The 70,756-nt window shown below is 44.6% G+C and overlaps 5 protein-coding genes and 1 pseudogene across 6 annotated transcripts in view; 2 read left to right on the top strand and 4 right to left on the bottom strand.

Annotated features, from left to right (window-relative positions):
• Nucleotides 1–5,095: 5,095 nt before the first annotated feature.
• LOC311099650 (arylsulfatase I-like) lies at nt 5,096–10,314 on the bottom strand (annotated as a pseudogene). Its single transcript has 2 exons — nt 10,007–10,314; nt 5,096–6,450 (listed from the first exon to the last, which is right to left on the bottom strand). The product of its transcript is annotated as an arylsulfatase I-like (transcript).
• A 12,641-nt stretch (nt 10,315–22,955) lies between these two features.
• On the top strand, nt 22,956–34,425 carry LOC311099869 (uncharacterized protein; the record flags this gene model as incomplete). The annotated part of the gene is made up of 25 exons (XM_084140594.1): nt 22,956–22,971; nt 23,798–23,871; nt 24,384–24,494; nt 24,574–24,756; nt 24,906–25,013; nt 25,525–25,668; nt 25,755–25,943; nt 26,115–26,276; nt 26,399–26,566; nt 26,680–26,871; nt 27,733–27,921; nt 28,093–28,254; nt 28,378–28,485; nt 28,600–28,791; nt 28,919–29,155; nt 29,251–29,334; nt 29,494–29,625; nt 30,851–30,932; nt 31,058–31,252; nt 31,544–31,629; nt 31,801–32,056; nt 32,618–33,121; nt 33,212–33,312; nt 33,443–33,488; nt 33,576–34,425. 24 exons carry the CDS (start codon nt 22,956–22,958, stop codon nt 33,467–33,469), a joined length of 3,702 nt encoding a protein of 1,233 aa, XP_083996720.1. The 3' UTR covers nt 33,470–33,488; nt 33,576–34,425.
• A 306-nt stretch (nt 34,426–34,731) lies between these two features.
• ndufa2 (NADH:ubiquinone oxidoreductase subunit A2) lies at nt 34,732–35,928 on the bottom strand. Its single transcript, XM_084140749.1, has 3 exons — nt 35,796–35,928; nt 35,053–35,159; nt 34,732–34,940 (listed from the first exon to the last, which is right to left on the bottom strand). Exons 1-3 carry the CDS (start codon nt 35,897–35,899, stop codon nt 34,855–34,857), a joined length of 297 nt encoding a protein of 98 aa, XP_083996875.1. The 5' UTR covers nt 35,900–35,928; the 3' UTR covers nt 34,732–34,854.
• Nucleotides 35,929–36,031: 103 nt separating this feature from the next.
• On the top strand, nt 36,032–44,027 carry ik (IK cytokine). Its single transcript, XM_084140748.1, has 19 exons — nt 36,032–36,208; nt 36,781–36,847; nt 37,089–37,187; nt 37,318–37,377; nt 37,515–37,682; nt 37,805–37,919; nt 38,776–38,846; nt 38,966–39,012; nt 39,094–39,257; nt 39,377–39,488; nt 39,611–39,659; nt 40,002–40,213; nt 40,332–40,413; nt 40,762–40,845; nt 40,972–41,029; nt 41,191–41,279; nt 41,455–41,563; nt 41,966–42,000; nt 43,766–44,027. The coding sequence occupies exons 1-19, from the start codon at nt 36,178–36,180 to the stop codon at nt 43,791–43,793; spliced, it is 1,680 nt and encodes a 559-aa protein (XP_083996874.1). The 5' UTR covers nt 36,032–36,177; the 3' UTR covers nt 43,794–44,027.
• A 2,425-nt stretch (nt 44,028–46,452) lies between these two features.
• LOC311100016 (arf-GAP with Rho-GAP domain, ANK repeat and PH domain-containing protein 1-like) lies at nt 46,453–65,603 on the bottom strand. Its single transcript, XM_084140747.1, has 24 exons — nt 65,481–65,603; nt 63,803–63,906; nt 63,663–63,706; nt 62,211–63,267; nt 61,723–61,833; nt 60,898–61,029; nt 60,696–60,756; nt 60,427–60,547; nt 60,167–60,327; nt 59,943–60,049; nt 59,224–59,423; nt 59,052–59,137; nt 55,829–56,011; nt 54,605–54,779; nt 54,063–54,131; nt 53,493–53,616; nt 53,272–53,371; nt 52,888–53,083; nt 52,714–52,759; nt 52,043–52,218; nt 51,695–51,904; nt 48,945–49,050; nt 48,704–48,851; nt 46,453–46,973 (listed from the first exon to the last, which is right to left on the bottom strand). Exons 2-24 carry the CDS (start codon nt 63,904–63,906, stop codon nt 46,920–46,922), a joined length of 3,771 nt encoding a protein of 1,256 aa, XP_083996873.1. The 5' UTR covers nt 65,481–65,603; the 3' UTR covers nt 46,453–46,919.
• Nucleotides 65,604–66,507: 904 nt separating this feature from the next.
• oatx (organic anion transporter X) overlaps nt 66,508–70,756 on the bottom strand; it is a gene marked incomplete at both ends in the record, with an annotated part of 7,260 nt that continues 3,011 nt past the window's right edge. Inside the window, 6 exons of the mRNA XM_084140484.1 lie at nt 66,508–66,625; nt 66,712–66,918; nt 69,486–69,594; nt 69,753–69,967; nt 70,057–70,172; nt 70,399–70,522. Of these exons, the coding sequence (XP_083996610.1) occupies nt 66,508–66,625; nt 66,712–66,918; nt 69,486–69,594; nt 69,753–69,967; nt 70,057–70,172; nt 70,399–70,522 (889 nt within the window). The remainder of the gene's footprint in view (nt 66,626–66,711; nt 66,919–69,485; nt 69,595–69,752; nt 69,968–70,056; nt 70,173–70,398; nt 70,523–70,756) is intronic.

Below are 70,756 nucleotides of genomic sequence, written 5' to 3'. Positions count from 1 at the left end.
CCCCAGGCTCCATGATAATACTATCCCCCAGGCTCCATGATAATACTTTCCCCCAGGCTCCATGATGAGACTATCCCCCAGGCTCCATGATAAGACTATCCCCCAGGCTCTATGATATGACTATCCCCCAGGCTCTATGATAAGACTATCCCCCAGCCTCTATGATAAGACTATCCCACAGGCTCTATGATATGACTATCCCCCAGGCTCTATGATAAGACTATCCCCCAGGCTCTATGATAAGACTATCCCCCAGGCTTCATGATAAGACTATCCCTCAGGCTCCATGATAAGACTATCCCCCAGGCTCTATGATATGACTATGGTCCAAATCCAGACTTCAGTCCAGCGAGCAGAGAACATTCTTTGGCGGTAGTCAATAAAGCATGGTAACACGAGATGAGGCTGAGGCATGCCAGTACTAAACTGAGTAATGGATCAGATTAGGAGAATTTGGATTGAGTTTGTCTGCAGGGTCCGTGAGTGCAGCCAGGGATACAGGCAGCTGCACCATAAAATCAAGCTCTGGAAGAGAACTGGCAGGGAGTTCAGAGTCCAAGCTAGCGATGAAAAACCTGTTGTTGCCTGAAATATCCCTAGCTCTGAACACAATATTTCACTTCTGAAAGAAATCTGGGCAACACTTTATTTGGATAGTCCCAAGTAGATGGTTTGTAGATGGTCAATAACTGTCAACAACATTTCAACTATCTACTAACCTAGCCTTAACCCTAACCTTAACCCTTATCCTAACCCTAAACTTAAAGGCCCAGGGTAGTCAAAATTCAGTTTTTCCTGTGTTTTGTATCATATTGTACAACAGCTGATGAAACTAACACTGTAAAAGTGTGAAAATATTTTATCAGTGTTATATCCTGATAGCTGCTGGTTGAAAATACAATCTACAAATGACCTTCTAGTCAGCAGTTTTACATGGGAGTTCCGGCTTGCCTCAGGCGGTAAATTGGTTTACAGACCAATAACAAAGAGAGTTCCAAACCTCTCTGCCAATAACAGCTAGCATTCAGTTTCCCCCGCCCAACTCAGACCACTCCCAGACAGTCCTAGCAGAATTCTTGCTTGAGAATTTATTTTGCTAAAAAGCTATTTGTGTCAATTTTTATGTACAACTATTACAGTAAGGTAGTTATTTTTACCCAGAAATGATTTAATATCAAACAGCTGCATTGGAGCTTTAACCCTTCCCCTAGCCTTAGCCCTAACCCTAACCTTTAACCCCTACCCTAACCTTAACTGTAACCTTAGCAAGCAGTTGCTTATCAAGAACACCTGCACCTTTCCATGACATATACTGACCAGGTGAATCCAGGTGAAAGCTATGATCCCTTATCGATGTCACTTGTTAAATCCACTTCAATAAGTGTAGATAATGAGGAGGAGACAGGTTAAAGAAATTTTTTTAAGCCTTGAGACATGGATTGTGTATGTGTGCCATTCAGAGGGTGAATGGGCAATACAAAATATTGAAGTGCCTTTGAACGGGGTATGGTAGTAGGTGCCAAGCGGACCGGTTTGTGTCAAGAACTGCAACGCTGCTGGGTTTTTCACACTCAACAGTTTCCTGTGTGTATCCAAATGAAGTGTGACAGAAATGTGCCTCAGTCGTAAGGAGCGAACCACAGTGATAAGAACTAGGAGGTCACGATCCTTATAACATGTGAAGAAGTCATGAGTCACTCAACACAATCATCTGCTGCCTGACAACTGCATTGTATCAACTCTGACAAGCTTCTTTTCTGAGAGCTCACTAATAGAAACAATGCAATTCTGTAAATCCTCCTCTACCACATCCATACATTTCTCTTTAGCTGTTTTTTATATTCCTAATGAAAATCAAATCAAAATGTTATTTGTCACACGCGCCGAATACAACAGGTGTAGACCTTACCGTGAAATGCTTACTTACAAGCCCTTAACCAACAATGCAGTTTTAAGAAATATAACAGTTAAGAAAAGATTTACTAAATACTAAAGTAAAATAAAGTCAATTGTACATTGTCAATGCTCCTTTTCATACTGGTAAAGGTCACAGGGGGATTGTAGCTCACATAATAAAAGCTGTTAAGGTAGCACTAAATAAACGGTACAATAAACTCCATGGCTAAGTAGAATGGGGAAGAAATGGCCTAAAATGGCAATATCTCCCATTAACTCTATGTAGAGTAATTTCTATGAGAGATTCACATCACTGTGAAAAGACAAATTCAGGTGCATTAAGATCTGTCCATGTCATTAATCAGACAATAGTAATGGCCAGTGAGTCAGCCTTGGTTCACTTTAGATGTATTAGGGGTCTTTAATAAATTCTCTTGTCCTATCTCTATCTCTCTCCTCCTCCAAGTTACCCCCTCTCTCTCTTCCTCTCTCTCACACACACACACAGCTGGACAGAGATCATCTGTCATCTCTTCGTCTTCTATTTAAAGAGACGTCTGCACTCTCCATAGTTCCCTTACCTTTCCTCATCCCAAGCCATTAAACTACCGACTAGCATCTGCTTTACTGAACAGTTAAGAGATAATGGCCCAAGCATTCTTCCTGGATATTTTGTTTTTCTTGGATGCCTCAGATTCGGAGATATTGTTAACTACTTTTCGAGATGATGAGTCTCTCTGCATCTGCTCCTCTTACAATCTTGAATGTTTTTGAAAGCCATGGTAAATACAATGACTTACTACTAGAGTCGTTTTCTTGGAGTGCTTCCTGAAAGCTTGTGTCATGCAGTGTTGAGGGAAAGCGGAAGAGGGAGAGCAGTGTGTCTAAGACTGTCGTGTGTTGGTGAATACATTATTTACAGTGTGTCGAGGGAGCAGGCCAGAGATCATCAACTAGATTCAGACGCAGAATATTTTTTTCTAGAGTGGAGGGTCAGGGGGTCGGAACATAATTACAAATAATTTGTAGACTGCAAATTGACCGCAATTGGCCCAAACAGATATAATATTTGACTAAAACATTTACATTTCAAACCTTGCTTACGTTTGTATACGACCACATATATCTCTCCATAATGCGTTGGAATATAAACCACAAAGAATGTCACCATGTCATTGGATTTAGGTTAAAAGTTAGGTGTGAAAAATACTAATGCCATTTACGTTGATGACTTTTTGCGAATCCAATGAGTTTTCTACATTGATTCAACATCATCACATATATTTTTGGGGTTGAAATGACATGGAAACAACATTGATTCAACCAGTTTTTGCCCAGTGGGTAGGTTCTGTGTTTATCACAAAGAAATAAAGAGGAATTCAAAAATTAGAATCTTTCAATTTAAATTATTATATAAAATTCTTGCTACCAATAGAATGTTATTTATATGGGGGATACAATCTTCCCAGCTCTGCAGATTTTGCTGTGAAGAGACAGAATCATTAGATCATTTGTTTTGGTTCTGTCCATTTGTAGCTTGTTTTTGGACACAGGTCCAGGAATGGCTAAAGGATTGCAATATTTACCTGGAACTAACCTTGCAGATAGCATTACTGGGTGATCTGAAAAGTCATAGTCAATCAATCAATAATATAATAATACTTTTAGCAAAAATGTTTATTTTTAATTCACAATCTGTAGAAGCAATGAGAATAGAAAGGTTCAGAACTTTTGTAAAACATCACAGTACGGTTGAAATATATATGGCAAATAGAAATCCTATATGGATGGTGTTAAGAGATAGATGGGAGGTATTGAATAGAGTTGAAGGATGGGACTAATAACAAATAACAACAAATAATAACAAAGATAGCTAATAATGTAAGCATACTCTGTCCATAATAAGTATATAGGTTGTATGTTGGGAGCTTTTGGGAAAGAGCACAGTTAGAAAGATATGGCATTTAGAAGCAAACCGGATGGACATCATGAAAATGATCGGAGAGGTTGAGAGTAGAAGAAGTTCAGGAGCAAAAAAAATATATAAAAAAAATATATATATATATATATATATATATATATATATATATATATATATATAATAGAATTATTGTAAAATTAACTCTGTCCATAAGGTGTAGATAGTAAGTATAGACCGGAAGTAGAGGCCTGGGCATTGTTGTTCACTAATTTACTCCAAGTAGGGAAAGGATGGTGGGGTTGAAAAGTAATAAAGGGGAATATATATATAAAAAATAAAAAAAAACATGGGGGATTGGAAGTGATGCAGACAATTACATTGATAGAAGATACAATCTATCTGCAATATTAAGCTGATCCATTCCCCCCCAAAAAAAATAAAAAATAAAAATACGAACAAAAAAATATATATTAAAATAATTTTTTTTTTTTTTTATGTTAGTTTCTGTGTTTATCACAAAGAAATAAAGAGGAATATTATGTTAGTTTCTGTGGTTATCACAAAGAAATAAAGAGGAATATGATGTTAGTTTCTGTGGTTATCACAAAGAAATAAAGTGGAATATGATGTTAGTTTCTGTGGTTATCACAAAGAAATAAAGAGGAATATGATGTTAGTTTCTGTGGTTATCACAAAGAAATAAAGAGGAATATGATGTTAGTTTCTGTGGTTATCACAAAGAAATAAAGAGGAATATGATGTTAGTTTCTGTGGTTATCACAAAGAAATAAAGAGGAATATGATGTTAGTTTCTGTGGTTATCACAAAGAAATAAAGAGGAATATGATGTTAGTTTCTGTGGTTATCACAAAGAAATAAAGAGGAATATGATGTTAGTTTCTGTGGTTATCACAAAGAAATAAAGAGGAACTACAGTTGTTTCATTACTTAGACATTCTCAAAAACATTCCCAAAACAGGTCAGTTCAAGTCATTACTAGTCCATTAACCCCAATTGAGTAGGTCAAAGTATACATGCAGCATGTTCAATTCACTTAGCTACACACTAGATATAACAGAACATTTAACAAATACCATAGAACCCAATAGTCTTACATCTAAAAAACATCTAAAAGCACGGACAAAGAGATGCACACTAGTAAACAGAATTGTTCCATTATCACACACAGGTGTGAAAAAGGATGTTGCTGGCTCAGAGTATTGTTGCAGTGCTAGATCTACAGGCTACATGTGACTGAGGGTCATTGACCTTCCCACCTCATATTCTATTGGACATTATCCTGGTGTTCAGCTTCTTGAAAAAGGATCTCAGTTTGCATTTCTTCTTCTTTTTATCCCTCCCCTTCTTGTAGATCCCGTTCCATTTCTGCTCGTCCTCGTCTCCCCCGACCCAGGGTACCCAGGCCCCCCCATTGCGGTCTGGGTTGGCCCGGGGGTTGTCAGCGGGGAACCGGACCGGGACGACAGTGCGGTTGTAGTAGGCCAGACGTGTTAACAGCTGTTTGACCACATCAGGCCTCTGCAGCGCCAGGTCACTGCGTTCATAGGGGTCTCCTGTGACGTTAAAGAGCCACACAGACTTCCCTGTTCCCCCAGTGTTCCGCTCCAGGGTCCACCAGCTGCCGGGGAAGTTAGCCAGTACCTGTGGTGGGACCCAGTCTCCATGGCCCGGGTCCCCTGTTAGCAGCTTCCAGTCCCCCACCCGGATGGCAGCCTGGACCGTGGTGTCCCACACATGCTGACCCTCCTGCCCAGAACCAGATTGGGGCAGGCCAGAGCGCCGATGGAGCGGATCAATGTTATGGAGGATCTTGAGGCGCGGGGACTCTTTGCCCTCACTGATGGTTGGCCACACATCGTAGCCATCCAGACCCTCAGTCAGTGACACGTTACCCCCAGCCAGACCCACCAGGGTTGGGTACCAGTCAGTGATGTGCATGAGGGCCTTGGAGACCCTCCGCCTGTTACGCAGCAGGGGGCTGTGTACAAAGCCCACCCCACGGACACCTCCCTCCCAGTAGGTTCCCTTACGCCCCCGGAGAGGCCAGTTACTCCCCCCAGTGAATGGTTGGGCACCGTTGTCAGTGGAGAAGATGAGCACACTGTTGCGGTAGTAGCCGTACTTGCGCAGAGCATAGGTGACATTGCGTACAGCCTCGTCTACGATGGACACCATGGCTGCATACTTCCTTCTGGCTACGTTCCCCATCCCACGGTAGGGGTAGATGTATGCTTTGGGTGACTGCAGGGGCGTGTGTACGGCCTGGAGGGAGAGGAACATGAAGAGGGGCTGGTGGGACGGGTCGTGAGTGGACAGGATCTTACGTACCCTCTGGGTGTAGAGGTGGGTGGAGTATTTGCCTCCCCGGTCCGTCACAGGAGCCATACGTGTAGTAGTCCACACTGCCCGTCAGAGAGCCAAAGTAGCTGTGGAAGCCTCGGCGCATCGGCAGACACTCCTTCCTGTAGAAGCCAAGGTGCCATTTGCCCACCATGTGAGTAGCGTACCCCGCTTCCTGCAGTCGCTGTGGGAGCGTGGTCATGTCTAGGGGGAGGCAATTGGGCTGGCGAGGCCGGATGATGGAATGCTGAAGGCCTGTGTGGATCTGGTATCTGTGTAAAGAGAAATAATGTCCAATAGCAAATCTTATTCATCCTCACTCATTATGTACAAAACACACATTCAGCTGGAACTGATACCTAAATATAGTCATGATGCTGAGAACACCCTTATTGAAGATACTCTGTCATTACTGACGAGTAGTTTGTGCTCTACCAACCATTTAATTACTGTGTGGTTGGCAAAGCTTGTTTTACAGCCTGACTACAGCTTTCAAGTCATAAAAGGCAACTAATGAAGTCAATTAGTCTTTAAGGAAACACTCATCTAAACATAAGCATTTGTTTTCTGCCAGGACTCTGCTTAAATGGAAGAAGAAGGGTATTACTGGGATACTTTGCGAGGATACACTCTTAGAAAAAATTAGTTTCAAAAGGGTTCTTCGGCTGTTCCCATAGGAGAACCTTTTTTAGTTCCAAGTAGAACCCTTTTTGGTTCCAGGTAGAACCCTTTTAGAACCGTCTGTTGAAAGGGTTCTACATGGAACCCAAAAGAGTTCTACCTGGAACCAAAAGGGTTCTACCTGTAACCAAAAATGATTCTTCAAAGAGTTATCCTATGGGGACAGTCGAAGAACCCTTTTAGGTTCTAGATAGCACCTTTTTTCTAAGAGTGTATGGGTGAGCAAAGGAATGTTGCAGGAATCTGAAGAACAAGTATAGCCCCCTATTGACCTATAGTAAACACTACCATGTCTGATGTTGAAAAGGTGCTGCGGCCTCTAACAGAAATACCAAAACATTCTACACAAAATATATTTAATTTTTCATCAGCCTTGAACATTTCCCCATTTCTAGTAGTGTGTAGTACTTCAGTAACATTATACCACGTGAAAACATTTGCAACTTGTCCCTGTATAACTGTTGATTGGCCACCCAGGTTCTTTGCATGGTCTGATATTTGGGTGTTCTGCACTGCAGTAAGCATGTAGACACACTCCAGTTCTATTCAGACAAGCCCTTCCTTTCACGACCCACACTGAGTCTGAATGAGCCCCTTCACGACCCACACTGGGTCTGAATGAGCCTCTTCCTCCCACGACCCACACTGGGTCTGAATGAGCCTCTTCCTTCTACGACCCACACTGGGTCTGAATGAGCCTCTTCCTCCCACAACCCACACTGAGTCTGAATGAGCCTCTTCCTCCCACGACCCACACTGGGTCTGAATGAGCCTCTTCCTCCCACGACCCACACTGGGTCTGAATGAGCCTCTTCCTCCCACGACCCACACTGGGTCTGAATGAGCCTCTTCCTCTCATGACCCACACTGGGTCTGAATGAGCCTCTTCCTCCCACGACCCACACTGGGTCTGAATGAGCCTCTTCCTCTCACGACCCACACTGGGTCTGAATGAGCCTCTTCCTCCAATGACCCACACTGGGTCTGAATGAGCCTCTTCCTCTCACGACCCACACTGGGTCTGAATGAGCCTCTTCCTCTCACGACCCACACTGGGTCTGAATGAGCATGTGGTGAGAGAGTCCACTGAGAATTGATGTTATATTCACACGCCTACACAGAAACATTCCACGGCTATATTCCCTCCCTTCCTCCTTACCTCCCTCCCTCCCTCCCTCCCTATCTCCCTCCCTCCCTATCTCCCTCCCTCCCTACCTCCCTCCCTATCTCCCTCCCTCCCTATCTCCCTCCCTCCCTACCTCCCTATCTTCCTCCCTCCCTACCTCCCTCCCTCCCTACCTCCCTCCCTATCTAACTCCCTCCCTACCTCACTCCCAGCTCTAACTGTAAATGGGCCTGTTTCTGGGTGAAGGGTGGATGGCTATTACGCCTTGGTCTTCTGTCCACATCTCTTTCAGTAAGATCGTGTGTCATGTCCTCACTCCTCAGCCTAAAGAACAAGTGTGTTGTGCCTGTCTGTTCATCACCTCCCCATGCTCTTGTTCATTACCTGGGTGTTGCTAGGGAGACAACAGCTAATTAAACTCTTCTTTCCAAACACTCTGGAGATCCAGATCTAGGTTGAACTGTTTCTTTGCAAGAGACATCCCCTAGTGACAGGCTACCAACCAATCCCATAACACACACACACACACACACACACACACACACAGTGCTCTGATGGCCCCACAGCTGTTGTTCAGGCTGCAGTGCAGCAGTTGTGTGGTATGCCAACATCAACACTCCTGAACAGTACTTCAAGCAAACGCCACAATTGAGATTCCTAGTAATCAATTCTCACAAAAAAATGTTTAGCAACTCTACATTTTCTTGATAAGACCGCCCCAAGTTGTGAACATTAAAAGATGTAAGGCATATCAATAAGTATAACCTACTCTGAGTACTTTGATAGAGGGAATATAATGTGTGCTTTAGTCAGATTGCTCTGAGGAGACAAGGACTCCATCCAGGCATTGTGTCGCTCACTTTCAATGCTCTTCCTACACTGGCGCTCATTTGATTGTGTTTATCCGGTCTCTGCTTGCTAGAGCAAATGAAGCAGCCCCTAACCACTGTTTCACAATACTGGCCTCTCACCCTGCAGCTCTCCACAGTCCATCTCAACAACAGATGTTTCTGCTCATGTATCTTGGGTTAGAAAGTGAGTTATCTGCAGCATTTATCTTCCCCAACAATGTACAGCTCTTTCCTGGTAAGGTACAGTAAGTGCATGACTATGTGGCAAATGGCCATTTCCCTCACGTCTATTGTATATGTATTCAAACCCTGTTCAATTGTGTAATGGCTTTCTGAGACTTACAGCACAGCACAGCCAGGGGACACCCTGTTTCCCGTGGGAAAACAAAGCGATTTTGTTTAGATTTGCTGACAATTCTTACTGAGCTTATGAATGATTATCTGACTGACTCATCTGTTATGAATGACTGTCGCTGCCAGCAGGAGTACTTCCAGTAAATGTTGCTATTGTTCTGTGTTACACTGAATGAAGATCACTATGGACAGCTCAAGGGACAGTTCATCAGTGCAAACATTTTACATACCAACAGTTGTTTGCAGTGCTGGGTGAGACATTTCAAAGTAGTCTACATGAGTAAGGGCATTGCACTGTTCAGACTCTGAGGCCCTAAGACCAACACCAGTTGGCTAATAATGGAATGCATTGTTACATGCATATATTTATCTCCAAATGCACCCTGCATCTTGATCATGATGTGATGCATCACAACTTTATGTAGTTTATCTATAAATAGGTCTATACTTAGGTAACTACATTGTAATTCCTCACCTGGGATGTACACTGTAATTGCAGATAATGTAGCCTACATAAAACAATAAGTGTAAAGCTGTGATTAAGAGAACAACTCACATTTACATCATTCAGCAGAAGCTCTTATCCAGGGCGACTTACAGCAGCGATCGACAAACTGTTTTCACCTAGTCAGCTCGGGGATTCGAACCAGCAGTCTTACTGGCCCAAATATCTTAACCACTAGGCTACTTGCATGCACATTTTCAACAATATCTGTAAATGTCAAAAAGTCGTAGCCTGATGCTGATCCCGATGCAAATGGAGGTTATCCTAGGTTATTTTTATGCCTGCTATGTTAGGTTTTGGTTTAAATGTACCTGCCCGTGATCAGTTGACTGCGTGACGGAGTGCAGATAGGTTGAACGTAGTAATTCTCCAGCTTCACCCCTTCCGCGGCCAGTTTGTCCAGAGTTGGAGTCCGAATGGCCGGGTTGTGATAGCCTATGTCATTGAAGCCTTGGTCATCCGTCAGTATGAATATGATGTGTGGTGGTTGTTTGGGCTCAAACGTAATAGAGGAATCGTTTTGAGTGTACTCCTCCACTTGATTCCGCTTGGTCCAGTCCATGGATAGGAAGCCAAAATGTTGCAAACTGACCATTGAGAGGCTGGTAACTGCGTGCATTTTTACAACTTTAGATTGTAATTGGACATTACAGTCGTTAAGGTGCTCGCACTGTAGTCTCTGGCTTTTCTCGCTGTATCACACACATTCTTGAAATTAAACGAATATACACGCGCCTAATTGATCTAAGGATGCAGAGTGGAAACATATGAAACATTGTTATCGCCACAGATTCTCATTCGTCATGACCATTCTGCGCTTACAACGTCCAAGCTTCTGTTCTGTAAACTTGGGCTCTAAACTTTGAACGCTACTCCTGCACATTAGAACGTTGCATTGCTTCCAGCCTCATAACAAGTCCCCATTCCCCACTAAACACCGACCGGCCAAGTATGGTTTAATATTTCTTTACAGTACATTAGCCTATCTATACATTTCCCACCATTCCTCCTTCTCAGTGGTTGCTGTTACTCTGCCTTCATGGACCCACCCCTCCGCCTCTGGTACAATTCAAGCCCCGTGCGCCTCATCTCAAAGAAAGTTGTCTCCATTGCATTGAAAAAAAGAGCATCCCATTCATTTTCTCATGCAACAAGTTATTCAAGGGACCATACATCTAAAATCTCTGATTATGGGTAGAATAACTTTATTATCGAAGATAGAATGGGAGTAGCTACAGTGAGGGGAAAAAAGTATTTGATCCCCTGCTGATTTTGTACGTTTGCCCACTGACAAAGACATGATCAGTCTATAATTTTAATGGTACGTTTATTTGAACAGTGAGAGACAGAATAACAACAAAAAAATCCAGAAAAACGCATGTCAAAAATGTTATAAATTGATTTGCATTTTAATGAGGGAAATAAGTATTTGACCCCTCTGCAAAACATGACTTAGTACTTGGTGGAAAAACCCTTTTTGGCAATCACAGGTCAGACGTTTATTGTAGTTGGCCACCAGGTTTGCACACATCTCAGGAGGGATTTTGTCCCACTCCTCCAGCCCAGCTAAACCTGCCTTAGATAGCTCCTTTGTCCCACACGGAGACCGACTCAATTGGTGCCTCCAGTGATGCTATCTCTTTCATTGTTACCCAACGCTTAGGTTTACCTCCACTTTACTCATATCCTTCCATATCCTTGTCTGTACATAATGCCCTGAATCTTTTCTACAACGCCCGGAAATCTGCCGCCTTTATTCTATGTACCCAACGCACTAGAAGACCAGTTCTTAAAGCCTTTAGCCGTATCCTTATTCTAGTCCTCCTCTGTTCCTCCGGTGATGTAGAGGCTAACCCAGGCCCTGCAGCCCTCAGTATCACTCCTACTCCCCAGGCGCTATCATTTGCTGACTTCTGTAATCGCAAAAGCCTTGGTTTCTTGCATGTAAATATCAGAAGTCTACTTCCTAAGTTTGAGTTATTCACTGCGTTAGCACACTCCGCCAACCCTGATGTTCTAGCAGTGTCTGAATCCTGGCTTAGGAAGGCCACCAAAAATTCTGAAATTTCCTTCCCCAACTATAACATTTTTCGTCTAGATAGAACTGCCAAAGGGGGTGGAGTTGCAATCTACTGTAGAGCTCTATCATACTATCCAGGTCTGTGCCCAAACAGTTTGAGCTTCTACTTCTAAAAATCCACCTTTCCAGAAACAAGTCTCTCACTGTTGGCGCTTGCTACAGACCCCCCTCAGCCCCCAGCTGTGCCCTGGACACCATATGTGAATTGATTGCCCCCCCATTTATCCTCAGAGTTCGTACTGCTTGGTGACCTAAATTGGGATATGCTTAACACCCCGGCCATCCTACAATCCAAACTAGATGCCCTCAATCTCACACAAATTATCAACGAACCTACCAGGTACAACCCTAAATCCGTAAACATGGGTACCCTCATAGATATCATCCTGACTAATTTACCCTCTAAATACACCTCCGCTGTCTTCAACCAGGATCTCAGCGATCACTGCCTTATTGCCTGCGTCCGTAACGGGTCCGCGGTCAAACGACCACCCCTCATCACTGTCAAACGCTCCCTAAAACACTTTAGCGAGCAGGCCTTCCTAATTGACCTGGCCCAGGTATCCTGGATGGATATAGATCTCATTCCGTCAGTAGAGGATGCCTGGTTGTTCTTTAAAAGTAATTTCCTCTCAATCTTAAATAAACATGCCCCATTCAAAAAATACAGAATTAAGAACAGATATAGCCCCTGGTTCTCCTCAGACTTGACTGCCCTTGACCAGCACAAAAACATCCTGTGGCGTACTGCATTAGCATCAAATAGCCCCCGCGATATGCAACTTTTCAGGGAAGTTAGGAACCAATATACACAAGCAGTCAGGAAAGCAAAGGCTAACTTTTTCAAACAGAAATTTGCATCCTGTAGCACTAACTCCAAAAAGTTTTGGGACACTGTAAAGTCCATGGAGAATAAGAGCACTTCCTCCCAGCTGCCCACTGCACTGAGGCTAGGAAACACTATCACCAACGATAAATCTACAATAATCGAGAATTTCAACAAGCATTTTGCTACGGCTGGCCATGCTTTCCACCTGGCTACCACTACCCCGGCCACCAACTCTGCACCCTCCGCTGCAACTTGCCCATGCCCCCCCCGCTTCTCCTTCACACAAATTCAGACAGCTGATGTTCTGAAAGAGCTGCAAAATCTGGACCCCTACAAATCAGCTGGGCTAGACAATCTGGACCCTTTCTTTCTAAAACTAGCCGCCGAAATTGTCGCAACCCCTATTACTAGCCTGTTCAACCTCTCTTTCGTAATGTCTGAGATCCCCAGAGATTGGAAAGCTGCCGCGGTCATCCCCCTCTTCAAAGGGGGTGACACTCTAGATCCAAACTGTTACAGACCTATATCCATCCTGCCCTGCCTTTTGAAAGTATTTGAAAGCCAAGTTAACAAACAGATCACCGACCATTTCGAATCCCACCGTACCTTCTCCGCTATGCAATCCGGTTTCCGAGCTGGTCATGGGTGCACTTCAGCCACGCTCAAGGTCCTAAACGATATTATAACCGCGATCGATAATAGACAGTACTGTGCAGCCGTCTTCATCGACCTGGCCAAGGCTTTCGACTCTGTCAACCACCGCATTCTTATTGGCAGACTAAATAGCCTTGGTTTCTCAAATGACTGCCTCGCCTGGTTCACCAACTACTTCTCAGATAGAGTTCAATGTGTCAAATCGGAGGGCCTGTTGTCTGGACCTATGGCAGTCTCTATGGGGGTGCCACAGGGTTCAATTCTTGGGCCGACTCTTTTCTCTGTGTATATCAATGATGTCGCTCTTGCTGCTGGTGACTCTCAGATCCATCTCTATGCAGACGACACCATTTTGTATACATCTGGCCCTTCATTGGACACTGTGTTAACAAACCTCCAAACGAGCTTCAATGCCATACAACACTCCTTCAGTAGCCTCCAACTGCTCTTAAACACTAGTAAAACTAAATGCATGCTCTTCAATCGAACGCTGCTGGCACCCGCCCACCCGACTAGAATCACCACTCTCGACGGGTCTGACCTAGTGTATGTGGACAACTACAAATACCTAGGTGTCTGGTTAGACTGTAAACTCTCCTTCCAGACTCACAATAAGAATCTCCAATCCAAAGTTAAATCTAGAATCGGCTTCCTATTTCGCAACAAAGCCTCCTTCACTCATGCTGCCAAACATGCCCTCGTAAAACTGACTATCCTACCGATCCTTGACTTCGGCAATGTCATTTACAAAATAGCCTCCAACACTCTACTCAGCAAATTGGATGTAGTCTATCACAGTGCCATCCGTTTTGTCACCAAAGCCCCATATACTACCCACCACTGTGACCTGTACGCTCTTGTTGGCTGGTCCTCACTACATGTTCGTCGTCAAACCCACTGGCTCCAGGCCATCTATAAATCACTGCTAGGCAAATCCCCGCCTTATCTTAGCTCATTGGTCACCATAGTAGCACCCACCCGTAGTCTGCTCTCCAGCAGGTACATCTCACTGGTCATTCCCAAAGCCAACACCTTCTTTGGCCGCCATTCCTTCCAGTTCTCTGCTGCCAATGACTGGAACGAATTGCAAAAATCTCTGAAGCTGGAGACTCTTATCTCCCTCACTAACTTTAAGCATCAGTTGTCAGAGCACCTTACCGATCACTGCACCTGTACACAGCCCATCTGAAATTAGCCCACCCAACTACCTCATCCCTATATTGTTATTTATTTTGCTCTTTTGCACCCCAGTATCTCTATTTGCACATAATCTCTTGCACATCTAGCATTCCAGTGTTAATACTAATTGTAATTGTTTTGCACTATAGCCTATTTATTGCCTTACCTCCATTATTTGCTACATTTGCACACACTGTATATATATTTTCTGTTGTATTTTTTTACTTTATGTTTTTTTACCCCATATGTAACTCTGTGTTGTTGTTTTTATCGCACTGCTTTGCTTTATCTTGGCCAGGTTGCAGTTGGAAATGAGAACTTGTTCTCAACTGGCTTACCTGGTTAAATAAAGGTTAAATAAAATAAATAAAAATATCTTCTCCAAGTCATTAAGGTTTTGAGGCTGACGTTTGGCAACTCGAACCTTCAGCTCCCTCCGCAGATTTACTATGGGATTAAGGTCTGGAGACTGGCTAGGCCACTCCAGGACCTTAATGTGCATCTTCTTGAGCCACTCCTTTGTTGCCTTGGCCGTGTGTTTTGGGTCATTGTCATGCTGGAATACCCATCCATGACCCATTTTCAATGCCCTGGCTGAGGGAAGGAGGTTCTCACCCAAGATTTGACGGTACATGGCCCCGTCAATCGTCCCTTTGATGCGGTGAAGTTGTCCTGTCCCCTTAGCAGAAAAACACCCCCAAAGCATAATGTTTCCACCTCCATGTTTGACGGTGGGGATGGTGTTCTTGGGGTCATAGGCAGCATTCCTCCTCCTTCAAACACGGCGAGTTGAGTTGATGCCAAAGAGCTCGATTTTGGTCTCATCTGACCACAACACTTTCACCCAGTTCTACTCAGAATCATTCAGATGTTCATTGGCAAACTTCAGACGGGCCTATACAGTGGGGAAAAAAAGTATTTAGTCAGCCACCAATTGTGCAAGTTCTCCCACTTAAAAAGATGAGAGAGGCCTGTAATTTTCATCATAGGTAAACGTCAACTATGACAGACAAAATGAGGGAAAAAAATCCAGAAAATCACATTGTAGGATTTTTTATGAATTTATTTGCTAATTATGGTGGAAAATAAGTATTTGGTCAATAACAAAAGTTTCTCAATACTTTGTTATATACCCTTTGTTGGCAATGACACAGGTCAAACGTTTTCTGTAAGTCTTCACAAGGTTTTCACACACTGTTGCTGGTATATTGTCCCATTCCTCCATGCAGATCTCCTCTAGAGCAGTGATGTTTTGGGGCTGTCGCTGGGCATCACAGACTTTCAACTCCCTCCAAAGATTTTCTATGGGGTTGAGATCTGGAGACTGGCTAGGCCACTCCAGGACCTTGAAATGCTTCTTACGAAGCCACTCCTTCGTTGCCCAGGCGGTGTGTTTGGGATCATTGTCATGCTGAAAGACCCAGCCACGTTTCATCTTCAATGCCCTTGCTGATGGAAGGAGGTTTTCACTCAAAATCTGACGTTACATGGCCCCATTCATCTTTCCTTTACACGGATCAGTCGTCCTGGTCCCTTTGCAGAAAAACAGCCCCAAAGCATGATGTTTCCACCCCCATGCTTCACAGTAGGTATGGTGTTCTTTGGATGCAACTCAGCATTCTTTGTCCTCCAAACACGACAAGTTGAGTTTTTACCAAAAAGTTATATTTTGGTGTCATCTGACCATATGACATTCTCCCAATCCTCTTCTGGATTATCCAAATGCACTCTAGCAAACTTCAGACGGGCCTGGACATGTACTGGCTTAAGCAGGGGGACACGTCTGGCACTGCAGGATTTGAGCCCCTGGCGGCATAGTGTGTTACTGATGGTAGGCTTTGTTACTTTGGTCCCAGCTCTCTGCAGGTCATTCACTAGGTCCCCCCGTGTGGTTCTGGGATTTTTGCTCACCGTTCTTGTGATCATTTTGACCCCATGGGGTGAGATCTTGCGTGGAGCCCCAGATCGAGGGAGATTATCAGTGGTCTTGTATGTCTTCCATTTCCTAATAATTGCTCCCACAGTTGATTTCTTCAAACCAAGCTGCTTACCTATTGCAGATTCAGTCTTCCCAGCCTGGTGCAGGTCTACAATTTTGTTTCTGGTGTCCTTTGACAGCTCTTTGGTCTTGGCCATAGTGGAGTTTGGAGTGTGACTGTTTGAGGTTGTGGACAGGTGTCTTTTATACTGATAACAAGTTCAAACAGGTGCCATTAATACAGGTAACGAGTGGAGGACAGAGGAGCCTCTTAAAGAAGAAGTTACAGGTCTGTGAGAGCCAGAAATCTTGCTTGTTTGTAGGTGACCAAATACTTATTTTCCACCATAAATTGCAAATAAATTCATAAAAAATCCTACAATGTGATTTTCTGGATTTTTTTCTCTCAATTTGTCTGTCATAGTTGACGTGTACGTATGATGAAAATTACAGGCCTCTCTCATCTTTTTAAGTGGGAGAACTTGCACAATTGGTGGCTGACTAAATAATTTTTTCCCCCACTGTATATGTGCTTTCTTGAGCAGGGGGACCTTGCGGGCGCTGCAGGATTTCAGTCCTTCACGGCGTAGTGTGTTACCAATTGTTTTCTTGGTGACTATGGTCCCAGCTGCCTTGAGATCATTGACAAGATCCTCCCGTGTAGTTCTGGGCTGATTCCTCACCATTCTCATGATCATTGCAACTCCACAATGTGAGATCTTGCATGGAGCCCCAGGCTGAGGGAGATTGACAGTTCTTTTGTGTTTCTTCCATTTGCCAATAATCGCACCAACTGTTGTCACCTTCTCACCAAGCTGCTTGGCGATGGTCTTGTAGCCCATTCCAGCCTTGTGTAGGTCTACAATCTTGTCCCTGACATCCTTGGAGAGCTCTTTGGTCTTGGCCATGGTGGAGAGTTTGGAATCTGATTGATTGATTGCTTCTGTGGACAGGTGTCTTTTATACAGGTAACAAGCTGAGATTAGGAGCACTCCCTTTAAAAGTGTGCTCCTAATCTCAGCTCGTTACCTGTATAAAAGACACCTGGGAGCCAGAAATCTTTCTGATTGAGAGGGGGTCAAATACTTATTTCCCTAAATAAAATGCAAATCAATTTATAACATTTTTGACATGCATTTTTCTGGATTTTTTTGTTGTTATTCTGTCTCTCACTGTTCAAATAAACCTACCATTAAAATTATAGACTGATCATTTATTTGTCAGTGGGCAAACGTACAAAATCAGCAGGGGATCAAATACTTTTTTCCCTCACTGTATGTAGGCTTCAGTCAACCTATAAGTATGCCTATGGTGTGGCTACTTCTGCATTCTAAAGGTTGCAAGATCACTGACCATGCCCCTTAAAGAGCAGAGTCTTGAAACAATGGACACCTCATAATCATTCTATGTGTACATTCATCTAGCAATACCTGATATATCCCATTATAGACTTCATGCTTTAGGATAGGGTGTGGCTTGAAAGAGAAGGTAGACATTAGGTTGATGAAGCATGACACTTACCTGTCCGCTTCAAAGGAACCTGCACTGTTCATACTTGTGTGTTCACATGGAACGTTTCACCCTGTCAAATCAAACACACACCCTAACAAGCTCCTCCCTCTACCCTTTATACCCCCTAGGCTCAATATTACCAGTACAGTGCAACTACAACGTGCCAAAAGTTCATCCTCTCCACACGCAACAATTCATGCTTTTGCTGCTTCACTGCTACACCACCACCAAAAAGTGGTCATAGCCCAATGTTTTGTATCAGTGTCAAGAATCCACCAATGTTGCCTGACTAAAATCTATGCCTGCAACTGTTTACTTTATTAACACCTGTTTGCCTAGAATAGAATAACCTCGTTACCAGCCCCATAGCAGAGGAAGGTCTGCTGCAATGGGGTTACCTCCAGTTCCAGTTTTTGACTTGGGCTGCAGCTGGATATTTATGGTGCACCTGGGCATTGGGAGAGTGCAGGCTGCAGCTGGATATTTATGGTGCACCTGGGCATTGGGAGAGTGCAGGCTGCAGCTGGATATTTATGGTGCACCTGGGCATTGGGAGAGTGCAGGCTGCAGCTGGATATTTATGGTGCACCTGGGCATTGGGAGAGTGCAGGCTGCAGCTGGATATTTATGGTGCACCTGGGCATTGGGAGAGTGCAGGCTGCAGCTGGATATTTATGGTGCACCTGGGCATTGGGAGAGTGCAGGCTGCAGCTGGATATTTATGGTGCACCTGGGCATTGGGAGAGTGCAGGCTGCAGCTGGATATTTATGGTGCACCTGGGCATTGGGAGAGTGCAGGCTGCAGCTGGATATTTATGGTGCACCTGGGCATTGGGAGAGTGCAGGCTGCAGCTGGATATTTATGGTGCACCTGGGCATTGGGAGAGTGCAGGCTGCAGCTGGATATTTATGGTGCACCTGGGCATTGGGAGAGTGCAGGCTGCAGCTGGATATTTATGGTGCACCTGGGCATTGGGAGAGTGCAGGCTGCAGCTGGATATTTATGGTGCACCTGGGCATTGGGAGAGTGCAGGCTGCAGCTGGATATTTATGGTGCACCTGGGCATTGGGAGAGTGCAGGCTGCAGCTGGATATTTATGGTGCACCTGGGCATTGGGAGAGTGCAGGTTGTTTTACCGCTCTGTAGCGTTCCACCACTGAACACTGCTTTTCTCTCTCCAGTTCATAAGAGCTGCCTTTCTTGGTTCCGTTACTGAGGTAATTTAAACTTGCCGATTGCCTTCTGTCCTTTAAAGTCCCATCCTCCCACACTGAAAAGGAAATAGGTATTTGTAAGGAGACACGACTTTAACAACTTCGAAATTGTACATCTTTGTGAAGGGGAAAATTCCAACAAAAGATAGAGCATGAGAGTTAACTTTACTCAAATTTCTATTGAATTGATGGATTAATTGTCCTCGGTGGTGGGGGGGTGTATGGATACGGACAACAGATTAATGTGCAAACTTCCTCAATGGAGAGCTGCTTTGAGAGGGGGTGTAGTTGTAACGCTTGCAGTAAGCAAGCAGGATGTTAGTCTTTATTAGACTGCAATAATACCAAACCATTCCTAGGATTTGTTCGGGCATTAATAAGGTTTCCATGGAACCTTACTTGTCTCTACATTGATTTAAACAGGTTTAAAGACAGAAGTTCCTCTGCAAACCCGTGTAAGATTGTCTTTGCAGGGGGAAAATATTTTCTTCCTTTCTCTTCTCTCCCATCCCTTGGCGCAAAGTAACAGCCAATAGGGGAGTTGGCAATGGGCATTCATTAATTTCCCCTTTACTAGAGTAGGTGGCAGGTAGCCTAGTGGTTAAGAGCATTGGGCTGGTTACCGAAAGGTTGATAGTTTGAATACTTGAGCCGACTAGGTGAAATATCTGTAGATTTGCTCTGGATAACAGCATCTGCTGAATGACTCAAATGTAGAGTTAGCCTTTCACAAGTCTAATTCAGTGGAATAGTTGTTGTCTGATGTTGATTGGTTGAAAAGTGGGTCTTCCAGAGCTGCCTGCCCATTGCAGACATAATCTCCTCCTACTCCAGTCTGGTGTCGCTCCTAAACTGGTCCACAGACCTGACCTCTGGCCTGTCCCTTCTGCTGGACCTATCAGGTAGTAATGTGTATGAAATAATGATAGGAATGTACAAATAAATCAAATGGTCTTTGAGAACCAATATAATTTTTACTGAATGGCATACATTATGCTGACAAATTATAATTAATGTTTGAACATGTTCCTACATTTAATATAACTGTTAAAGTGGCTGGGCTAGACACAGGGCTGCCCAACCCTCTTCCTGGAGATCTACCGTCCTGTAGGTTTTCAGTCCAACCCTAATTTAGCATATCTGATTCAGCTAGTTGAGGTCTTGTTGAGCAGCTAATAAGTACAATCAAGTGTGTTAAATTAGGGTTGGACTGAAAACCCACAGGACGGTAGATCTCCAGGAAGAGGGTTGGGCAGCCCTGGGCTAGAGGAATGAGTAGTTTGCATTGGTGGAAGGGTTAGAGGTAAGAGGTGGAGGGCAACAGGCAAACGTGTCATGTCCCAACACAAGACTATGCCCATGTGGTTAGCAATCACAGTCTTGTGCTCATAGGGATGAACAGGAAGAGTCTGTTGTTTGGTTGGGCTGATTTAGGCCATATCTATTCTCTACCAGAGCCAGGAGCAGGATCCAGGTATGACATCAGATTAGAAAATGTGTACTATGTGACTAGTTGTTCTTGTGGGTTCCCTCTCAAACTGAAGACAGTGAATGGATTTATGTGTGGGTTTCTTGTTAATGCAGCACACTTATTTAATATTATACTGACAAATAACTCAAAGTCCATGTAGAGACAGGCTACTTTGTACTGTAACATTATCTCCTCAAGTTTTGAACCTGGCATTTTCAGTCATGTGTTTGACAGCTATTCCAAGAATGTGCTTGTGCCCATTTCACCCCTGATGTGCTTTACATTTTAGTCATTTAGCAGACGCTCTTATCCAGAGCGACTTACAGTTGGAGTGCATACATTTTCAAACTGGCCCGCCGTGGGAAACGAACCCACAACCCTGGCGTTGCAAGCGCCACGCTCTACCAACTGAGCTACAGGGGACTATGCTTTAGTTGCATAGGTGTGTTTGTAATGTCCCCTTTCCTACCCTAACTGACACCAAACATCATGCCATTTTGGTAGAATAATCTGTTTAAGATATTTTCCTATGTTCCTTTGCGCAGCCTTTTTTAGTATAATTTCTGAGAGAGTTAAAGGGTGTTTGCTGCCATCGCGTGGTATGTTGATGAATTGAAAACCAGGAAATAAGCTTATGACGGCACAGTCCTACATTACTCTGCCAACGATCCACGTTCAAAACAACTGGGAACTCGACACTGGGAACTCGGAAATCTCTTCTGGTTTTGGTGTGTTCAAAACAACTGGGAACTCGGAAAAAACGAGCACCAAATGGAAAAATCGATTTGAACGGTCATCCAACTCGGAAAATCGGGTATCTTTCTAGAGCTCCGCCTTAACGACCTGGAGATCACTGACGTCATGATTTGATCTCGTATTTTTCCGAGTTCCCAGTTGTTTTGAACGCGGCATGAGTTTACAAATGATGGTTTGAGATCCACATGTGGATTGGGACAAATCAATATGATTGTATCTATTTGGTGGGTCATAAAAATGCCAAAAGGTTTTAGTGGGTGGATCGCAAACCTACGTTTAGTTTGTTATACACATTTAGGAGGTGATCAGACCCTTGTATTGTGTACTGTGTGATGTATTGCTGATTATATTTTAAGAATTTGACTATCAAAGGCAAGGGGGCTGAATCCCCAGGACACATGCCACTCACATGGTTCTGACATCATTGATGACGCTGCGGGTATAAGGCTTTGTTGCTTGTTATAAACATGCATGAGCCTTTATAAAGTCCTATTTTAATCCTTATAATATGTTATGTCTCTCTATGTATGGAATTTTTAAATAATTGTGAGATGATAATAACATATTTTAAGTGGCAATAAGGTAGTGTCAAGTCAGGGGAGAAATGCTGTACCAATTAAAATACTAATGTGCGTTTCACTACATGTCCCATCATGCACATCGAAGGGGGCGTAGTCGCTGTAAGTACATGGCAAATTCCTGCAGACAGTGAGGATGAAGAGCTCTTAATCAGTAGATTAAAGCCCTTTAATTGATTATTTTGATAGTGATTGTCGTTCAACGTTAAAACGATGACTTCAAAGGACCCGAATGCATCAAATAGTGCCTTGCTTTATTTGATTTATCAGCATTTAAAGGAGAATGGTTACCAGAAGGCTGCAAACGTGCTGAAAAAACATGTAACTCAGGTATGTTTTGATACTATCCAACTCTTTTTTTTGTTTGTTTCAACTTCTCATTACACCTATATGAGCACATAGTGTATTTGACCATTTTGAAATGTGTGTGATTATCTCAGATTGAAGTCGTGTAATTCAATATTAGGTGAGATTTTCTTTAATTATGTTAAATATTGTTTCTCTGAATAAACCTACTTTTATACAAATAAGGTTTGCAATCTACTTTCCCTTTGAAAGGTGCGTCTTTCTGAATCGCTACCTTGGATTTAGTCATCCATAATTGATGGAGAACATTATGTAACAGTTGAACACACGTTGGGGCCATGAATGGTGGCACTGTACATTTTGTGAAATGCGCACCCTCGTCGTTGTTGCGAAATGGTCTTCGTCTATTTGTTTTTCAAATGAATAAATTTATTTAAAGCGATTGTATATGTATTCAGTTGTTTTTAATACTTTTTGAAGAATGTATAGAGACTTATTTAATATAAAATACTCTACATCATTCTGCCCTATGCATTTATGCTTTTGGTGACCCACAGATAGAAACACCAGAAGAGATCACCTCTTTACATGCCATCTACACAAGTTGGACCAAGTAAGTATAGTATAATATGTCATATTAGTATAGTTTGCCTCAGGCATATATTGTCATTATGCAGTGCATATAAAACATAGTAGTGTACTATGTGCCTGAGGGCAGGTAGTTTAGTGGTTAAGAGCGTTGGGCCAGTAACCGAAAGGTCGCTGGTTTGAATCCCCGAGCCGACAGAGAGAAAATATGCCGATGTGCCCTTGAGCAAGGCACTTAACCCTAATTGCTCGTGTAAGTTGCTCTGGATAAGAGCGTCTGCTAAATGACTTAAATGTAAACATGTTATGGCATCTTAAGGTAAATCATTTGTTATGTAATGCTGCTATAACACATTTTCAGGGTCTCAGAAATCGGACAAAATCCGAAACAAGAGCCTGAAGTGGATTCCACCACCCTGAAGAAGATTAAGGCCGATCCATCTACCAAAGAAGATGTGGACTCAAAACCAATTGGTAGGCTACCAAACCTCCTGCCCTACATGAAATTAAATTTTCACAGTGTATCAAATTCACAAACCCTTAATCAACCAAAAAACAACATTCAACTGTTCCACAGAGAACATAGACTTGATACAATAAAACTTTATTGTCCATGTTACGGCGAACAATGAAAATGTGTCTTCTGCTCTGTTCTCAACCCCCCCCCCCCCTCTCAGAGGGCACACATAGTTGAGACAAGCACAGGGTCAAACTACAGGGGCCAAGCTGCCCAACGGTAGGGGAATGTCTTTAGGATGTGAACCCAGCAGCCCTTCAGTTGACAGATAAATTCCCCCCTTTATCCAGCACCCTGACCCAGGAATCGAACCGGCCACCCTTCGGCTACAGGTCCAACTCCTTAGCTGCTGGGCTACCTACCGCCCCACCTGGAATTCATAGCTGCACATGATCAACCATGTAAAATCAGCTTTCTTCATGACTCTGCTGTTTTTCAGATCCTCTACCTCCTGCTCCTCACACACCCCAGGCTGCAACCCCAGAGAATGAGGAGCTGGTCCCACAGGATGAGGTGGGTAGATAGAGGAGGAGCTGTGGTTTGGGTCGGGCCTTGGCACCAGCGCTATATATATATATATATATATATGTGGTGTAGAGATTTATGTCAAGACAATACATCCTTTTGGGAACTTGAATTGGTTTGGATTAGCAAATTGAACATTGTTACATTTTTCCAGGACAGTTAATACAATCATAACACAGATATTATACAGTATTTATCATGATTTAGCTCCATTTGATATAGTTGCTGACTACTGACATTCCGATTCCATTATAGAAGTTGTCATCTACTCCAGTCAGTAATTGGACAGTGGAAACATCAGCGCCTGTCCCAGCGGTCACCCCTTTAAAACCAGCAGAGAGCTCAGACAGTGACTCTGAGAGCGAAGAGGAGATTCCCTTCACACAGGTGAAACATGCTGTTCCATTTGGAGGACAAAGACTTTCTTGATAAGTGAGGTATATACAGTATATGAAATTGACGGTGTATCCCATGTGTCTGAATGCTTACCTCTCTTCCAGGGAGCTACTGTCACCCCAAAGGCCTCTTCAGCTGTCCCTACCACCACGCCCTCAAAACCTGCAGACGGTGACAGCCAATCAGACAGTGAGAATGAGATTCCTCCATCACAGGTGAGGGGTCTTACGACAATTGTGTTATAACTACAATCAGTGAAATTCAGATTTTTTAAAGTGTTTGTGTGTGTTTCAGACTGTTGTCACTCCCAGTAAGGCCGCAGCTCCCAGTAAGACTCCAGCCACCCCTACAGCTCCCAGTAAGACTCCAGCCACCCCCACAGCTCCCAGTAAGACTCCAGCCACCCCCACAGCTCCCAGTAAAGCAGAGAGTTCAGACAGTGACGACTCAGACAGTGAAGAGGAGGTCACTGTCAAGGTATGTCACACCTGAATCGGTAGAAATGAAATTAATTTCAGCTAAATTATTGGACTGGTAATGTTTACTCTTAGGTAATACCATGGTTATTCAACAACGCCTGACTGCCATGCATTTGTCTTTCCATCTTCTCTGCTCTGTGTTTTTAGAAACTAACATCTAAAGCTTCTCCCAAGACTCCTGCTGTAGGGAAGAAAGCACAGAGCTCTGACAGCGACAGCTCCGAATCAGACAGTGAGGAGGAGCCTACTAAAAAGGTGAATCCTAATGATACCTGGCTACAGTATGCTCTCACACAAATGTAAGCTTGTGTCTGAAATATATTCAATCACATACAAGCTGGTCGATCATATAATTTAAAAACCTCGGACCACAATGATCGGTGACTTCCTGAACTTCCTTTGACCCATTGTACTGTATTTTTTATGAATCAACTTAAACAGTAGAGATACACCGACAGATGACAAACATATCTGTCGTCCAGTCACTGTAATGATGTGTGTAGACATTGGCATATATATTATTATAGTCCTCTAAATCCACAGCTAACTCCCCTGTGGACAGTTATTTTTTTTGTCAGGGCTGTACTGCTCCTCTGTCTTTGTGCTGAAGCAGTGATCCATGGTCCTGTAACTCTGTTTGGACAGGGTCAATCCCCTTGGCTCTAGCCTGACGAGCTCTACAGTGGCGCTCAGCTCCGAGTGATTGTCTGTGACACCGTCCAGGAAACATGGTTCTCATGCCATGCTTCATTTGTCTCTGTTCCAGAACCCTGTGGCAACACCCAAAAAAGCCAAGCCCGTGGCTGCAACTCTGGTCAAGGCAGACGCAGTGAAATGCACCCCTGTTAAAAAACCAACAGACAGCTCAGAAAGTGACAGTGATGACACTGAGGAGGAGGTTCCTGTAAAGGTAGGTCACAACTGACTAATATCATGCTACCCTGTCCTATAGCAAGTTATTTTGCTTGAAGAGCTTGATATCATTATTTGTTTCAGAAATCAGCACAGACACCCAAAGCTGCTCCTGTGAAACCAGCCAAGCCGAGCCCAGCAGCCCCAGTGAAGCCCAGTGTAGTCACCCCCAGTCAGGCTAAAGCTGCTCCCAAGACTCCTGCTGCAGGGAAGAAAGCACAGAGCTCTGACAGCGACAGCTCCGACTCAGACAGTGAGGAGGAGGCTCCTAAGGTTTGTAAAATAATCCTACTATATAGATTGCAACCCGTCCCATTTACTGTACAACGCACAACATTATCTACTGTAGCTCAATGATGACATAGGAACTGCAGTAGACCATAGACACCAGAAGTAATTACTGCTGTGATAGTCTCCAGTGCTGCATTTGCTCTCTCCCCTCAGAAAGTGACACCTAAAACCAAGCCGGGGGCAGCTGCTCCACTTAAGGCTGTAGCAGTGAAAACACCAGAACCAGTGAAGTCCAGCAAACCAGCTATCACTCCCTCAAAACCAGCAGAGAGCTCAGACAGTGACAGCAGTGAGGATGACATTCATCTCACACAGGTTAAAGAATACTTTTGCACTATTAGAATGTGCAAACAGCATTTTTCAGTGGAATCATGTCTCGAAAATGTACAACTTTAATGTTGTTTATTGACACTGGTCTGTGTGGATTTGTGTTTCAGACTCCAGCCAAAGTCATAAAGGCAGCTCCCAGTAAGACTCCAGCCACCCCTACAGCTCCCAGTAAGGCCTCAGCTCCCAGTAAGACTCCAGCCACCCCTACAGCTCCCAGTACAGCAGAGAGTTCAGATAGTGACGACTCAGACACTGAAGAGGAGGTTACTGTCAAGGTATGTCACACATGAGAAGTAGTCATTAAACCACTTCTCCTTGTCACTAAGAAAAAATAATATTGAGTTGGTTTTATTCCTGATATCAACCTTGATATAATTATTTGTTTCAGAAACCTGCACTGACACCCAAAGCTGCTCCTGTGAAACCAGCCAAGCCGAGCCCAGCAGCCCCAGTGAAGCCCAGTGTAGTCACCCCCAGTCAGGCTAAAGCTGCTCCCAAGACTCCTGCTGTAGGGAAGAAAGCACAGAGCTCTGACAGCGACAGCTCCGACTCAGACAGTGACGATGAGTTAACTGTAAAGGTAAGTCAAACCTGAGAAATACACTGAACAAAAATATAAACGCAACATGTAAAGTGTTGGTCCCATGTTTCATGAGCTGAAAAATAATTCCTCTAAATGTTCCATACGCACAAAAAGCTTATTTCTCTCAAATTTTGTTCACAAATTTGTTTATATATGATAGTGAGCATTTCTCCTTTGTCAAGATAATCCATCCACCTGACAGGTGTGGCATATCAAGAAGCTGATTAAACAGCATGCTCATTACACAGGTGCAACTTGTGCTGGGGACAATAAAAGGCCACTTTAAAATGTGCAGTTTTGTCACACAACACAATGCCACAGATGTCTCAAGTTTTGAGGGAGCGTGCAATTGGCATGCTGACTGCAGGAATGTCCACCAGAGCTGTTGCCAGATAATTTAATGTTCATTTCTCTACCATAAGCTGCCTCCAACGTCATTTTAGAGAATTTGGCTGTACGTCCATCCGGACTGACAAACCGCAGAACACTTGTAACCACGCCAGCCCAGGACCTCCACATCCGGTGCTGAGGAGTATTTCTGTCTGTAATAAAGCCCTTTTGTGGGGAAAAACTCATTTTGATTGGCTGGACCTGGCTCCCCAGTGGTTGGGCCTGGCTGCCAAGTGGGTGGGCCTATGCCCTCCAAGACCCACCCATGGCTGCGCCCCTGCCCAGTCATGTGAAATCCATAGATTAGGGCCTAATTTATTTTAATTGATGGATGTCTTTCTATGAAGTGTAAGTCAGTAAAATCTTTGAAATTGTTGCATGTTGCGTTCATATTTCTGTTCAGTATAGTAATTAAACCATTTCTCCTTGTCACTAATAAAAATGCCTTTATATAATTATTTGTTTCAGAAATCAGCACAGACACCGAAAGCTGCTCCTGTGAAACCAGCCAAGCCGAGCCCAGCAGCCCCAGTGAAGCCCAGTGTAGTCACCCCCAGTCAGGCTAAAGCTGCTCCCAAGACTCCTGCTGCAGGAAAGAAAGCACAGAGCTCTGACAGCGACAGCTCCGACTCAGACAGTGAAGAGGAGGCTCCTAAGGTTAGTAAAATAATCCTACTATATAGATTGCAACCCGTCCCATTTACTGTACAACGCACAACATTATCTACTGTAGCTCAATGATGACATAGGAACTGCAGTAGACCATAGACACCAGAAGTCATTACTGCTGTGATAGTCTCCAGCGCTGCATTTGCTCTCTCCCCTCAGAAAGTGACACCTAAGACCAAGCCGGGGGCAGCTGCTCCACTTAAGGCTGTAGCAGTGAAAACACCAGAACCAGTGAAGTCCAGCAAACCAGCTATCACTCCCTCAAAACCAGCAGAGAGCTCAGACAGTGACAGCAGTGAGGATGACATTCATCTCACACAGGTTAAAGAATACTCTTGCACTATTTAGAATGTGCAAACAGCATTTTTCAGTGGAATCATGTCTCGAAAATGTACAACTTTAATGTTGTTTATTGACACTGGTCTGTGTGGATTTGTGTTTCAGACTCCTGCTAAAGTCATAAAGGCAGCTCCCAGTAAGATTCCAGCCACCCCTACAGCAGAGAGTTCAGACAGTGACGACTCAGACACTGAAGAGGAGGTTACTGTCAAGGTATGTCACACATGAGAAGTAGTCATTAAACCACTTCTCCTTGTCACTAAGAAAAACTAATATTGAGTTGGTTTTATTCCTGATATAATACCTTGATATAATTATTTGTTTCAGAAACCTGCACTGACACCCAAAGCTGCTCCTGTGAAACCAGCCAAGCCGAGCCCAGCAGCCCCAGTGAAGCCCAGTGTAGTCACCCCCAGTCAGGCTAAAGCTGCTCCCAAGACTCCTGCTGCAGGAAAGAAAGCACAGAGCTCTGACAGCGACAGCTCCGACTCAGACAGTGAGGAGGAGGCTCCTATAAAGGTCTGTATCTTATGCCAGAAAAATATGATTTGATATATCCATGTGTTAATCCTGTGATAATACTGATGAATAATAAATTGGTGTATAATCCTAGAACTTTCTTAAACCTGAATCTACTACCAAGCAGAAAACCACCCCAACCTCAACCCCAAGCAAGGCCAAAGCCACTCCTAAGGCCCCAGCAGCAGCTGCTAAGATGGAGAGTGACAGCTCAGACAGTGAGGAAGAGGCTCCAGCCATGCACGCCCCTGCCAAGCCCACTCCCAGCCCGGCTAAAACCACACCCAAGGCCCCTGCTGCAGCTAAGAAGTGCGACAGCTCGGACAGTGACACGTCTGACACTGATGAGGGCAAGCCAGCTCAAGTAAGTCACATGTTATTAATCTGTTGTAAATCTGGTGATGTTTTGGTGTCTGTGGTTTTACCTACATTCTGTTTGTTTGTTTTTTGTTTCTACAGAAAGTAATTGCTGCCTCCATAGCCCAAGTTTCAACTCCAGTACAGGAGGATTCCTCAGACAGTGAGGATGAAGAAAAACCATCGGTCAGTCTCATAGCCCATCAAATTAAACTGATAATTACAGTGCATATCAAAGTGAAAATGTTTGGCAATGGCATTTATTAGCATATAAACGTCAACTTGCATAGATTATATTGACCTTTGTAGTTTATCTGTGCTTATGAATCTGACGTATGTGACCAGAAACTGGAATCCACACCATCTGAGAAAGATGACACCGCGGCTCCTACATCAGAAGAGACAGCTGTCACTCAAACCCAGGCCACGCCTCCTGCTGGCAAGGAGGAAGGTGCAGAGGAACACAGTCCAGCAGAGGTACATACGGTATGGGTGATGTCATGGAACACAGTCCAGCAGGGGTACATACGGTACGGGTGATGTCATGGAACACAGTCCAGCAGGGGTACATACGGTACGGGTGATGTAGGGATGTCATGGAACACAGTCCAGCAGGGGTACATACGGTACGGGTGATGTAGGGATGTCATGGAACACAGTCCAGCAGAGGTACGTACGGTACGGGTGATGTAGAGATGTCATGGAACACAGTCCAGCAGGGGTACGTACGGTACGGGTGATGTAGGGATGTCATGGAACACAGTCCAGCAGGGGTACATACGGTACGGGTGATGTAGGGATGTCATGGAACACAGTCCAGCAGGGGTACGTACGGTACGGGTGATGTCATGGAACACAGTCCAGCAGAGGTACGTACGGTACGGGTGATGTAGGGATGTCATGGAACACAGTCCAGCAGAGGTACGTACGGTACGGGTGATGTAGGGATGTCATGGAACACAGTCCAGCAGGGGTACGTACGGTACGGGTGATGTAGGGATGTCATGGAACACAGTCCAGCAGGGGTACGTACGGTACGGGTGATGTCATGGAACACAGTCCAGCAGGGGTACGTACGGTACGGGTGATGTAGGGATGTCATGGAACACAGTCCAGCAGGGGTACGTACGGTACGGGTGATGTAGGGATGTCATGGAACACAGTCCAGCAGAGGTACGTACGGTATGGGTGATGTAGGGATGTCATGGAACACAGTCCAGCAGGGGTACGTACGGTACGGGTGATGTCATGGAACACAGTCCAGCAGGGGTACATACGGTACGGGTGATGTAGGGATGTCATGGAACACAGTCCAGCAGAGGTACGTACGGTACGGGTGATGTAGGGATGTCATGGAACACAGTCCAGCAGAGGTACGTACGGTACGGGTGATGTAGGGATGTCATGGAACACAGTCCAGCAGGGGTACGTACGGTACGGGTGATGTAGGGATGTCATGGAACACAGTCCAGCAGGGGTACGTACAGTACGGGTGATGTAGGGATGTCATGGAACACAGTCCAGCAGAGGTACGTACGGTACGGGTGATGTAGGGATGTCATGGAACACAGTCCAGCAGGGGTACGTACGGTACGGGTGATGTAGGGATGTCATGGACATTCTTTTTGGACTGCTAATTGTTAATTTTTCCACCAACACCATATGGGTTCCCTATTAATATTTGCACTTCATGCCTTCACAGAAAGTTGAAACCGTTCCAGTCATACCTACAACTGAAGCAGCAGCTGAGGATCCAACCGATATTGAAGGATCTCCTCCTGAAGGTACACCAGCCCAGACCTCACTCTGACGTGTGCTGTTTTCTGGTGTTGTCCGTTTTGCTTGGTGTAGTTGCATTTGGTTAGTTCTGTGTCTGTGGCTATCTATGACCACATCCTTTCCATTACAGTCCCTGAGGTGGACACACCCCCTGCCTCGGGGCCAGAGAGTGCAAAGGAGGAGGAGGCCCCAGAGAGTCCCCAGAAGACCCTAAAGACAGACACTGCTTCAGAGAAGCCCAAGACAGAGGATCAGATAGTGACCTCTACAACATCAGAGGACAAGAGTGACACCCCTGAACTCCCGTCAGAAGCCCCTGCTACTGGTAAGACCAGCCATTCCTCCCCACCTGGTCTAGAAGAACCATACGTGGACTCCACTGACAACCTGGATCAGTTTATAGCTAGAAAAGGTACAGACCACACATCATAATACAGTATCTAGCTTAACAAATGACAGGAACATAAGCTAAGTAAAAATGAGTGTTCGCAGAGAGAGAGAGGACAGTAGAAACACAGTTCAGAAAGTTTGGGATAGAAAATATAGATATTACTTACCATAACTGGAAGAGGGAGAACAACAAGTCAATTACCAGTCTTATGACATGTATCTTTAGCTGCCGAGATCGGAACTGCTGTAGAAGAGGAATCAAAGGAGTGTGTTGACACAATTATCCCCAATTCAGCATCTGAAGACTTGGAGGTAAGTAAAGGTATAAAGGATGTAACAGTGTGTGTCTGTCTGTGAGACACCCTGTGCACCGCTGATATGAAATGATAAATTAAAGTGAACAAAATGCTTTGATTGAAGGTTTTGTTTTTGATCTAAACAATATTCTATTGTTGTTGCTGCTCTATTTTCATCACCATGTAGCCTGAAAAAGTGACCATTGAGCCAGTTGTTGAGACGACCCCCACAGAGACAGAGGAACCACCCACAGAGGAGCCAACCAATGATACCCCAACACCTGGATCAAAGAGGAAGAGGAGTAAAGAGACAACCGACACAACTCCCAAGAAGAAGAAGAAGAAGAAGAAAGGAGAGGTTGAGGAGAATGGGCAACCTGCAGTAAAGGAGGATGGTGACGAGTCCAGTCTAGACACCAAGTGGTTGGAGCTGACTCCATCAGGTACACTATCCAGAGCTCTCAAACCTTGTTCCTGAAGAGCTACCCTCCTGTAGGTTTTAACTCCAACCTGTTCCTGGAGAGCTACCGTCCTGTAGGTTTTAACTCCAACCCTGTTCCTGGAGAGCTACCCTCCTGTAGGTTTTAACTCCAACCCTGTTCCTGGAGAGCTACCCTCCTGTAGGTTTTAACTCCAACCCTGTTCCTGGAGAGCTACTGTACTGTAGGTTTTAACTATAACCCTAATGTAGCACATCTGATTCTAATAATTAGCTGGTTGATAAGCTGAATCAGGTTAGTTACAAATGGGGTTGGAGCAAAAACCTACAGGAGGGTAGATCTCCAGGAACAGGGTTGGAGAGCCCTGAGAGAAAGAGAGGCACACGAGAAAGCTAATGATCCTTAGACCTGGACCAGAAACATCCCTTAGCCACTGCTAGGCAAAGGGTAGGACTAGGGGTTGCCTTTTATTACCTGCTAAATAACGGAATGTAACCGTCATTACTCCTGTAACCCTCATCTATAGTCAACATTTCTGTTACATTGATTATCTCCATTTTACAGATGATTCCAAGGTGGACGCCAACCCGGCTACAGAGTCTGGCTCCACCACTCTTGTTCTGTCAGCAAAGTCCCTCAAGAAAAAGAAAAGAAAGAGGGCGAAGAAAAGGGGGACGAAGGTCATGAGGGAGTCACCGGAAGAAGAGACCGACGCCCCCCCCAAAAACAAAATGCCAAAAAAGAGCATGAAAAATACAGCAGCCACCCTGACACCAGCAGCTAACAGCCAGGCTAAGGAAACTCCAAAGACCACAGCTGCTAAGAGGCCTCTTCCCCCTACCCCTGAGCCGGAAGAGTTAAAGACTCCCAAAAATAAGAAAAAGAAAGTCACAGAGAAAGGGAGTGCTGTGAAGGAAAATACAACTCCAGTCATTGAAAAGAAGAAGAAGAAGAAGAAGAAGAAGGAGAAGAAGAAGGAGGCTGCTAAAGCTGAAAACACTGTGAAAGACTCTGAAATCTCAACTCCTGAACCGAGCCTTACACCAGAGACAACAAAAAACAGAAAGAGTAAGTGCACTGTGTTACAAATAAGCAAGGTTGCTTCTCTAAGTATTAAGTTAATTTTTTGTGTGTTTCCATTATGATTGGGTTCTACAGAGAAAAACAAGCTGACAGAGAAAAAGGAGAAAATTACAAATGCATTGAAAACACCTGTAAAAGCATCAACAGGACCTGTGCCTAACACAGAAGTGACTAAGGTATGGGACAGAAATACTTGCAATCTGGGGCATAGGTGCATATCAATAGAAAATGATGAATTATGCAAATAGTGTTATTTGGATGCATAAGATAGTTATAATAGCACTGATATTTCTTTTTTTTTTTAAGAAAAAGAAGTCCTCCAAAAATAAATAGTCCAATGGTGAAATTTCAGGTACATATACATCATATATTGTCATTTTCCCAAAGCCCAAAATGAGTTACATAAATCATTTCTCAAAGCTAATATGTTTCTTTGCAGGAGATGGTGGACATCATATCCAGGGAATGGAGTGGAGCTGCTGACGTCTGAATCAAAGGACCACTTCGATCACACTGGTGCCTGAGGTTTCAACCAAAAGAAGGGGAAACTGGAGTTCTGGCCTGTACATGTACTTAAGGTTCTACACATGTATTTTAGGGAACATCTGTATTGTGTTACTAACAACAAAATCTACCTTTTAACCATATTCTATAAGCTTGCTAAACCAGGCATGTATTGACATGAAAAAGGCAAAATACTCATAACATCCTATTTGAAGTGTTGAATAAACTGGGTACAGTAAGGGCACAGTAACACATTTGCATAGCCTGATGGCTTGTAAACCCATCTTCTGTGTATTTGCCAAGTCTTTGCTAATGATAAAACAATCGTTATCGTTAGGTATAAATATATGCTTGGTCTAGCGTGGCTGTCTAGATAATGTTGTAGGGTGTAGTACCTTTGCATGTTGTGGGTTTTATTTTCTGTTCTTTAAGCTGTGAACACTTCCACATAATTTTCTGTGGAAGGTAAGGGATTCTTAGGACTCATATGGGGAACACTTGTAGCTAATGTCACTCCAAATACTGTACTATGCACCTCACAAATCCTATTGCTGAGCCCACAGCCTTGTGTTTTAGCACTTATTTTAGACCCATACACCTATGCAGAGGAAGGTTCTGGGGGACCGGAGGAGGATAGATGATCTGACTGACTGGTTAGAGAATTTGCTGAATTCAATGTTTACAAACCAGTATTTCTGTCACATTCTTGTGAAAACAATGTGAACTTTTCTTCCGTTTGTCATTTCTGATTGTTCATAGTTAAATAAAAAATGATCTCAATCTGGTTTCTTTATTCATAAAAGCTTATTATGAAAGTGTGAATTTCTATAGCATGAAATATAAAATGATATTGTTGTCAGCCACTTGTGTATGAACCTTTCAGTCCAATGCTGATAGGCTGGTCAATTCTCTCAGACAGACCATGATTGGGTACATTGAACAGTGCTAACCTTCTGTGAGTTTGACCTTTTTTTTTCTCTTCTTCACAAAATTGACTTACCAATATCTGCACTTCTACGAGCTTCACATGCCTATGAATGGAAAGTAGTTCATATGAACACAAACTACGAACACATCAATGCAGCAGCATGTCACAATTTAGTACTCAGATTTATTAGAACAGCAATAGAGATTTATGTGATACATGTCATTTACAATCGACACTCCATCTCACGGTTGGAAAGGTGTCGTCAGGGGAGCATAGTTGGTCATGCTTATGGTTTCACAACTGTCTCCAGCGCCTTAGCCACTTGGTCAGCATTCATGTTGTCAAGGGCCACACTGCTCTCCTTGCCAAAATCTGCAATACAGGTACATGAAAGAACCAAATGAATGCATGGCCATAAACATTGCATTTGACATACAGCGGTGACAGTGTGTGAGTCACCTAGCTACTGAAACAATGCTCTCACCAGATCTTGCCCAAAGCTTAGGCTGAACACCTGAGCACTCCCTGATGAGGATGGGGAATGTGGGGTTTGCCTTCTTCAGTTCCACATAGTGCTGTTCCACAAAATCCCTGGAGAACATGGCATATAAAGAATCAAGTGAAATAACTTTCACAATATGTTTTACTATTTTACTATACTATTTCATAACACTGAAATAGCTAGCTAATAAACAAGGGTTTACTATTTATCTTATTAGTAAAATGTTGAATAATAAGATAAATCATAGAAACGATGTTGTAGAGCTGTAGTTAAATAACTATGCGTGATCTACAAATTATTTCAGCTTTGTTTATTCCATCTTAAATTGCGGTTGTTAGCTAACTACTGTTTGTTTACATGTAGCCTGTCTGGCAGGCAGAATCGAATTAGTGGAAACAAAGACTGTTTTCAGGGCAAAACTGGTTGTAACTAGATACTGTACTTCCAACTTTAGCATTTTATCTAATAAAACGCTTTTCCTAACATTATTTAATTATCCTAACCTGCTACGAAAAGTCACTTCTGCTAGTCAAAACCGACAGCCTTGGCGAGAGAGCAGTGTGTTTCCAGTAGGCGTCTGGAAGTAGATTGTGTTAGCTATGAGGACAGCTTTGTGACCGCTACGCTAGCGAAGACGAAGTTGCTAGCTATGAGGATAATGCTAGCATTGGTTAGCACATTTCGATTTCATGAAAATATGACGTACGTCACATTTTAAAAATTACCTTGCTCCTTGACTCGCAGGCGATGTCTGGCACAAATGTAGACGAATCTCTCGAAGGTTTTTAGCAAGGTTTGAGCCAATACCTCTTACTACAGCAGCGGCCATGGTGGTTCATCAGCGTTAGATGAATGTTCCTGAACCCGCCCACTCTCCATATCAACAAATCACATTCGAGAATTCACCCAATTACATTCCACGTTTAAGGTTGACGTAACGTTTGCGCCGCGACGAAAATCTAGACCATACCAACCGAATGTTGACTGTCATTTCCGTTTTCACAGCAGCACACATCACCATAAACAACATAGCTAGGATTATACATATAGTAATAGTTGATCACAAAGTCGTTGTTTTACTTGAGAGTGAGACCAACTTATTTCAACATGCCGGAACGAGAACGAGGAGAACGAGAGAGTAAGTTTAATTTATTTGGCATTGTGTGTGCTAACGTCAACTAGCTAACGTTAGCCAGTTAGCTAGTCAACTAACAAAGATAGCTAGCTACTACTGATAACTTTCCCCATTTGTCTGTGCAGCTAACGTTACTGAATATTACGTTTAGACGTTGCATTATCAATGTTAACTGTATATAGCTATATGGATTAATATTTCCTGGCTCAAAAGACAACCTTAGCTAGCTAACTAGATAGAGTGTTTGTTAGCTAGCAAGCTATGCTAGGTAGCTAGCTACTGTTAAATAGCCTAATGTCTGAGTAGCCACTGTTTGCCCATCTTGCAAAGAAAAAGTAATTACCTCCTATCTGCTCAATGTATCTATTTCGGTAGCCATTTATTAACTCTTAGCTAATTGGTGTTTTACTGCAGTGGCGTCAACCACGTATTAATTATTTAGTAGCAAGTCATATTAACTAGTCATTCGATGCAGTCGAAGTGAAGCGCGCACCAATTGACACAGTTGCCAATTCTCACCGGAAAGATGGCGTCCACAGGTAGTAACGTTAACGTCGTCCTTCTTTCTTTTACAGCCGAGTCGTTCTCCAACCCTCTGGCTCCGGATGGCCACGAGGTGGAGGACCACCGGTCAGCACTTCAGTAAGTGAGGCTTTTGTTGCCGTTTACAATATTTGCATAACAACACATTTGTTCACCACATCAGCTTTTGGATCATGAGAACAGAGGACCCAGTGTGATGACACCTATTGAATATGTCTGAGATATGTTTCGATTGTTTCATCGTACATTTTGAACGAGTATGAATGGTCTGAAAGTCTTCCAAGACTACTTTAGACTACACATACTGTGTGGCTTAACCTCTGCATTTTTTCCCCTTCAGGTCCAAGCTGACAAATGAGGACTTCCGTAAACTTTTGATGACCCCTCGTGCCACGCCCTCATCAGCTCCCCCATCCTCCAAATCCTCCAGACATCATGAGTGAGTGATGGATTTACAGTGCCATAGAGTAGTCCATTGGATCATGAATAGATGATTTGGGTATAGTTAAAAATCCAATTACAAACAGTCTTGAATCAACACATACAGAACTGAATGAGCTTTTTTACAGGATGCCCCGGGACTACAGCGAAGAGGATGATCCTGCAGCCCGTAGACGGAAGAAGAAAAGGTGGTGCTTTCATTAAGGGTGGCAGTCTAGAATAACTGTTTCTCTTATAATTTGATTAAACTGAATGTTTGTTGTCATATTACCTGAGGTCTCTCAGCTGTCACCCACTGACCTTTGCCCTCTGCTACCCCTATCAGTTATTACGCCAAGCTGCGTCAGCAGGAAGTGGAGAGGGAGCGGGAGCTAGCTGAGAAGTACCGTGACCGTGCCCGGGAGCGTCGTGATGGCGTCAACAAGGACTACGAGGAGACAGAGCTCATCAGCACAACAGCCAATTATAGAGCAGTGGGGCCCACAGCAGAGGCGTGAGTTTCCCCAGTCAGACCACCATGTGACCATAATGCTACTGTCTACTCCCTACCCTTTGTGGTGGTGTATCGACGTGCTCTGTATGGATGTCCATGGTGATGTATTGTTGTGTCGACAGGGATAATTCGGCAGCTGAGAAGAGGCGGCAGATGATCCAAGAGTCTAAGTTCTTGGGTGGTGACATGGAGCACACTCACTTGGTGAAAGGGTTGGATTTTGCCCTGTTGCAGAAGGTCCGTCTACTGTCCTTTTTCATGATGCTAAGTTCATTAATATACAGAAGCTGCCCGCCCAGATTCTTTGTCTTTGCCATTAGAATAGCGTTTCAAGTTCCGGGGGCTGGTCTAGTGGTAGTTCTGCTGCCCCCGGACCAATATGCCTGTAAGGGCAGTGGTTTGATTCCCTCGTCCGCCACTCACTTCCTGAGCTTTATCCCTCTTCCTATCTACATGTCTAACCTGGATCTGTCAATAAAACTTGAGTCAGGTTTTAGAAAAAATGAAGAAAAAAAGAATAGCATTTGAACCTGAAATTAAGGAATCAGAATATGCTTGAGCTCAGACTATCAGTAATACAGCCATGTAGTAGCTATAGAATGCCATCTACAGTGAGGGGAAAAAACTATTTGATCCCCTGCTGATTTTGTATGTTTGCCCACTGACAAAGAAATAATCAGTCTATAGTTTTTTTGTTGTTGTTATTCTCTCACTGTTCAAATAAACCTACCATTAAAATTATAGACTGATCATGTCTTTGTCAGTGGGCAAACGTACAAAATCAGCAGGGGATCAAATACTTTTTTCCCTCACTGTATATTGTAGAAGACATCAGGTTTGACGTATGCTGAAGCTAAGGGATGCTAATTTCTTGGCTGTTCCAATGGGACACACTGTCATTGCTCCCTCCTCCCTCGCTGAAAGAGTGAAAATACCAAGTAGGTCACCCTGTTCTATCACTCCTGCTGTGCACACCCAGAGGTGAAGAAAACGTCCTCTGCTGTGCCATATAATGGAACAACTGCAGCAGAGTAGGGATTGTGTCGACCTACAATAAATAGTTAACATGGATATCATGCTTGTCTACTTGCAGGTGCGTGCTGAGATCACCAGTAAGGAGAAGGAGGAGGAGGATATGATTGAAAAAGTAACAAAGGAAGTCAAGTATGTATATCAGTATTTCTTCCCCCTCTTTTCTTTTAGCATAAAACACTTATTCCTTTTCTGAACGAGCTCGCCAGTGTCCTCATTCCAGAGACATTAACCTGTATTCTTTCCTCCAGGAAAGAGATTGAACCAGAGGAGAAAATAGAGTTCAAGACACGTCTAGGTGAGTAGAATTTGGGCCCATGTAGAGGTAAATCACTCCAGCTGGTTGGTGGTGTTGACAGTCTCTCTGCTCCACCCCCAGGAAGGAACATCTACCGGATCATGTTTAAGGGCCGTCAGTTTGAGAGGAATGAGCTGTTCCTGCCCGGCCGTATGGCATACGTAGTGGACCTGGAGGATGAGTACGCAGACACCGACATCCCCACCACACTGATCCGCAGCAAGGCTGACTGCCCCACCATGGAGGTCAGACTGCACTGCAGACCACAATAGCATGAACTATGACCTTTGTTATGACCGTATCATAGAATATATATTACAGTCCATGGTTTATGTAGAGGTATGTGTAACTTCTCTCTTTTCAGGCTCAGACAACTCTCACCACCAACGACATCGTCATCAGCAAGCTAACCCAGATCCTGTCCTACCTGCGACAAGGGACCCGCAACAAGAAGATGAAGAAGAAGGAAAAAGGAGGTTGGTCTTAATGACTTTTATTGGTTCACCACTGGATACTGATGCCTGCACCTTTTTTCATGACATCTGGTTGCTTATATACAGTTCACAATGAAATTATTTCCCGTGGTTTCTTCTTACAGGGGTGAAAATAGATGAGAAGAAAGCTCCAGGACCAGAGGCAGACGTAAGGTCAGTGTGGTGGCTCTCATAAAGGCTGTTTTCATTTAATAATTTTCTGTTTCTTTTGAAGATCTGTTGTTTTACATTTACATTTTAGTCATTTAGCAGACGCTCTTATCCAGAGCGACTTACAGTTAGTGCATACATTTTTTTATTTTTTTATTTTTACTTCCATACTGGCCCCCCGTGGGAATCGAACCCACAACCCTGGCGTTGCAAACGCCATGCTCTACCAACTAAGCTACATCCCTGCTGGCCATTCCCTCCCCTACCCTGGACGACGCTGGGCCAATTGTGCGCCGCCCCATTGTTCCTATCGAACTCAAACCATTCCCTTCTCCATCCTAACAGTATCTTTGATGACATCGGAGACTACGCCCCATCTACCTCCAAGGCCATCCGGGACAAGGAGAAGGAACGCTACCGGGAGAAGGAGCGGGACAGAGAGAGGGAGCGGGACAGAGAGAGGGAGCGGGACAGAGAGAGGGAGGAAGAAAGGACACGCCACAGCTACTTTGAGAAGCCCAGAGCAGATGACGATGAGACCATGGAGATTGAGACAGGTAATTAATCAACCATAGCATACAATTACCATGCTCTTTTAAAATGTATTATTGATCCCCATTCAACCCTATTACACATTCTGACCTCTGGCCTGTCTATCCTCTTCGGACCGTACAGGTCCAGGATCAGTGAAGGACCAGATCAAGCTGATCAATGACAAGTTTGCAGGATCAACAACTCCCCAGTGGCCAGGAGAAACATATCCTTTTCACTGTTTGGGCCAGAGAGCCACATTCTCTTGGCTTACAAGGCTGGACTTGACAACAATGTCTTCATTCCTAGTATTTAGACTGGACAGAGGGGAACTATGTCTTCATTCCCAGTATTTAGACTGGACAGAGGGGAACTATGTCTTCATTCCCAGTATTTAGACTGGATAGAGGGGAACTATGTCTTCATTCCCAGTATTTAGACGGGATAGATGTATTATACATCCTGTGAGACATCTGGCTCCTTCTGTCTGTGGTAACACCAGTCCAGTTGTGTGTGCTGGTGGTGGATGTGTTGTGGCCTGGTTGGTCCGCTGGTCTCCTTAACTGCGAGCTACTGCTGGGTCGCGTGGCCGTAAAGAGGAGAAGCTCGGGGACTTCTTTGGCATGTCCAACAGCTATGCTGAGTGCTACCCAGCCACGTGAGTCCCCTGATTCATCCATGTCACATCACTGTACTGAAGCAGGGTGGACACTGGGCTTTATACCAGGTCATTTGATGTAGTGGGTGTACCTGTATGATTTGGGTGTTCTCTCTCTGTTCTCAGTATGGATGACCTGGCTGTGGACAGTGATGAAGAGGTGGACTACACCAAGATGGACCAGGTTGGTGCTTCATCTTTGAAACCGTAGTCCCCTCCTAGATAGACCTTTGGGTTCATTGTCAGCCATCATGTGTTTCTAGTCATGTGACAGTGGGTTGTGTGATATGTTGCGGTGTGGTTGACATGCTTTTGACCTCTGTTTTGGCTGTCTGTCTACTATAGGGTAACAAGAAGGGTCCTCTGGGTCGCTGGGACTTTGACACTCAGGATGAATACAGTGAATACATGAACAACAAGGAGGCTCTGCCAAAGTATGTCATCTTAAAGCTTGTCTCAACAATGAACCTGGAATCCTTTGTTTCATGCGTTCATTACAGCACACAGTGATAGAAACATCATTGGATTCCTTGCCATTTCTATGAAATGTTTTTAATCAGGCCAAGTCATTTAATATTCATTGCAGACAAACTGTGTTCGTCCCCTCAGGGCTGCTTTCCAGTATGGCATCAAGATGTCTGAGGGGAGGAAGACTCGCCGCTTCAAGGAGACCAATGAGAAGGCAGAGCTGGACAGGCAGTGGAAGAAGATCAGTGCTGTAAGTGGGCGGTTTAATGGCTCCCTTAACAGGGTTGTGAGTGGGCGGTTTAATGGCTCTGTTAGCAGGGTTGTGAGTGGGCAGTTAAATGGCTCTGTTAGCAGGGTTGTGAGTGGGCGGTTTAATGGCTCTGTTAGCAGGGTTGTGAGTGGGCGGTTTAATGGCTCTGTTAGCAGGGTTGTGAGTGGGCGGTTTAATGGCTCTGTTAGCAGGGTTGTGAGTGGGCGGTTTAATGGCTCTGTTAGCAGGGTTGTGAGTGGGCGGTTTAATGGCTCCGTTAGCAGGGTTGTGAGTGGGCGGTTTAATGGCTCTGTTAGCAGGGTTATGACCGTGTTATCAGAGTGTACTGAGATATAAACCAGGAAAGGTTGTCTTATTAATGATGTGCTTTTTCCCTCACAGATCATCGAGAAGAGGAAGAAGGCTGAGGCAGATGGGTGAGTACATTTCCTTCAGTCTGGTTTTCATCTTACATCCTACAGTTAGTGTACATGACTGAGCGCAGACAGACAGTAGGATGGTAGTGGGAGAGGACTGAGAGCAGACAGACAGTAGGATGGTAGTGGGAGAGGACTGAGAGCAGACAGACAGTAGGATGGTAGTGGGAGAGGACTGAGAGCAGACAGACAGTAGGATGGTAGTGGGAGAGGACTGAGAGCAGACAGACAGTAGGATGGTAGTGGGAGAGGACTGAGAGCAGACAGACAGTAGGATGGTAGTGGGAGAGGACTGAGAGCAGACAGACAGTAGGATGGTAGTGGGAGAGGACTGAGCGCAGACAGACAGTAGGATGGTAGTGGGAGAGGACTGAGAGCAGACAGACAGTAGGATGGTAGTGGGAGAGGACTGAGCGCAGACAGACAGTAGGATGGTAGTGGGAGAGGACTGAGAGCAGACAGACAGTAGGATGGTAGTGGGAGAGGACTGAGAGCAGACAGACAGTAGGATGGTAGTGGGAGAGGACTGAGAGCAGACAGACAGTAGGATGGTAGTGGGAGAGGACTGAGCGCAGACAGACAGTAGGATGGTAGTGGGAGAGGACTGAGAGCAGACAGACAGTAGGATGGTAGTGGGAGAGGACTGAGCGCAGACAGACAGTAGGATGGTAGTGGGAGAGGACTGAGAGCAGACAGACAGTAGGATGGTAGTGGGAGAGGACTGAGAGCAGACAGACAGTAGGATGGTAGTGGGAGAGGACTGAGAGCAGACAGACAGTAGGATGGTAGTGGGAGAGGACTGAGAGCAGACAGACAGTAGGATGGTAGTGGGAGAGGACTGAGAGCAGACAGACAGTAGGATGGTAGTGGGAGAGGACTGAGAGCAGACAGACAGTAGGATGGTAGTGGGAGAGGACTGAGAGCAGACAGACAGTAGGATGGTAGTGGGAGAGGACTGAGAGCAGACAGACAGTAGGATGGTAGTGGGAGAGGACTGAGAGCAGACAGACAGTAAGATGTAGCCTCCTGTAGCTCAGTTGGTAGAGCATGGCGCTAGCAACGCCAGGGTTGTGGGTTCGATTCCCATGGGGGGCCAGTATGAAAAATGTATGCACTCACTAACTGTAAGTCGCTTTGGATAAGAGCGTCTGCTAAACGACAAAAATGTAAATGAGAGCAGACAGAGACGGTAAGATGGTAGTGGGAGAGGACTGAGAACAGACAGACAGAAAGATGGTAGTGGGAGAGGACTGAGAGCAGACAGACAGAAAGATGGTAGTGGGAGAGGACTGAGAGCAGACAGACAGAAAGATGGTAGTGGGAGAGGACTGAGAGCAGACAGACAGAAAGATGGTAGTGGGAGAGGACTGAGAGCAGACAGACAGAAAGATGGTAGTGGGAGAGGACTGAGAGCAGACAGACAGAAAGATGGTAGTGGGAGAGGACTGAGAGCAGACAGACAGAAAGATGGTAGTGGGAGAGGACTGAGAGCAGACAGGATATGATGGGAAGATGGCGGTGGTATCTGACAGACTGTCAGAGCTGCTCACTGTGCTGTACAGTGGTGATCTACATTCTGCTCACACTCAGAAAGGAGGAAAACATCTCAAGTACAACTGCCTCATCTCCCCACTCCAGAAATACTGCATCATGCAAGATGCTGCCTGAAATATTCTCAAACATAAATGGCAGATTGTCAATTATGATGGTAAATGTATGTTAAATTCACACTGCTCTATATTCATTTTATTCCTTTTTATTTCAGGGAGAAGCCAAAGAGGCCAAAGTATTAATGTTGTCCCCTCATGCATATTTTGGAACATGTTGAAAATCTTGCAATATATTGTATGCTAAAAATCCTGTTTGTATTTTGTGGAATACTAGATTGTGTATTGTTATGATTACTTTGTATCTTTCGTCTTGGAAATGTAACCATGAATGAGAATTGGAGCACAATGTTATGCAGCTTTTACACAAACTGTATCTCTATTCGGTAACATCCAATAAATAAGATTGAAAAAACCATGTTTCTTGGTTTGTCATACATTTTATTTCTAAGAAATGTCATACAGTTTCAAAGAATTTGTGCCTTCAGAAAGTATTCACACCCCATTACTTTTTCCACATTTTGTTATTACAATAGATTTTTTCGTCAACAATCTACACAAAATACTCTGTCAAAGTGGAAGAAAAATTCTAACAGTTCAAAAAAAAAAAAAAAAAAAACTCTCTTGGTTAGATATGTTAGAATCACCTTTGGCAGCGATTCCAGCTGAGTCTTTCTGGGAGGTCTCTAGATCTTTCCACACCTGGATTGTCCAACATTTGCCCATTTTATTTTCTAAATTCTTCGAGCTCTGTCAAATTGGTTGATGATCATTGCTAGGCAACCATTTTCAGGTCTTGCCATACATTTTCAAGCAGATTTAAGTAAACTACTTCGGCCACTTAGGAACATTCACTGTCTTGGTAAGCAACTCCAGTGTAGATTTGGCCTTGGGTTTTAGGTTATTGTCCTGCTGAAAGGTAAATTAATCTCAATGTCTGGTGGAAAGCAGACAACCAGGTTTCCTCTAGGATTTTGCCTGTGCTTAGCTCCATTCCGTTTCTTTTTCTATCTTGAAAAACTCCCCAGTCCTTAACGATTACAAGTATACCCAGTGTTGTATTGGATTAGCCCCAAACATAACACTTTCTAGTCAAAACAAAAAGTTAATTTCTTTGCCACATTTTTTGCAGTATTACTTTAGTGCCTTGTTGCAAAAATTATGCATGTTTTGGAATATTTGTATTCTCTACAGGCTTCCTTCTTTTCACTCTTCCAGTTAGATTAGTATTGTGAGTAACTACAATGTTGTTGCTCCATCCTCAGTTTATCACAGCCATTAAACTCAAACTATTTTAAAGTCACCATTGGCCTCATGGTAAAATCCCTGAGCAGTTTCCTTCATCTCCGGCAACTGAGTTATGAAGGACGCCTGTATCTTTGTAGTGACGGTGCATTGATACACCATCCAAAGTGTAATTAACTTCACCATGCTCAAAAGGATATGTCTGCTTTTTACATTTTTATACATATAGGTTCCCTTCTTTGCGAGGCATTGGAAAACCTCCCTGGTCTTCGTGGTTGAATCTGTGTTTGAAATTCACTGCTTGACTGAGAGGCCTTACAGATAATTGTATGTGTGGGGTACAGAGATGAGGTAGTCATTCAAAAATCATGTTAAACACTTATTGCACACAGAGTGAGTCCATGCAATTTATGTGACTTAACTACATTTGTACTCCTGAATTTACACTGAATAAAAATATAAACGCAACATATAAAAAGTGTTGGTCCCATGTTTCATGAGCTGAAATAAAATATAACACATTTTCCATACACACAGAAAGCTTATTTCTCTAACATTATTTGCACAAATTACTTTACATCCCTGTTAGTGAGCATTTCTACCATGCCAAGATAATCCATCCACCTGACAGGTGTGGCATATCGAGAAGCTGATTAAACAGCATGATCATTACACAGGTGCACCTTGTGCTGGGGACAATAAAAGGCCACTCTAAAATGTGCAGTTTTGTCACACAACACAATGCCACAGATGTCTCAAGTTTTGAGGGAGCGTGCAATTGGCATGCTGACTGCAGGAATGTCCACCAGAGCTGTTGCCAGATAATTTAATGTTTATACTTTACCATAAGCTGCTTCCAACGTCATTTTAGAGAATTTGGCAGTACGTCCAACCGGCCTCACAATCGCAAACCATGTGTATTGCGTCGTGTGGGCGAGCGGTTTGCTGATGTCAACTTAGTGAACACACATGGTGGCAGTGGGGTTATGGTATGGGCAGGCATAAGTTACGGACAACGAACACAATTGCATTTTATCGATGGCAATTTGAATGCAGAGATACCGTGACGAGATTCTGAGGGCCATTGTCGTCCCATTCATCCGCCGCCATCACCTCATGTTTCAGCATGATAATGTGATAATGCACGCCCCCATGTTGCAAGGATCTGTACAAAATTCCTGGAAGCTTAAAATTCTTCCATGGCCTACATACTCACCATTGAGCATGTTTGGGATGCTCTGGATCGACGTATACAACAGCGTGTTCCAGTTCCCGCCAATATCCAGCAACTTCGCACAGCCGTTGAAGAGGAGTGGGACAACATTCCACAGGCCACAACAAACAGCCTGATCAACTCTATCCGAAGGAGATGTGTCGTGCTGCATGAGGCAAATGGTGGTCACACCAGATACTGACTGGTTTTCTGATCCACGCTAATACCTTTTTTTTAAGGTATCTGTGACCAACAGATGGCATATCTGTATTCCAAGTCGTGAAATCCATAGATTAGGGCCTAATGAATTCATTTCAATTGACTGATTTCCTTATATGAACTCTAACTTATAAAAATCTTTGAAATTGTTGCATTTATATTTTTGTTCAGTATATTTAGGCTTGCCATAACAGAGGGGTTGAATACTTATTGACTCAAGAAATGTATGCTTAAAATGTTTTATAAATGTGTAAAAATTTCAAAAAACATAATTCCACTTCGACATTATGGGCAGGCCAGTGACAACAAATCTCAATTCCGGCAGTAACGCAACGAAATGTGGAAAAGTCAAGGGGTGTGAATACTTTCTGAAGGCGCTGTAACAATTTGTGCTTGGTTTGTTATTATTTCACCTAAACTACAATAAACCCAAGTTGAATATAGCAGAATAAAGAAGTTTATCCAGTCCATGGCCTAAATGTGTAGTTCAAAGAAGTTGTGAAAACTACTATTGATAAAATGGTCTCGTTAACCCCAAAACAAGCAGCATGTGAAGGGGCACTATGTAACCAAATATATATTTCCAATATAAGCTTTCTTTGACAGCCAAAGCCAAATATATACATATGTTTTTTCTACAATTTTGTTATGAGTTCTTCACTCTCCATGTCAGACTCTTGTTCTTTACCCTGTAGAATACAATACATGGTGTTAGGTATAAAGGTTAGTCTCGTCCACTGTCCACTGCTTCATGCTGCTTCATACAGTGAGGGAAAAAAGTATTTGATCCCCTGCTGATTTTGTACGTTTGCCCACTGACAAAGACATAATCAGTCTATAATTTTAATGGTAGGTTTATTTGAACAGTGAGAGACAGAATAACAACAAAATAATCCAGAAAAACGCATGTCAAAAATGTTATTAATTTATTTGCATTTTAATGACGGAAATAAGTATTTGACCCCTCTGCAAAACATGACTTAGTACTTGGTGGCAAAACCCTTGTTGGCAATCACAGAGGTCAGACGTTTCTTGTAGTTGGCCACCAGGTTTGCACACATCTCAGGAGGGATTTTGTCCCACTCCTCTTTGCAGATCTTCTCCAAGTCATTAAGGTTTCGAGGCTGACGTTTGGCAACTCGAACCTTCAGCTCCCTCCACAGATTTTCTATGGGATTAAGGTCTGGAGACTGGCAAGGCAACTCCAGGACCTTAATGTGCTTCTTCTTGAGCCACTCCTTTGTTGCCTTGGCCGTGTGTTTTGGGTCATTGTCATGCTGGAATACCCATCCACGACCCATTTTCAATGCCCTGGCTGAGGGAAGGAGGTTCTCACCCAAGACTTGACGGTACATGGCTCCGTCCATCGTCCCTTTGATGCGGTGAAGTAGTCCTGTCCCCTTAGCAGAAAAACCCCCAAAGCATTATGTTTCCACCTCCATGTTTGACGGTGGGGATTGTGTTCTTGGGGTCATAGGCAGCATTCCTCCTCCTTCAAACATGGCGAGTTGAGTTGATGCCAAAGAGCTCGATTTTGGTCTCATCTGACCACAACACTTTCACCCAGTTCTCCTCTGAATCATTCAGATGTTCATTGGCAAACTTCAGACGGGCCTGTATATGTGCTTTCTTGAGCAGGGGGACCTTGCGGGCGCTGCAGGATTTCAGTCCTTCAATTCACGGCATAGTGTGTTACCAATTGTTTTCTTGGTGACTATGGTCCCAGCTGCCTTGAGATCATTGACAAGATCCTCCCGTGTAGTTCTGGGCTGATTCCTCAATGTTCTCATGATCATTGCAACTCCACGAGGTGAGATGTTGCATGGAGCCCCAGGCCGAGGGAGATTGACAGTTATTTTGTGTTTCTTCCATTTGCGAATAATCGCACCAACTGTTGTCACCTTCTCACCAAGCTGCTTGGCGATGGTCTTGTAGCCCATTCCAGCCTTGTGTAGGTCTACAATCTTGTCCCTGACATCCTTGGAGAGCTCTTTGGTCTTGGCCATGGTGGAGAGTTTGGAATCTGATTGATTGATTGCTTCTGTGGACAGGTGTCTTTTATACAGGTAACAAGCTGAGATTAGGAGCACTCCCTTTAAGAGTGTGCTCCTAATCTCAGCTCGTTACCTGTATAAAAGACACCTGGGAGCCAGAAATCTTTCTGAATGAGAGGGGGTCAAATACTTATTTCCCTCATTAAAATGCAAATCAATTTATAACATTTTTGACATGCGTTTTTCTGGATTTTTTGTTGTTGTTATTCTGTCTCTCTCTGTTCAAATAAACCTACCATTAAAATTATAGACTGATCATTTCTTTGTCAGTGGGCAAACGTACAAAATCAGCAGGGGATCAAATACTTTTTTCCCTCACTGTATGTTCGATGACCCAACAGAAGAGATTAAGTTTAGCGTCTTACCAGGAAGATGAATGTGTGGTGTATGATGAGTTCTCTGGTGAGGCGCACCATGTCTGTGTTCATGGCCAGCTCCTGGAACAGTGTGGGGACAAACACCAGCGCCAGGTTCTGAGCTGTCATACGGTTCTCTACACTGTACAGCTGAACTCTAGAAGGGGTTGACAACGATGAGCATTAGTCATGCAGGTTCATTTTGTTGCCCTGTTAATTCTTACAATCATTGATCGTGTGTTGTTCTTACATGTAGAAGTGTCCACAGAGGGCGTTGAGTGTGATTCTGTTGTCAGGAGGCAGCTTCTTCAGTAGTCTGCGGTAGGCAGCCAGCCTAAGGGTCTCTTCCGTGTGGGCTATGGTGACAAAGGCAATGAATGAGAACCCCATTACTCAAAGTACAGCTTGTATTGAACCACTTGTAGCAGGGTTTGTTCATCTAGATCAGTGCTACTCCAATACTATTTGAGAAGGTCCGGTCACACAAATTTCCTAGGTGGCAAAGATCTGGATGGATATTGTAATTTAATCGGCATAGTAACAAACCCCTACCTCGCGACCCCAAACTGTTCACACTCCTCTTGTTGGCGGAGAGAAAATAGTGCAGTTTTAAAGCTAATTTCCTGAAATTCTAAATGTTTTGCCTTGGAGCGGAGAGAACATTTTACAGTTTAAAAGCTAATTTCCTGCAATTCTACACATTTTGCCATGTTTTATGTTGCGTGTTCATATGTCTGAGTGACTCAAATATTACATAAAAAAAAAAAAAAACTTGCCATGTAATCTGGCCATGATAGCTAGTTATCTACCATGATCTACCTACAGTGCATTCAGAAAGTATTCAGACCCCTTGACTTTTTCCACATTTTGCTACATTACAGCCTTATTCTAAAATTGATTACATTTGCTTGTGGAGTGCTGTTGAGTGCTGTTGAGGCTACTGTAGACCATCATTGCAAAACAGTGTGTTTTAATCAATTATTTGGTGACGTGAATATATTTAGTATAGTTTTATCTAAAAAGGATAACTTTTTAATGTTTCACTATTTTTATTATTATGAAATTCACTGAGGAAGATGGTCCTCCCCTTCCTCCTCTGAGGAGCCTCCACTGGTGGCAAACAATAATGCAGGTACTAGGTATGGGGGTGTGAGCATGTGGATCTGGGCAGATGAGATGTAGTCATTGTTTGTGTGCGTCTGTAAGTTGTTGTTCTTATGTTTGTAACTGGTAAAAAAATATATACAGTGGGGGAAAAAAGTATTTAGTCAGCCACCAATTGTGCAAGTTCTCCCACTTAAAAATATGAGAGAGGCCTGTAATTTTAATCATAGGTACACGTCAACTATGACAGACAAATTGAGGAAAAAAAATCCAGAAAATCACATTGTAGGATTTTTAATGAATTTATTTGCAAATTATGGTGGAAAATAAGTATTTGGTCACCTACAAACAAGCAAGATTTCTGGCTCTCACAGACCTGTAACTTCTTCTTTAAGAGGCACCTCTGTCCTCCACTCGTTACCTGTATTAATGGCACCTGTTTGAACTTGTTATCAGTATAAAAGACACCTGTCCACAACCTCAAACAGTCACACTCCAAACTCCACTATGGCCAAGACCAAAGATCTGTCAAAGGACACCAGAAACAAAATTGTAGACCTGCACCAGGCTGGGAAGACTGAATCTGCAATAGGTAAGCAGCTTGGTTTGAAGAAATCAACTGTGGGAGCAATTATTAGGAAATGGAAGACATACAAGACCACTGATAATCTCCCTCGATCTGGGGCTCCACGCAAGATCTCACCCCGTGGGGTCAAAATGATCACAAGAACGGTGAGCAAAAATCCCAGAACCACACGGGGGGACCTAGTGAATGACCTGCAGAGAGCTGGGACCAAAGTAACAAAGCCTACCATCAGTAACACACTACGCCGCCAGGGACTCAAATCCTGCAGTGCGAGACGTGTCCCCCTGCTTAAGCCAGTACATGTCCAGGCCCGTCTGAAGTTTGCTAGAGTGCATTTGGATGATCCAGAAGAGGATTGGGAGAATGTCATATGGTCAGATGTAACCAAAATAGAACTTTTTGGTAAAAACTCAACTCGTCGTGTTTGGAGGACAAAGAATGCTGAGTTGCATCCAAAGAACACCATAGCTACTGTGAAGCATGGGGGTGGAAACATCATGCTTTGGGGCTGTTTTTCTGCAAAGGGACCAGGACGACTGATCCGTGTAAAGGAAAGAATGAATGGGGCCATGTATCGTGAGATTTTGAGTGAAAACCTCCTTCCATCAGCAAGGGCATTGAAGATGAAACGTGGCTGGGTCTTTCAGCATGACAATGATCCCAAACACACCGCCCGGGCAACGAAGGAGTGGCTTCGTAAGAAGCATTTCAAGGTCCTGGAGTGGCCTAGCCAGTCTCCAGATCTCAACCCCATAGAAAATCTTTGGAGGGAGTTGAAAGTCTGTGTTGCCCAGCGACAGCCCCAAAACATCACTGCTCTAGAGGAGATCTGCATGGAGGAATGGGCCAAAATACCAGCAACAGTGTGTGAAAACCTTGTGAAGACTTACAGAAAACGTTTGACCTGTGTCATTGCCAACAAAGGGTATAAAACAAAGTATTGAGAAACTTTTGTTATTGACCAAATACTTATTTTCCACCATAATTTGCAAATAAATTCATAAAAAATCCTACAATGTGATTTTCTGGATTTTTTTCCCTCATTTTGTCTGTCATAGTTGACGTGTACCTATGATGAAAATTACAGGCCTCTCTCATCTTTTTAAGTGGGAGAACTTGCACAATTGGTGGCTGACTAAATACTTTTTTCCCCCACTGTATATATAACAAAATTAAGAAAATAAATATTATGCAAAATATTAAATATGAATGAGAAGGTCAGAGGGGAGGGAAAAAGGTGAGAAGAGAGGACGCGAGGAATCAAGGAAATAGATTTTCCCCGGGGTTGTTTAAGATGCTAAGGACAGTACCTGCAGCCTCGACCCACAGTTCCCTTTGTGTCTGAGGGATCAGCACCACCTGCTGGCGGACATACTGCTTCAGGGCACATGCAGCGTCCAGGAGACCCTGTTCACCTTTCTCCAGAGGGGCAGTTTTAGGTGATCTGCTGAGGGCTTCCACCAGACTGCTGACCTTAGTGGCCAAGCCACAGCGCCGGTACAGCCCATCCACCTTCAGGCCTGGGAGGGAGACAGGAGAGGAGCAGAGCAGATGAACCAGTTGTACAATTGTGAGAATTCATGTTCCTGCCGGACAATGGTTATCCAGATCACTACAACACTTGTTCCAGTCTCAAATGGCTTGTAGCTGGCACTCACCATATTGTGTGATGTGTGAGATACACCTCTCAATGGCAGGGGGCACATTGCCACTGCTGTTGGGGGGCAGCTCGTACAGTGATGGGCGCTGCTTCCTCTTTGTGGTTACTGCCTGTTTCAGTAGGGTGTGCCAGGACTGACAGCTGTGGTCTCGTTCAAACTGCATGGACATGGTTCTAGCAGGAAGAAGAGAGCAAGCGATAGATTCATTGGACACCAGCCTTTGAACGACATATGCTGAAATACGTTTTGGGAACCATTGCTATGACATTTAAAAAAAAATGTTTTAGTCATTTAGCAGACGCTCTTATCCAGAGCGACTTACAGTTAGTGAGTGCATACATTATTTAATTTTTCATACTGGCCCCCCGTGGGAATTGAACCCACAACCCTGGCGTTGCAAACACCATGCTCTACCAACTGAGCTACATCCCTGCCGGCCATTCCCTCCCCTACCCTGGACGACGCTGGGCCAATTATGCGCCACCCCATGGGTCTCCCGGTCGCGGCCGGCTACGACAGAGCCTGGATTCAAACCAGGATCTCTAGTGGCACAGCTAGCACTGCGATGTAGTACCTTAGACCACTGCGCCACTCGGGAGGCCTAGTACTTTGACATCAAGTACGAGAGAATGTAACTTGTTATAACAAAGTGTTCCTGTTGTACTGACCTCTCTCCAGTGACCAGCTCTATGGTGTTCTCAGAGGAATCTATCTCTGTGGGCAGAAAAGAACACTGTCATATTACCTTATCATGAAACTTCTGCTCCTCTGCCTAAGGCATGTAGAGAAACATCATGTTTTGTAAACATGCAGACAATGAGATGTGGGGAGGTGTGACTCACTGTATTGAGTCTCAAGGTTGAGTGTTAGCCTCTCTCGGTGACGCTGCTGGTCAGTAGGATAGACGAGGACCTGACCTCCACGGAGCACTGCCCAGACCTCAGTGTGCTGCAGGCCTCCTCCCTCCCTCAGGGACACCCGGGACACAGCAAACACTCCGTCCAGCTCCTCCTCATCTATGGGCCCGGGCAACACCACCTGGTAGGGGGAGAACATATGATCAGTTCTAACCCACATTACTCTATCTATCTGTGTTATCTGTAGGCCTACTCTCTGCTCAGGAAAGTTGACACAACGGCCTGTATTATCAAGCAGCGTATGGAACCCTGTTCCTACAGCCCTTAATACTTCCAAATTGATAAACACACAGCTGTTATTACATTTACCCTGAGAATATGAAGCAGGTGATTGAGTAGATCCTCTTTTGTGTCAGCACTGCACACCAACTGGTCCGTCAGAGTCACCATTTCAAACTCATGAGTCGATCTGTGGGGAGGAGGAAATCAACAATCACCCTTATATCTTATAAACAGTATTAAAACATATCAAATCTTAAATATGGATATGAAATGTCTCCTACAATGTTAACATCATAAGGTTGCAGTACCCGTTGGAGCGGTGGAAGATGGAGATGACCTCCCTCAGGTCCAGAACATCACAGGCTGCAGAGTCATTCTCCTGGGAGAACAGGAAGCGGTCGTCCTCCAACTTCCCATGGAGCTCCTCCTCTACTGCCACACACACACACACACACACACACACACACACACACACACACACACACACACACACACACACACACACACACACACACACACACACACACACACACACACACACACACACACACACACACACACACACACACACACACACACACACACACACACACACACACACACACACACACACACACACACAGACAGACAGACAGACACACACACACACACACACACACACACACACACAGACACACAGACACGCACAAACACACACACACACAAACACACACACACACACACACACACACACACACACAGACAGACACACACACACACACACAAACACACACACACACACACACACATACACAGTTTTACACCCATTAAGAAGTCCCCTTTTATATCAAACGATAGGATTTTAGGCTATTGTGAATGCGCCCATAGTATAAGGGTACCTGCAGCAGAAGGGGGGTCAGAGGTCGCAGGGTCTCTGCTGGGCACCTGATGAGCATAGGCAGGGGCCTCTGTAAAGGAAGAAAACAAACAGATATTTGAAAGCATGATGAACAAGACAGACATTGTGATGTACTGACTGATATCATGAAAGTGACAAGTTGAGACTACGCAAAGACACAAAACAACTGCAGTGCTGTGGATCTTAGGCTGCATTTACACAGGCAGCCAAATTCAGATCATTCTTTCACTAATTTCAACCAATCAGGTCAGATCTTTTGGATCTTAGAGCCTGGACCACTGATGTCAGTACCTGTGGATCTTAGAGGACCACTGATGTCAGTACCTGTGGATCTTAGAGGACCCCTGATGTCAGTACCTGTGGATCTTAGAGGACCCCTGATGTCAGTACCTGTGGATCTTAGAGGACCCCTGATGTCAGTACCTGTGGATCTTAGAGGACCCCTGATGTCAGTATCTGTGGATCTTAGAGGACCCCTGATGTCAGTACCTGTGGATCTTAGAGGACCCCTGATGTCAGTACCTGTGTACTCGTTGTGTCTGAGCAGTTCCGTCTGCATGGCCTGTCCAGCCCGCTCTGCCAGGGAGATGGGCGAGGGGCACTGAGGGTCCCCTGAGAGGCACAAGACCCGGGCCCCCGAGCATAGCAATGACATGGTCTCTGGGACATTAGGGCCACACACCACCTCACACAGCCTCTGGAGGACACAGGGTGAGGGGATGTCGTAACAACCAATAACGCATATCATTCAGCACAGTTTGTCCTGTACAGACCCTGGGAGGGTTAGGTCTATTGTCCTATCTTTGAGGATTGATTGGAATCAGAATAGGATGCATACAAATGTGTAATTACACAAGTTTGGAAGGGATCTAAACGAAAATCAGATTAACTACACTGTCCTCTGCTGGTTGAGAGCAGCAGTGTAGGCTGGGGCTGAGACTGGGGCTGGGGCTGAGGCAGGGGCTGAGGCTGGTGCTGGGGCTGGGGCTGAGTCTGGGGCTGAGACTGGGGCTGAGGCTGGGGCTGAGACTGGGGCTGAGTCTGGGGCTGAGGCTGGTGCTGGGGCTGGGGCTGAGTCTGGGACTGAGGATGGGGCTGAGGCTGGGGCTGAGGCTGAGGCAGGGGCTGGGGCTGAGTCTGGGGCTGAGGCTGGTGCTGGGGCTGGGGCTGAGTCTGGGGCTGAGGATGGGGCTGAGGCTGGGGCTGAGGCTGAGGCAGGGGCTGGGGCTGGGGCTGAGACTGAGACTGGGGCTGAGGCTGGGGCTGAGACTGGGGTTGAGGCTGGGGCTGAGACTGGGGCTGAGTCTGGGGCTGAGGATGGGGCTGAGGCAGGGGCTGACGCTGAGGCAGGGGCTGGGACTGGGGCTGAGGCAGGGGCTGACGCTGAGACAGGGGCTGACGCTGAGACAGGGGCTGGGGCTGAGACTGGGGCTGAGACTGGGGCTGAGCCTGGGGCTGAGACTGGGGCTGAGGCTGAGACTGGGGCTGAGTCTGGGGCTGAGGCTGGGGCTGAGGCTGAGGCAGGGGCTGACGCTGAGGCAGGGGCTGAAGCTGAGACTGGGGCTGAGTCTGAGGCTGAGGATGGGGCTGAGGATGGGGCTGAGGCTGGGGCTGAGGCTGAGGCAGGGGCTGACGCTGAGGCAGGGGCTGGGACTGGGGCTGAGGCAGGGGCTGACGCTGAGACAGGGGCTGGGGCTGAGACTGGGGCTGAGACTGGGGCTGAGACTGGGGCTGGGGTTTGCTGACCTGGTTGAGCAGTCTCTGGCTGGAGGCTAGCGGATGGGTGCATCTGTATCGGCCCTTGGTGTACTTGGCCTTGATGAAGTCCCCTCTCTTTTCCACAGAGGAGTCTGGCAGAATCTGCTCTGCACCCGGCACGTTGTGACCCCACACATCATTGGCTGCTTTGTTCCCATAATGGACAAACAGCTATGGAGGAAAGAGAACACATCAGTTATTAGCAGTGCCTATTTTCACATTACGTTACTTTAGATGTTCTGTATTTGGTTATGCATACAGTGCATTCAGAAAGTATTCAGACCCCTTCCCTTTTTCCACATTTTGTTATGTTACAGCCATATTCTAAAATTGATTAAATTACATTTTCCCTCATCAATCTACACACAATACCCCATAATGACAAAGCAAAAACAGGTTTTAATAAATTGTTGCAAATTTATAAAATAAAAAAACAGAAATACAGTGCTATGAAAAAGTATTTGCCCCCTTTCTAATTTTCTCTACTTTTGCATTTTTGTGATACTGAATGTTATCAGATCTTCAACCAAAACCTAATATTAGATAAAGGGAACAAAAGTGAACAAATAACACAACAATTACATATTTATTTCATTTATTTCATAAACAAAGTTATGCAACACCCAATTCCCCTGTGTGAAAAAGTAATTGCCCCCTTACACTCAATAACTGGTTGTGCCACCTTTAGCTGCAATGACTCCAACCAAATACTTCCTGTAGTTGTTGATCAGTCTCTTACGTCGCTGTGGAGGAATTTTGGCCCACTCTTCCATGCAGAACTGCTTTAACTCAGTGACGTGTGGGTTTACAAGCATGAACTGCTCGTTTCAAGTCCTGCCACAACATCTCAATTGGGATTAGGTCTGGACTTTGACTAGGCCATTCCAAAACTTCCAATTTGTTGCTTTTTAGCAATTTTCATGTAGACTTGATTGTGTGTTTTGGATCATTGTCTTGCTGCATGACCCAGCTGCGCTTCAGCTTCAGCTCACAGACGGATGGTCTGACATTCTCCTGTAGAATTCTCTGATACAGAGCAGAATTCATGGTTCCTTCTATTAAGGCAAGTCGTCCAGGTCCTGAGGCAGCAAAGCATCCCCAAACCATCACACCACCACCACCATGCTTGACCTTTGGTATGATGTTCTTACTGTGGAATGCAGTGTTTGGTTTTCGCCAGCTAAAGTTGGCACAACCAGTTATTGAGTGTAAGGGGGCAATTACTTTTTCACACAGGGGAATTGGGTGTTGCATAACTTTGTTTATGAAATAAATGAAATAAATATGTAATTGTTGTGTTATTTGTTCACTTTTGTTCCCTTTATCTAATATTAGGTTTTGGTTGAAGATCTGTCACGTTCGTTCATAGACGGGTCAGACCAAGGCGCAGCGTGATATGCATACATGTTTATTTAACGAATAAACACAACGACAAAACAATAAACCAACGATACGTGACGTCCTAAGGTACACACAACAAACCTCACACGGAACAAGATCCCACAACCCACTAGTGCCAATAGGCTGCCTAAGTATGCTCCCCAATCAGAGACAACGAGCGACAGCTGCCTCTGATTGGGAAACACACCCGGCCAAACATAGATCTAGACATACTAGATAGAAAACATAGAACTACACAACATAGAAAATCACACCCTGACTCAACAAATAAGAGTCCCCAGAGTCAGGGCGTGACACAGTATCACAAATATGCAAAAGCAGAGAAAATTAGAAAGGGGGCAAATACTTTTTCATAGCACTGTACCTTATTTACATAAGTATTCGGATCCTTTGCTATGAGACTGGAAATTGAGCTCCGGTGCATCCTGTTTCCATTGATCATCCTTGAGATGGTTCTACAATTTGATTAGGGTCCCCCTGTGGTAAATTCAATTGATTGGAAATTATTTGGAAAGGCACACACCTGTGCATGTCAGAACAAAAATCAAGCCATGAGGTCGAAGGAATTGTCCGTAGTGCTCCGAGACAGGTTTGTGTCGAGGCACAGATCTGGGGAAGGGTACAAAAACATTTCTGCAGCATTGAACGTCCCCAAGAACACAGTGGCCTACATCATTCTTAAATGGAAGAAGTTTGGAACCACCAAGACTCTTCCTAGAGCTGGCTGCCCGCCCAAACTGAGCAATCGGGGGAGAAGGGCCTTGGTCAGGGAGGTGACCAAGAACCCGATGGTCACTGACAGAGCTCCAGAGTTCATCTGTGGAGATGGGAGAACCTTCTAGAAGGACAACCATCTCTGCACCACTCCAACAATCAGGCCTTTATGGTAGAGTGGCCAGACGGAAGGAAGCCACTCCTCAGTAAAAGGCACATGACAGCCCGCTTGGAGTTTGCCAAAAGGCACCTAAAGGACTCTCAGACCATGAGAAACAAGATTCTCTGGTCTGATGAAACCAAGATTGAACTCTTTGGCCTGAATGCCAAGTGTGACGTCTGGAGGAAACCTGGCACCATCCCTACGGTGAAGCATGGTGGCGGTAGCATCATGCTGTAGGGATGTTTTTCAGAGGCAGGGACTGGGAGACTAGTCAGGATCGAGGGAAAGATGAACAGAGCAAAGTACAGAGAGATCCTTGATGAAAACCTGCTCCAGAGCGCTCAGGACCTCAGACTGGGGCGAAGGTTCACCTTCCAACAGGACAACGACCCTAAGCACACAGCCAAGACAATGCAGTAGTGGCTTCGGGACAAGTCTCTGAATGTCCTTGAGCGGCCCAGCCAGAGCCCGGACTTGAACCCGATTGAACATCTCTGGAGAGACCTGAAAATAGCTGTCCAGCCACACTCCCCCTCCAACCTGACAGAGCTTGAGAGGATCTGCAGAGAAGAATGGGAGAAACTCCCCAAATACAGGTGTGCCAAGCTTGTAGCATCATACCCAAGAAGACTCAAGGCTGTAATCGCTGCCAAAGGTGCTTCAACAAAGTACTGAGTAAAGGGTCTGAATACTTATGTAAATGTGATATTTCCGGAGTTTAAAAAATATATATGCTAAAATTGCTTCTTTTTTTTGTCGTTATGGGGTATTGTGTGTAGATTGATTAAGACATTTTTGGTTTCTAAAATAAATGTTTTACATCCATTTTAGAATATGGCTGTAACGTAACAAAATGTGGAAAAAGTCAAGGGGTCTGAATACTTTCCGAATTCACTGTTTACTGCAGCACTGTTACAGGGAAAGTCATCTCACCAGAATCAGAGGTTCGGTCCACACTTTACTGTCCAACTTCAGGCTTCTCACTTTGGAGACATGGATGCCCAAAGAGCGATGCTGACCTTAGAGAAACAATAGGTACAGCATTAACATAGGTCATACAGAGCAGTCCGTACACATCCTGAGTCTAACCGCAGTCCCAGCTCACCTGCACAGGCCTCACAGATGACCACCAGCAGGTTGACTGAGGCCCACTCAGGGTTGGCACTGCCACAGTCGGCACACACTTTGTTCCATGGGTTGGCCCAGAGTCGGTGGGCCACCTCGCTGCATGACAGGGCACTGAGGATCACCTGATTCAGGCTCCCCAGCCACACGGCCAGCTCCCTCGACGAGTCTGTGGAGAAACTAGAGATACAAAGACCATGTTTCTCAGTAGTAAAGCAAGGCGCTCACATGCACAGCCCAGACACTGGGATACTCTGATAGAAGAGCTATTGTGTAATTACACAAGTTTGGAAGGGATCTAAACAAAAATCTGATTAACTACACTGTCCTCTGCTGGTTGAAGGCAGCAGTGTAGGCTGGGGCTGAGACTGGGGCTGAGGCTGGGGCTGGGGCTGGGGCTGGGGCTGAGGCAGGGGCTGGGGCTGAGACTGGGGCTGGGGATGGGGCTGAGACTGGGGCAGAGCCTGGGGCTGGGGCTGAGACTGGGGCTGAGACTGAGTCTGGGGCTGAGACTGGGGCAGAGCCTGGGGCTGGGGCTGAGACTGGGGCTGAGCCTGGGGATGGGGCTGGGGCTGGGGCTGAGGCTGAGGCTGAGGATGGGGCTGAGTCTGGGGCTGAGACTGGGGCAGAGCCTGGGGATGGGGCTGAGACTGGGGCTGAGACTGAGTCTGGGGCTGAGACTAAGAGACGGACACTCACTTGAAGGTTTTGTACGGTGTGATGAGGCAGAAGTTATGACGGCCAGTCTGCTTCACTGAAGCCACGTTCATGGACACATAGGTCATCCCAACCCCCAATTGGAAGTCCTGCATGGCACAAATAACATGAACTGAACAACACAAAATACACTGAAGATATCCTCCTGAACCGTCATAACAATCACATAGTGGTGGAGCTTAGCAGAGCCCTGTTCCTTTCATCACCTCTTTATTGTTGTAGATCCACAGGTTGTGTCCACAGATGGCAGCGTACACTCTGCTGCTGCGAGGGTCCTTCATGGTCAGGGCTCCATGCTGCTCCGGAGGGGCTGCGGGGTCCCATCCACGAGAGGCCAGGAGGGACGTCACCCAGCCCTCCTGCACCGCTGAGACCAGGGAGAGAGGAGTGGAGATGCTCAGAGACAGGGCAAAGCACCAAAAACAGTAGGAACCAGAAAGAGAGTCAACATACATCAGCAGCTCACCTTCGTTGTGCGCCATGAACTCAAAGTGCTTCTTGCGGAAGTAAAGGGAGAAGCGTCCTTTGTCCTGCTTGCAGACGTTGGTGATGCTTGACACATGGAACACTAAGTCTGTGAACTTGTCCTGCAGCACAGAAAAATAGGGAATAGTGTGAGATACAGATCACTGGCATAGCCTGGGAGAGACAATAATGTTATAACAACATTATGCCTTAGTTCTAGTCAAAAATTAAGGGTCCATTGGACCATGGTGGTGCTAGAAATTCACTCACTGTGCGTTTCTTCCAAAGTGATACCAACGGTCCATCCAGGGTGGCCCACAGAACATTGTGCCTTCAGGAACCATTTTCAAATACATAGAAATTAGGCAATGACATTTGGAAAATAATCTGAAATGTCATATCAGAGAGTGTGATTTCAGTAAGGTGTTGTTGAACAGTAACAGCACATATAACCCACAGTGTCCCACATTACCTGCGGCCTTTCCATACATCAAGCCAGCTGGATCGGGACACCACATTCTCCCTACGAGAGGACTCTGCTACCTGGGTAGCACCACCACTCACTGCTGCCTGTTTTCTCCTGCTGACACGGATGGTGGCCGCACTGTGGACAGAGACAAATATTTCATTAACTGGCAGCTATCTTGACCAAATATGCTACACATTTAATACAGACCCACTGCTTGTACAGTTTCTCATGGGTTCATTACAAGACGCCTGTTGCATAACACACTTCATATCTTGCACAGAGCACTGCTACGCAGGTGAGAACATTCTTAGTGGGGAGGAAGCAGGAAGTATAGGCATGTGTAATAACAGTGATCTGAATAGGTAAACAAAGGCACTTGTAGAGTTCAAAGGTGATTAGACAAACAAGTATATCAAGCTCAAAATCAAATAGCTACTGTTCCATGTTTGATCCGGCGACACATTTTTACATTTACATTACAGTCATTTAGCAGATGCTCTTATCCAGAGCGGCGTACAGTAGTGTGTGCATACATTTTCATACTGGTCCCCCTGTGGGAATCAAAACCACAACCCTGGTGTTGCAAGTGCCACGCTCTGCCAAGTGAGCCACACCCGAAATTATAATTTCAATTGGTTTTCAATTCTATCATAGCCTTAAAACCATGCAATAATATTGAAAACCCATTGAAATTGTATCAATATTGGTAAGTGACTATCTTAAAATCTCAGTTGATTAGGTATCATTTTACTCTAATTGAACTCCCCATGAAGGCTGTCTGTTAACTTCCTGTCTGTCTGACTGCTGTGATGGGGTGCTGTGACGTACCGTGGGATCTTCTGTTTGATAGGTCTGGTCTGCATAGACTCCTTGTCCACAGGAGGTTGATAGGTTTCTCGACTGGGGACAACAGCAATACAAACCTGCCCTGACGCCACACTGTAAGAGGCATAGAAGAATGACACAAAGCCATTTCAACATTTCTACCACCAATTCGTGTTCGTGTGACCTGTATCTTGTTACATGTAGTTAAATACATTGATATACACTACCGGTCAAAAGTTTTAGAACACCTACTCATTCAAGGGTTTTTCTTTATTTTTACTATTTTCTACATTCTAGAATAATAGTGAAGACATCAAAACTATGAAATAACACATATGGAATTATTCTACAATGTAGAATATAGCAAAAATAAAGAAAACATCTTGAATGAGTAGGTGTTGTAAAACTTTTGAGCGGTAGTGTTCTTCCCTGCCTTTAGCCATGTCCTAGTTTTGTGGCCTATGCTTTTGCACCTGTCCTTTGATACTCACTTGTTCATGTGGGATGGGTTCTTTATTTCTCCAGTAACGGCATCGTCATCAATGGACGATTCAGATCCGGATCCAGGGTCTTTTTCCCAGTCAGCTACGACAGTGACATAGGGGTCATAATCTGCAGCCGGACTGACGTAGGGGTCAGTATCCGTAGCCGGACTGACGTAGGGGTCAGTATCTGCAGCCGGACTGACGTAGGGGTCAGTATCTGCAGCCGGACTGACGTAGGGGTCAGTATCTGCAGCCGGACTGACGTAGGGGTCAGTATCTGCAGCCGGACTGACGTAGGGGCCAGTATCTGCAGCCGGACTGACGTAGGGGTCAGTATCTGCAGCCGGACTGACGTAGGGGTCAATATCTGCAGCCGGACTGACGTAGGGGTCAGTATCTGCAGCCGGACTGACGTAGGGGTCAGTATCTGCAGCCGGACTGACGTAGGGGTCATAATCTGCAGCCGGACTGACGTAGGGGTCAGTATCTGCAGCCGGACTGACGTAGGGGTCAGTATCTGCAGCCGGACTGACGTAGGGGCCAGTATCTGCAGCCGGACTGACGTAGGGGTCAGTATCTGCAGCCGGACTGACGTAGGGGTCAGTATCTGCAGCCGGACTGACGTAGGGGTCAGTATCTGCAGCCGGACTGACGTAGGGGCCAGTATCTGCAGCCGGACTGACGTAGGGGTCAGTATCTGCAGCCGGACTGACGTAGGGGTCAATATCTGCAGCCGGACTGACGTAGGGGTCAATATCTGCAGCCGGACTGACGTAGGGGTCAGTATCTGCAGCCGGACTGACGTAGGGGTCAGTATCTGCAGCCGGACTGTGTGGAGAGAGGGACAACCAGGCAGATCTGTCAAGGAGTCCATCTGGCTCATTACTGTCCAGTACTGGGTAAGATGGAGTCCCTCCAGAATCAGATCTGAAGAGAGGGAAGTTACGCTGGCTTGGATTCTGGTCAGCTGGACTGGTAATGGCAGGACTGACTGGAGGCTTATTTAGGATAATGGCAGGGTTGTCTTCATTTTCTGCCTGCAAATCATTTGCGGGTGGAATACCTGTGAAACCAAGATAAAATGGTGTACAGTAAAAGATGCTGTGTTGTCTGGTGAAAAAAGTATTTCAGAAGTCTGTCTCTGAATCACAAGTGTTTGTGTTCAGGACAAAACCAGTTTTTCTTGTGTTGCTATTGTGACAGTACACTGAAGCTATGTTTAGCTGTAGGAATGCTTTACTGGACTCCAGCTCAGTATCACATAGTATGCACTTTCTTGACTTCCTTGAGCTCCTTGACCTTGAGTAACAAGTGGGGAAGACTATTTTATGACTTGCACGGAACAAATCTTGTTTAGCCTGATAAAATATAAACTAATCTTGTTTCAAATGTATATCTAGTCCCAATCTTTATTATTATAAATCTGTCATTGTTATCATGATAAGCACCAGGGCCTACCTTTGCTATGAATTCCCGTATCAGGTGTATCATGTATCAAATCCCTTTAAAACAAGTGTAAAAACAAAGAATTAGAAAACAATCCCCAAGAACGTATCAGGTGTTTGGTAAAACAAGTGGACATCACGAGGATCACTCACCGCTCAGAAGACAGCTGGCTCTGTAAGCTCACGCCAGACCGCTTGTAGCAAGCCCGTGGTTTAGGTACTGGCATAGGCATGTCTGGACCGAGGGGGGCAGACATCTATTTCACAGTAGGAGATATTACTGTAGGTCACAAACACGTCTGAAATAATAATAATAATAATAATAATAATAATAATAATAATAATAATATACAGTGCATTCGGAAAGTATTCAGACTCCTTCCCTTTTTCCAAATGTTGTTACGTTACAGCCTTATTCTAAAATGGATGTAAAAAAAAATCCTCAATCAATCTACACACAATACCCCATAATTACGAAGCAAAAACAGGTTTTTAGACATTTTTGCAAATTTATTTAAAAGTAACTAACGGGCCGGAACTAACGGGCCGAGCCCGATCCACGAAAAACAGCCTGGACCATTATTCCTCCTTCACCAAACGTTACAGTTGGCACTATGCATTGGGGCAGGTAGCGTTCTCCTGTCATCTGCCAAACCCAGATTCGTCCGTCGGACTGCCAGATGGTGAAGCTTGATTAATCACTCCAGAGAACGTGTTTCCACTGCTCCAGAGTCCAATGGCGGCAAGCTTTACACCCCTCCAGCAAACGCTTGGCATTGCGCGTGGTGATCTTAGGCTTGTGTGCGGCTGCTCGACAAGGCAACCCATTTCATGAAGCTCCCAAGGAACAGTTATTGTGCTGACATTGCTTCCAGAGGCAGTTTGGAACTCGGTAGTGAGTGTTGCAACTGAGGACAGACGATTTAACACGCTACGCGCTTCAGCACTCGGCAGTCCCGTTCTGTGAGCTTGTGTGGCCTACCACTTTTCGGCTGCGTTGTTGCTCCTAGACATTTCCACTTCACAATAACAGCACTTACAGTTGACCGGGCAGCTCTAGCAGCCCAGAAATTTGATGAACTGACTTGTTGGAAAGGTGGCATCCAATGACAGTGCCACGTTGAAAGTCACTGAGCTCTTCCATTCTACTGCCAATATTTGTCTATGGCGATTGCATGGCTGTGTGCTCAATTTTATACACCTGTCAGCAACGGGTGTGGCTGAAATAGCCGAATCCACTAATTTGAAGGGGTGTCCACATACTTTTGTAGCGTATTTATTAAAATACGCTATTACAGTCCTACGTCCTAAATGTTACAGCAACTATTATCACCTTGTTATACTTTGAATAATGTCTTGAATTGACGTTTAGCCCTACTGAGACAGATTCTGGAGGTCATTTCATTGTCCTTTTCTACTCAAAGCTTATAGGTAGGCTGCTATGGTTGCTCTTTCTTTTAACATTTCAGAAGGCCTACAAAAACTTTGCGTTCCAGTATTGAAAATACATGAAAATATTGTTATGATTATTTCATGGGGGGGGGGGGGGTATGTGTGAATAGGCGTTAATAGTTCGTGTTGGGAATGTTTCTCTCAGCTACAGTCGTTTAAAGCTTATAAACTCCGAATCACAGTTACGGGTCAGTTCCTGCTGTTCTGTTCAAAGGTGACTAACACGGGAGCCTACTGCACTTGTTTCGAGCACGTGACATAACTAGGACTGAACGTCAAGGCTAGCTTTCTGCATAACTCAACGGTGTTGAGAAAATCCTAAATGAAATGTTACAAATCAGTTAAATACATTATTTGGTAGGCCTAGTTAAAATCTTACCTTGTCGTTACTCTTCTGTTCTGTTCAAATGCGATGTTCTGTTCAAAGGGGAACTGGAAAGGTTACCCTCCTGATACTGAAGGGGTTTGTGGCTGTTTTGCTTTCTGTCAACGATGACGGTGTGTAGCCTATGCGGGACAAATCGGCACAGCTCGGTCTCACCTGTATTACCTGTTCCGCGGCTGAGCTCGGCCAGCAGCTGGGCAGGGCTACTAAACGAGTATTACAAAGCTCAATCATTGTAACTTATTCATTCAATAAATGGAAGCTATCTGCCAATAAATAGCTCAATTACCATACTCATTTAGCATATACAAACAAACGCACGCGGGCACACACACATACACACACACATTATTTGAAAATTGAATATTGTCACTTGGGGAAACTGGCTTCTACCTTTTAAGAACTGCACAAAACAAAACCACATAGGCCTACTGTTTATTTTGGATTAAGCTACAATAATGCCCCTAGGCTGACAACACATTTTCAAGATCTAAATCTCGTTCTATAATGACCAATCGAAAATAGTTCCACAATGCAGCAAATGTCATCAAAACAAGCACCATAAACTGCATATTGAAGTCATAAAATGTCCTAAAGTGCCTAATTTATTATCTATCTACATTTTGAATAAAAAATGTAGGTAACAACAAAAAAAAAAAATCACATACAGGAATATACAAGTTAAGGTTTTTCCAAGTGTAAAATGTTATGAGATTGGCAGCAGTTGTCAACAGGATCACTGTTGATCATTTCAACCTTGTGCCAAAGAAACCATACATCAATCAGACAAAGACAAACAGAACAAAGATGGCGTAGCAAAGAAACACCAGTATCTCCTGCATACAATCAACTATTCTGTTCTAATCTGTTCCCATTTTGGTTTCAGTTGAATAATCTAGTTCTCTAAACAGTTGCATGCATCTGTCTTTAAATTGCTACCCAACATATAACAGTTTGCTAGCGTTTGCCGACAAAGTAAAGTCATACCTCCTCTTCTACATTATTCTCATCAGTTTGTTTCTCACAGAGCTTTGAGTCCCGTGATTTCCCCATCCCCCTCAACTGCTCCCTCCTTCATCTCCCGAAGGGCCACTGTCTCCTTTTCAGCTAGTTTCTCTGCATCCGGCTTCTTACTAGCCCTGGAAAACACACATTTCCATCATATTCCAAAACATGTCTGAGACAGAGGTCAATTATATACAGGGTCACAGCCTCACAACCTTACCATTTCTCCTCCACATCCTCGATGGTGTCAGGAAGAGGGATGTCGAGGGTTTCAGGGAGGAAAAAGGCGATGATGCCAGCCACCACAGCAGCACCTCCATAGATCATACTGGGGAGAGCGGGCAGCACCTCTTCCAGGATCAGCACAGCGGGCGCTGCCATGGAGCCCACCCTGGCCATGGTGGAGGTAAAGCCCATTCCTGTCTGTCTGCAGAGGGAGGAGGAGGAGGAGGAGGAGGAGGAGGAGGAGGAGAAGTAGAGAGGGGGAGGAGGAGGAGGAGGAGGAAGAGAAGTAGGGAGAGGAGGGGGGAGAGGAGGAGGAGGAAGGAGAGGAGATTAAAATGGGAAATGTATTCATACTTTAATAGTTTCATACTTTGTGTTTTTATTCATACACTGTTCCAGATATAGTGCCTTCAGAAAGTATTCATACCTCTTGACTTATACCACATTTTGTTGTGTTACTGCCTGAATTTAAAATGGATTAAATATATTATGTTCTCCCCCATCTACACACAATACCCAATAATGACAAAGTGAAAACATGTTTTTAGAAATTGCAAATTAAAAACAGAAATATCTCATTTACCTAAGTATTCACACCCCTGAGTCAATACATGTTAGAATCACCTTTGGCAGCGACTACAGCTATGAGTCTTTCTGGGTACGTCTCTAAGAGCTTTGCACACCTGGATTGTGCAATATTTGCCCATTTGTTCTTTTTGAAATTCTTCAAGCGCTGTCAAATTTGTTGTTGATCATTGCTGGACAACCATTTTCAGGTCTTGCCATAGATATTCAAGGCTATTTATGTCAAAATTGTTACTCAGCCACTCAGGAACATTCACTGTCTTCTTGGTAAGCAACTCCAGTGTAGATTTGGCCTTGTGTTTTAGGTTATTGTCCTGCTGAAAGGTGAATTAATCTCCTAGTGTCTAGTGGAAAGCAGACTGAACCAGGTTTTCCTCTGGGATTTTGCCTGTACTTTAGTGCCTTGTTGCAAACAGAATGCATGTTTTGGAATATTTTTTATTATGTTCAGGCTTCCTTCTTTTCACTCTGTCAATTAGGTTAGCATTGTGGAGTAACTACAATGTTGTTGATCCATCTTCAGTTTTCTCCTATCACAGCCATTAAACTCTGTAACTGTTTTAAAGTCACCATTGGCCTCATGGTGAAATCCCTGAGCAGTTTCCTTCCTCTCCGGCAACTGAGTTAGGAAGGATGCCTGTATCTTTGTAGTGACTGGGTGTATTGATACACCATCCAAAGTGTATTTAATAACTTCACCATTCTCAAAGGGATATTCAATGTCTGCTTTTCTTATTTTTACCCATCTAATAATAGGTGCCCTTCTTTGCAAGGCATTGGAAAACCTCCCTGGTCTTTGTTGTTGAATCTGTGTTTGAAATTCACTGCTCGACTGAGGGACCTTACAGATAATTGTATGTGCAGGGTACAGAGATGAGGTAGTCATTCAAAAATCATGTTAAACACTATTATTGCACACAGATTGAGTTCATGCAACTTATTATGTGCCTTGTTAAGCACATTTTTACTCCAGAACGTATTTAGGCTTGCCATAACAAAGGGGTTGAATACTTATTGACACAAGACATTTCAGCTTTTCATTCATAATTCAACTTTGACATTATGGGGTATTGTGTGTAGGCCAGTGACACAACATTTCAATTTAATCCATTTTAAATTCATGCTGTAACACAACAAAATGTGGAAAAAGTCAAGGGGTGTGAATACTTTCTGAAGGCACTGTAGATGTATGATACTACTGTGTTAATATACCCCAGCAATAACATTGTACATCATACTAAGGGTTGTCTAATGAGGGTGGTACCTGATGACAGTGGGGTAGTGTTGTCTAATGAGGGTGGTACCTGATGACAGTGGGGTAGTGTTGTCTAATGAGGGAGGTACCTGATGACAGTGAGGTAATGTTGTCTAATGAGGGAGGTACCTGATGACAGTGAGGTAGTGTTGTCTAATGAGGGAGGTACCTGATGACAGTGGGGTAGTGTTGTCTAACGAGGGTAATACCTGATGACAGAGAGGTAGTGTTGTCTAATGAGGGTGGTACCTGATGACAGTGAGGTAGTGTTGTCTAACGAGGGAGGTACCTGATGACAGTGAGGTAGTGTTGTCTTACGAGGGAGGTACCTGATGACAGTGGGGTAGTGTTGTCTAACGAGGGAGGTACCTGATGACAGTGGGGTAGTGTTGTCTAATGAGGGTGGTACCTGATGACAGTGAGGTAGTGTTGTCTAACGAGGGAGGTACCTGATGACAGTGAGGTAGTGTTGTCTAATGAGGGAGGTACCTGATGACAGTGAGGTAGTGTTGTCTAACGAGGGAGGTACCTGATGACAGAGAGGTAGTGTTGTCTAATGAGGGTGGTACCTGATGACAGTGAGGTAGTGTTGTCTAATGAGGGAGGTACCTGATGACAGTGGGGTAGTGTTGTCTAACGAGGGAGGTACCTGATGACAGTGGGGTAGTGTTGTCTAACGAGGGAGGTACCTGATGACAGTGAGGTAGTGTTGTCTAATGAGGGTGGTACCTGATGACAGTGAGGTAGTGTTGTCTTACGAGGGAGGTACCTGATGACAGTGGGGTAGTGTTGTCTAACGAGGGAGGTACCTGATGACAGTGGGGTAGTGTTGTCTTACGAGGGAGGTACCTGATGATAGTGAGGTAGTGTTGTCTAATGAGGGAGGTACCTGATGACAGTGAGGTAGTGTTGTCTAACGAGGGAGGTACCTGATGACAGTGGGGTAAAGCTCTCCAGTAAACAGGTAAATACATGTGAAGGATGAGGAGGTGAAGGCCTTCCCCAGACAAGCCAGAGTAGTTCTAATAGACTGCATGTCTGTGTTGGGATCAAAGGGGTTGTCATTGTTAATCCTTGTCAATAACTGTTCTTATAGCTACATTTGGTGATCTGAATTAGATTATCAAAGACACGACCAATGGCATTTAATTAGACGTGAGCACAGTAGCCAACATAAAGTTGTGTGACCATCTAACCTGTGGGGACGAAGGTGTTGGCGAATATCATCAGGGCAGACATGAGGAGACATGTTCCCTGAGTGATCCTCCGACCCAGGAAGGTAAGACTCCCCAGAGCTACCAGCTTGGCGGGGAAGTCCACCATCCCAAAGATGATCTGGATCAGGTAGATGTTCACCCCAAACTTCTGCAGGTCCATTGCTAGGCCGTAGTAGGCGAAGCTGGTAGAGAACCTGTGGGGTGAGAGGTCAATCGGATCACTTGAAGGTTTAGCAGATAAGAATAGGTACAAAGGTAACTGGAATGACAAAATGAACCTTACCAAACAACCATAAGACAAAGAGATATTCTTCTCATCACTGTGGTGCGTATCAAGTCGTATGCTGTGTGGGTGGTCTTACTCGATTGGACCTCTTTGTGCATGTGACATTCCAGAACCTGTAATCACACACATGCACATGCACAAACACACACACGCAAACACACACAGCCACACACATAGCCGCATGCACACACGCATACGCACACACACACACACACACAGACAGACAGACACACACACACACAGGTCATAATACTTCTCTGAGCTCCAATATCACCTCACCCTTCCAGGAACCCCTCAATATGCCCGTGTCCTTCATTGTACCCCAGCCAGCTCTCTCACCTCCAGGGTGATCTTCTCTACCATCTCAGGTTTGCGGTTGATCCTGGCCACACGGTGGATGTGTTTCAGGGCCTCGTCAGACCTGCGATTTAGCACTAGCCAGCGGGCAGACTCAGAGTACCACCTTAGGACCAGTTAGGAAAACACAAGAGACGTTGTCTCTGGAAACTCCTCAAAGACTGCCATTCACCCATCAATCAAAAGGTGAGACATCCTGGATTGTTCATTCATGATATGGATACTGCTGATTAGTACCAGTACAGTGGTACAGTAACATGGTTAATTAATGATAAGTACCAGTACAGTGGTACAGTAACATGGTTAATTAATGATAAGTACCAGTACGGTGGTACAGTAA

This window comes from Coregonus lavaretus (genome assembly GCF_964263955.1).
Source record: "Coregonus lavaretus genome assembly, chromosome: 24".
Lineage (NCBI taxonomy): Eukaryota > Metazoa > Chordata > Actinopteri > Salmoniformes > Salmonidae > Coregonus > Coregonus lavaretus.
The sequence above is the reverse complement of the archived record's forward strand: the minus strand, read 5'-3'. Positions and strand labels throughout refer to the sequence as shown.

Bases quoted from the DNA above. Each gene is read 5' to 3' on its own strand.
- ndufa2 (XM_084140749.1), bottom strand. From the start codon at position 35,899: ATGGCCGCTGCTGTAGTAAGAGGTATTGGCTCAAACCTTGCTAAAAAC. The intron at 35,160-35,795 runs GTAATTTTTAAA...CATGTTCTCCAG, and splicing joins CCTGCGAGTCAAGGAGCAAG to GGATTTTGTGGAACAGCACT. The intron at 34,941-35,052 runs GTGAGAGCATTG...CCTGTATTGCAG, and splicing joins TAAGCTTTGGGCAAGATCTG to ATTTTGGCAAGGAGAGCAGT.
- ik (XM_084140748.1), top strand. From the start codon at position 36,178: ATGCCGGAACGAGAACGAGGAGAACGAGAGA. The intron at 39,660-40,001 runs GTCAGTGTGGTG...CCATCCTAACAG, and splicing joins GGACCAGAGGCAGACGTAAG to TATCTTTGATGACATCGGAG. The intron at 40,214-40,331 runs GTAATTAATCAA...CGGACCGTACAG, and splicing joins GACCATGGAGATTGAGACAG to GTCCAGGATCAGTGAAGGAC.
- LOC311100016 (XM_084140747.1), bottom strand. From the start codon at position 63,906: ATGTCTGCCCCCCTCGGTCCAGACATGCCTATGCCAGTACCTAAACCA. The intron at 52,219-52,713 runs GTCAGTACAACA...TCTTCCTGCTAG, and splicing joins GAGCTGGTCACTGGAGAGAG to AACCATGTCCATGCAGTTTG. The intron at 49,051-51,694 runs GTACTGTCCTTA...TTGTCACCATAG, and splicing joins ACTGTGGGTCGAGGCTGCAG to CCCACACGGAAGAGACCCTT.